A 59,352-nucleotide genomic window follows, 5' to 3' on the forward strand; every position below is an offset into this window, starting at 1 on the left:
GCAGTTGGTTAATAAATATATAATAAAAATATGTTACGCCGTTGATGATCATCACTTTCGCTTATTTAGTTTGTACATACAAACAAGTTGTTAACATCAGTGGACAGAATTGAGTGAGCGAGCTCATGGCACAGACACCTTCCCTACCTTATGGTTGTAACAGTAAAGGACAATATATACGTCGTTTCTTAACAAGTACAATATTGTATTATGAAGATTTTGAACTTTCTATTTTCTATTTAGAAATTATTTTAATCGTACGCGGATGAAACCATGCGGAGTTACTAATGCCAGTTATGATGTACAAATATATGGAAATACAAAATGAGATCTGAATAAATGGATTAATCTTAATACAAGTAAAGTACGAAGCAACATAATAAGTTTGTTTTTACTAGTATATATTTTTTTTTACATTTTGCAAGGTCTTTAGACTCTTAAGCATTTCAATTCTAAGGACCGTTAGCTTATTATTAGCGTTAGGTTAAGTAAATCTATACAAATGGTAAAGTTATGTAAAAGCCTTTGAATGTCCCAAAACTGAGCCAAAAGCTTCTCTTTCTTTAAAGAGAAGGTGATGCTGCTCTAATGCGGATTGGTGGAATTACATTTGCCCGAATTTTAGTTTCAGCTTAGTCAAATCTGGATTTCTTCACGATGTTTTCCTTCACCGAGCTCGAGGTGAATTATAATAACAAATAAAGCACATGAAAATTCAGTGATGCTTGCCTGAGTTTGAATCCGCGATCATCGGTTAAGATTCACGCGTTCTAACGACTGGACCATCTTGGATACTCAAGACAGATCGTAAATTGTCGGAAAATTGTGAATAAAGCATTTAATTTACGAAAAATATTATTTTTCTTCTCGTCTCTTTTTATATTTTTGTTATATATTCATACATAAAAATAATATACAGTTAATAAATTTATTTTACACATAAATACTATTATTACTATTTAAAACAACTTTTTAATTTTTCTATATCATAACAAATTCAACATAATATCAGCATGTCAGCCCTACTTATATTATCATATTACTAAGATTGTTTATCCTTATTTGTAAAAAAATACTCAACCAATGCAATATAAATAATCGGACCTATCTTCGTAATCAGGCTTTGTAAATAAATAAACATCCTAAGGCTGCGGTTAACAATAGCTTGTAAGCGTGTCTCCAATATCTCTTACATTGGAGACACGCTTACGAGCTATTGTTTAATCGGTTAATCGAAAGTCGTTACTCTTATCTTTACGATTTTCATGCAATTTATAGTTAACTATCTACCAGTCCTGACTTCGCACAGAGAAATTATGATATTATATATGTCGTGTTTTCTTAAATAGTTAAATAATATTAAGAAAAGTGAAATGTAATTTAACTATTTCTATTCGCTTGTTGCTTATTAACTAATATTAAAATGTTCCATATAAAAGCATATATATTTAGAGATCTACAAATATTACATACAATATTTTCTCATGTCTACTTATCTGCCATAAACGAGTTCGCTTATTAAGCGCCCGGGCAGTCAATTTTCTCTCTGAATACGTTGACCTAATGAGCTTTATATCCAAAAATATACAATGTATAAACACTACGACATAAAATTTCCTAGCTTCACGTATCGATTTTGTAAAAGCAACATTCACATTTATATTCCTCCTTAGCGGATATTTACATTAAAAAATAAATTACGTTCCAAATTTAAATTTTATAAACTCAATAGTTTTGGTTTTGCGTGGATAGTCAGCGAGGGCAAACGGCTTTATGAGTATAAATGATCATAGAACTATAATATATCATAATATGACCGGTTCATATCAGGCTGATTAGTAAGTTTTGGGCGTAATTGTCAAAAGGAACGAACAAATAAACCTCTTTATAATATTAGTATCTGTATACCTGCTTTGTTAAACGATTCTCTTTTTTATTGTTTCGTACTTATTGACGATTTAGTATTGTCAATAAAAACCATTTGAAAACAGAACGTTATTCGTTATCGTTCATGTTAGCGTTTAGAGTTTGGAGTAGTTGATAGAAATTTATAGTTCAACATGCAAATTCACTAATGTTTGCCTCACATTTTCAATAATATTTTAGTCGAATTGTATCGAAATTTGACCACTGGCTGAACACCTGTAACAAAACTGTAACGAGTCAACAAATAAACTTAATACAATGTATTTTTTATAGTATAGGTAGGTGGACAAGCATATGGGCCACCTGATAGTAAGTGGTCACCAACGCCCATTAACATTGGCATTATAAGAAATATTAACCATCGCTTATATCACCAATGCGCCTTCAATCAAGCTTGGGAACTAACATGTTATGTTCCCTTTTGCCTGTTATTAAATGATAGTTTTTTTTCAATAGATTTTAAGTTTTTTTTTAATAATAAAAAGTATGCAGATCGCTTTATTAACACATGTTTATTAATGTGGTATCAATTTATAATACTATAAAGATAAGAAAAAAAACCGACAAAAAGAAAAGATACCGACAACTGAACAGAGACGACTTGAACGTGATATGGTGTTTTTATATAAATTGATCCACAACATATTTGATTCCCCTTATCTCCTTTCTAAAATAAATATCAAATGTCCTCGCCCTGGTAGTCGCAATAAATCTATTTTTGATTTTCCATTGACAAAGACTAAATATGCAGCAAATGCATTTATTAATAGATCATCTAAACAGTACAATAAAACATTTATTGAATGTGATATATTTCATCTCTCCCTTAAAAAATTCAAATTGCAAGTAAAAGAATTATTATACTCTCAAGAGCCTTAATTTACTCATGCATTTTTAATTAATTAATTATAAATTGATTATTTATTATTAAATTATGTTTTCTTGATTTAAAAATTAAATTTATATTAAATTAAATTATATAAATGAATTATATAATTTCATGCACCTATTAAATATAAAAAATGTCTTGTTTTGTAATTACTTATGATTAATTTATAAATGGAAACTGTTTTGGTTTATGAATTGTTTTATATTTTTTATTTTATTGTAATTATTTCACTGTTTGTTTCCTGTACACTAAATAAATAAATAAATAAATAAATAAATACAGTTATATCTAGAATCTACATTTCAAACCATATATTATAATATATTATATTATAAAACAAACTCCCTGCCGCGTCTAACGCTAAACGCTAACTCAAAAAAACCGAACTGACTTTCATAGGGTTTTCACCAATGAACGGTTACTTCAAATTCATTAAAGTTTCGTTTTGATTGGCTGAAATACAAGGATGATTGTTGTACGCCGCCTAATATATTCTTGTAAAAAGACGATTTAAAAAAATGCCTTTTAAGTGCCTACTTGTATAAAATATATTTTGATTTCGTTTTTTAATTATTTATGTATTATTTTAATATATTTGCGTATTTGTGTGATACTTAATTCATTCAAAAATATAAATAACAACCAACCAACCACTCTACAAATATAAAATTTGCTTTTGCTAAAGCTGTAAGACAAAATTGTCTAAAGACCGTCAACTGGAAAATTGATACCATTGAAAGACCAAATCGCTATTTGACGCATAAAATGTTACTATTACTCTTATTTTGTAAAATTGAACCTTAGACTTTCACACTGCTAGGATTTCCATATTCCATTGAGCTATTACTTCAAAGAATGAAGTTGTTGAATTTTATTCTGTTCCAATACAAAAGCAAAGCGGTTCACAATGCGGAAGCCATTGTACTAATAAGACATGAGAAAGCACGCGGAACGCATTAAAGCCTCGATTTAAATATACCAATTATTTTGATACAATTATAATCTGTAAAATAAAGAATATTTTTAATAATTATAATATGTGAACTATTAATATGGATTAATTACTCAATTTTATTATATTTATACATTATACATATTATAAGAAAATATTTTATTACAATCTATATTTAACTATATATATACTGGCTGTCAGTTTATTTAAAATCTTACATTTTTTTAGTTTTTTATTAAACTTTAATATCTTAATATATAATTAACCGTTTTGTCTTAATATATGTTAAACTGAATATTGTCTATAAATTATTATGAATGAATTATTTTTGACAATCAATTTAAGTAAATGATTACATCCATATAATAAGAATTTTAATTAAATGTTTTATTACAGAAATTATATGTAGGAATAAATTATTCAAAACAAATCGCCATCATTTCGATACATACAACAATATTTATTTGTAATTTATATGTGTACTCATTTTATTTTATTTTGAATCTTACACAACGATTCGTCGTTTTGAGCATACCAAGAGAAGACGGACTGACTAGTGCAGCTTCAGCGACGTTCGTTAACTTTTTTTTAAATATTATAATCATTATTAGTTTCTGACATTCACGATGTTCTGCGGTGAGTTACGCGTCTGTTTTTTTAGAGAATGTTAAAAGTATCGAATCATCGTGAAAAGCAATAAGCCCTTTTTATTAAATCTAGTTTTTATTTAACCGCGCCTGTTATTCAATTCTATCTAGCCAGTTAGGCTGAAATTACACACATTTTTACAATTATATTCGTGTTAGTAAATGGATTATATAAAGTTTATTTTTTAAAAAGTTTCATTTAAAAATTTATTTAATTCTAAAGCACAAGGGCTTCAAACTTGCTCGTTAATTTTTCTCTACCGCTAAGATATATTTTATACATGATCGATAACTTATCTAGAAATGTTTAAAAATATATATAAAATTGTATTTGGATTTTTTACTAAGACGATTGTGACACATACGTACATAACGGAACCATTTTTGTTTTAATTTTAAAATCAATTTTCAAAAACAGAAATCAGTTATTTATGAAATACATCTATTACCCCGTAAATCTGTATGAGTACCGAATTTCGAATTTCAACAATTTTTGTTAAAAAAAATTAAATATGCTTTGACAGACTCACAGATAAAAACGGGAGTGATCCTATAAGGGTTTTATTATTTATAGCATGTATAAAGTACAAAAATAATATCCAAAAGTTTATAGGTATGAAGATGTCAAAATAAAGACTTTGAAACTCCAAAGATTCGAACACATTGCTTAATCGAATTTCGAGTCAAAATCCAGGCACGCCCACTGAGCTTTCATATTCATGTGTTTATAATTTATCTTGTGTTCAGTGGTAAAGGAAATCTTTATTAGAAAATCTGCAAGATGACGCCCTGTCACAGGTGTATCAACGATTATGCATTGTATGAGAATAAGCTACCAATTAGATACTGTTAGAAATCTGTCAAATCAGTAGTTCAAACTAGTAAACTGTTTACGGAAAAGCCTCAATAACTTTGGTTAGTTAGTATGTATAATAATTGACAAAAGGCCACACGGCTATGTATAATATGTCTTTGACTTTACCGGATATCCTCTAAGTAATTAATACTGAATTTGTAGATAAACGAGACTAATTTAGTGATAGTAATACAAATAGTAACCAAGTATTCCTTATGCTTGATAGATTCTGACAATCAACTAAAAAGTGCGAAGCTGAAAATATATATACTGCAAAATAAAATGAATGACACACAGTCCTTACATGAAATCAAATGATTCTGTTCCTTAAACGAAAGTCAAATTACAATCATAGAATGAACTCCATTTAAAACATGACATTTTTAATTTAATTAATGTAGATAAAAAGTAAAACGGTATTTCATTAACGAGAATGTATGTAAATGTTACATTCGTATTATGCAGTCACAGTCTAAAAGCGATGACGGAAATGAAACGTCGAGTCGTGTCGTTCGTCGATATACGAAATACAACTGGGGTGAGGGTGTGTGGAAGTTATAATAAGTTCTGCACGACGGTTACCGTCATTCATATTTGTTCGTTAAATAATATTTGTGACATGAAATTGCATCAAAAGTACTGATTAATTATTATTGTGTATTTATAAACTAACAGTTCCCGTTAACATGTAGGATGTTAGCTGGACAAAGGCTTCTTGTTAATGAGAAGTTTTAAAGCTTATTCCACCATGCTGAGCAACTTTCCTTCCCCTGATTCACTATGGTTTCGTTCATAGCCAAGGACGAAATTAATTACAAAAAATAAATTGAGCACGAGAAAGCTCTGTATTACTTGACCGTTTTTACACACGCGATCTTTGTTCAAGTTATGCTCCAGCCAAATTATATCATACATATATATAACTATATTATTTACATGTATAAAACTCAACTTTTTTGATGAGTGTAGTTTGTGAAAGCCCGTCTGGGTAGGAACCACCTACTCATCAGATATTTTATTGCCAAACAGCAATATTCAGTATAGTTTACTTCCAAGGTTGGTGGCGTATTGACGATGTAAAAAATGGTTAATATTTCTTACAGCGCCATTGTCTTAGACCGTGGTGATCACTTACCTTCTGGTGGCTTATTTGCTCGTCCACCGGCCTAAAAAATAGTAAGTATATTGTTTGTTTGCACGCCCTTATTTTAAAATCTACCAGTCTACATCGTTAATGGCGGGTGAAACCAAACAGTTTTATAAGATATATAGGCCATTTTAACATCATAATCATTTTGATCTTAATTTATTGAATCATCATTATCATATTCAGCCGACATTAATCCACTGCTGGTCATAGGCCTCCTCACAAGCGCGCCAATTCTCCCGGTCCTGTGCTAGTCGCATCCATTGAGCACCCGCCATTTTCTTAAAATCATCTGACCATCGGGCGGGTGGTCTGCCCACTAGCCTTTTTGCTTCTCTAGGCCACCACTCTGTGAGAACTTTAGTCCACCTTCCGTCTTCCCGTCTGACCAAGTGTCCAGCCCATCTCCACTTTAACCTCGAAGCGAACGTGGAAAGCGTATCACGAGGTTAAAGAGGAGAAAGAATTTATTAAATAATTGTAATTAATAGTAGAGTTAAGTATATTGTAACATTTGATTGATTATTCCAAATAAATTAATTAAAATTAAATTAAATTCTTAAAATCGTGACATGTTCATTATATTGTCTTAAACCACAGTTATGATATCGGAATTATGCAACACATGTTTAATTAATGGAAATCCCATACAAGTTTCATTTATACCCGTAACAGAAACCTATTAAAAATTCTAAATCCCATTCCGCATCGAAATCCTTCATCTCACATCCCTAACAACCCTTTATTGACTCAATACGATCGTTCACTACGGAATTTAATGATTTTATAAATCAAATTGAATTTAACAAGTAAGCTATCTATAAAAAAACATAAGGCTATTATGGGACGCCCGGCAGATGTGAAACATAAAATTTATGATTATTGAAACAATTATTAATATAAGAATTTGAATAAAATAAATACATTTATTATTATCATATAACAGCAAGGATTAAATCACACATACGGTAGAAAGCGGCAGCGACGTAGGGGCAAAACGCTACCTATTATAGCACGTAATTAATGCCTTTTACCGTCGCGGCAGACGGTCTTAGCCCTGAGGTTCGCCAATAAATGTTTCACATTAAAAATGACAAATGTAAATGCATAAATGGAAAACCACTTCTTACATCACCGCCCTTTAGTTAAAATCTCAACCATATTTTGGTACCAACCCAGAGCACAAACCTCTAAAAACAATAGTGATTGATAAAATTATTGAAATACAAAAAAAGATTTACGCGGCACGAGTAATTACTTTTGCGATTTTTTAGTTACATATTAGTATTTTAAATACATACTAAAATGCTTTAGAAAATAAACACTTAAAATTTCCTTTTAATGTCATATTTCTTCACAGCTGTATCTTTTTATGATCCAATGAAGTCAGTGTCCTTATACTATAACTTAATATTTGACTCCTAATACTCAAACCAGTAATAATCACAAGCAGTATTATATTCTACATATTATTAATAAACATGAAGCAAATATTATTATATCAGTACGTTGTATAAATAGTGTAGCGTGATCGTTTGTGGATTAAACATTGATCCTCGGCGCGCCTCAGTGAGCACGTTAATCCATCAGTTGCGATTGTCATCGTTACAGGATAATTGCAAAACTACTAGTACCTATTAATACAATCCATTATGTAGGCAACAGTAAATAAAATAAAACCCACTTTTTAGATACATATTTGTTTTATGTAACAAACGGGCAGGACGCTCACCTGACTCACTGTGACTACCACCGCCCATGGACATCTGCAACACTGGAGGGAGGGATAATGCCACATTCAATTTTTTTATCGTAAGTAGGTAAATGAACAAATGCAGATGGCCCAATTGAAGCTGGTCACCTACATTAAACTAAGAATAAAGCATTCCACACAGCATCAATGTACTGCCAACCAGGGAATGAAAATCTTATGTCCGATAAGCCTGAAATTACACTGGCTAACTCACCCTATAAAAAGAGTTATAACTTTTGTTATACAAAGTTAGAATAAATTAAATTATAATTACACTTTAATTTTATAACAATTAATTAAGTTAAATATAATTTTCCTAAAGTCTAAATTAATTTTTTTATTTACAAACGTCAAAATTATATTATTGAGCGGTCGTTGATCTTTTTTTCCATAATGTATGCTGAAAACTAATTGCAGATTACATTAAAAATGCAAAATTCTCGACGAGGATGGAACGTTTCACAGAAAATAAAAGGTATGTTGATGTAGGATATTAAAATAATTTTACAATATTCGCAAAGTCAGGACAACAGCAAAAATGCTGTAATTTAAATTGAAATATAAAACAATGATTCATTAAAGAAGACAAATTTGACTACGTGGTACATTTCGGTTCTACTGCTTCATATTATTTATTATGATATAGAACATCTCTACAAGCTATTTGGCGAAGTGCCATTAGCACTGGCATGCGTAGTCCTTAAACTAATGGTAATAACTTGAGAAGTTAATTGTGATTAGGGAATAAAACGTATCAATACTACAACGTTATGTGCCTTTTAGAATATCAAGCATCAAAGGATCGTATTCAAATATCGACTGGCAGTCCTGAACGCATTGTTTTATCTCGGAACTTATGCTGTGGGCGAAAAGTTGAAAAAACAGTTACGAAAAGTTTGTTAGTCAGACGAACCGACGAAAAAAACCATAAATGTTTGTTCGTCAGAACAGAAAGTTTTAATTGATTTAACTTGTCTTTTTTTTAATATCAATGCTAACAATTAACTTATTGGTAAATGCGTAAACTGAACAGACAATAAATTAATAAGTTCATTTATATTTTCTTTTTAAATACTAAAATATTAATTCTTAAAAGTGTATAATATAAACGTCTAATATAAACTCATAATAATATATAAGTAAATGTCCCACTGCGAATGTTTAGAGCTTATTCCACAACGCTGCTTCAATGTGAGTTGGTGAATACTGGATTTGACACATGCATGTTTATTCACATAAAAATGCTCGACCGGACTAAGCCCGCAATCTTCTATTAAAACTATCGTGTTCTAATATTCATAAAGGTATTAATTGGAAATGACCAAATCTTTTTTGAACAACATGGTATAATTTTATTAGTTTTCCAAAATGACAATGTTTATAATGAGTTTGGCTATTAGGTAAATGATAACACAAAGCGTTCGAAACTTGCGATGGATTAGATGAACCGCCATTTTGTGATCCAGGACTGTAACTTTGGAAATCTCCCTAAGGATATTGAATTGGTTGTCCTTGAATTAAGCCGGGGTTTTGTTGGTCCAACCCTTACCATTGATGAGCGTTTCCTTGCGTTTGTTTCGGGTTTTCGATGAGAGCAATTTGAATCCTGATTGTATGGTAATCCATTAGCATTAGGTTTCAGTTATTTTCAACGCTTAACTTGATTATTAAATATATTTTTAATTAATCAATTCTATGGTTTCGAAAGATTAAATAAAATTTATCACAGTTAACAAAAAACGCTTTATAATTGTAAAATATCTATAAGACCTTTTATCCCTCGTCCTTATTCCGTCGTAGTTTTTGTTTGTTTTAAAACTTTTATTTAAATATTGTTATTCAATATGTTTTTTAAATAAACTAAAACAAAAAATATAAAAATGGCCATCAATTCGAGGTAAATATCCCTAAAATCATAATAAACAAAAAATAAAGATATTAAGACTTTATATTATATAATAGCATGTCCAGCATGGATAGCAATGTCTTTTCCAATTTTTATCCTTTAAAAAAATTATGGAGATCTACGTTCGAAACTATGATTGTTTTTTTATTTCTGATTACATTTTAGTGGCCTGGCTTGTTTCTTGTTTCATTGAGGTAAGTTCCAAGGTAATCCAATATTTTTTTCTTAGAGGTACAAGTTTTTATTAAAAAGGCAAAATAAACTATCTTCAGCTAAAGTTTAAAAATTGGTGATCTTTTGTTGAACAATTTTTTTAAGTTACAACTTTAATAATCAATAAATGTTGTAGTATACATATTAAATAGGGGTAAACTTGTAAACATACTGCTCAAATGGGAAAGCACCGATTAAAGAAAAAACCGACGAAATTTCCTAAATTACTGTTAAATTTCCACCCAGATTCCACTAAACCATTAAATGGGCCACATTTACATGGGTAATAAAAAAAACATAAAATTGATTTTAAATCGGCGAAGATAACGATTGGCATACGCCAATAATTATATATTATTACAATAAGCCTGTTACGACGTTCTGTTTATGAACATCATTTACGAATGTTGCCAGGTGCCAAAAATATATTTTATTACTTGTTGGATACTTTTAGACATACTGCAATATTATCTTAGAAAGAAAGTAATAGAAAATTTAAGAACGTATTTAATCGTGTATACCTAATTGTGACTCTTGGAGTATTATTTTCTCATAAATTGGTAACAAAATAGCATTCTCGTAGTAATGAGTAATTTTTGTATGTTTGTTGTTACCCATGCTGCCTTTCCATTTATTTAAACGGTGAAATAATTGTAAATTATCGAGATAATTTGTTTCTGAATACTCATTTTCATTATTCAATGCTTCCGTATTGAAACGTTTTAATGAATAGGTAAAATGAAGTTTTAAAATAAATATAACACCAATTAATACAGGCAAAAAATTTAATAGCTGATACTCATACGTAAAAGTGTTAAATATAATTTCATAGTATATTATGAATGTTAATTTTAGAACATAAATAATTCATTGATTATAATATATATTACAGGCTACAATTCCCGGCTTTGTATGGATAGAATAAAGGTCTCAATAAAACATTTATATAGAATGATAAGTATACAAAGAAAAATTCTTGTCTTTTTTGAGACAAGTTCTTTGCAGAACATATCACCAAAGTTTCATCACAATCAGATGAATAGTTTAGGGAATCATAGAGGATAAAGATACAAACATTCATTTTTATTAATTAAGAAGGAAAATTAAGTTTTGATAAATAAAATTGTCACTTAATTCAATTGCAATAATTTAGCTAATAGCAATTCGAATAGGTTAAACCATGAAAATAAAATAAAATTATTTGGTCAATGGTACTTATTAGTATGTTTTATTTTGATTTATTTTTTAGTTTCCACCTGCGATTTCACCCGCATTTGATGTAGGTGTAAAGTGTTAGGCACCTTTTCTATACTCCTAACAATGTGTATGCAAAATTTATAAATTTTTTGATTGAGTTAAGTCGTGAAAGCGTAACATACAAACAAAAATGCACAATTATATTTGTAATAGCCTTATTAAATAAGGCTTATCAATAATGCTATAGTTAAGTAAATAGCATGAATATGTACGATATATGTTAATTCAAAGTCACTCAGGAGTTAGGAATTATCGTACCTATAACTATTTTATGATACCATAACACTCCTTGATTTCATGAAACGATTCAGTTTAAATATGTAATATACATATATATAGATATTGTGTTTTTTTTCAGCCTTTTGCCGTCCACTGCTGGACGAAAGCCTCCATAGAACGCTAACCATCCCGATCTTGGGCAGTCCGCATCCATCCCGAACCTGCCACCTTTTTTAAATCATCGGCCCATCTTGTCACAGGGCGTCCTACACTACGTTTAGGCAGATGTTGTGTATTTAGGTATAAATATGACTAAGTAGCAAAATTATGGCAGTACTGAAAACCAGCGTTGACATCGACATCGACACGTTGTATCGTTCTTAACATCAAGCTGAGTGGCAGCCAATTTGTTGCGTCACATTATACCTTATAACATTTGATCATTACCACTATATTTTGTTTAATATAAGATTATTTTTATATTACTATTAATATTCATTAATTGGTTTTATTATACATTATATCTTTTCGAGCTATACTTTTAACATTATAGTGTGATGTTCATAAAATAAATATGATTTCAATTAATTCATACATTTCATAAAACTACTACTACTGTCTATTCAACAATGAGTCTAATTATGTAGGAAAATATCTATCTACCAAAACCTGTAACTACCGATACGTCTAAATAGCCGAAAGCCTAATTAGCAATCAGCCTAAACTTCATTCATAAGCGTTATATTTGTTATTGAATAGGTTAATACAAAACATAATTAAATTTATTAACATGTTAAATACAAAAATAATTGGAATCACAACGTTGTTAAAATACTGGAATTCAGTTTTAGAATCGTTAGTAACCTATATAAATTGTGAAGCAACTAAAATGCTACTCATAATGTGTATATCCAATTTATAAGTAATATAATAAATATGTTGATAAATATTGCTATATTATATAATACATACATGTGGATGGGCCACACACCATACACGCACGCACACACCAACTCAAAGTTGATGCAACGCTGTCAATTTCATGTAAATTCTGTCAATGTTTTCATTTTTATTCAAAATCAATTTACTTTATTCCACATCGAAGCATTACAATAACTTATTGATAGTCAAACTAGAAACTACAATCTATTCGAAAAGAAACACCCAGCCCTGAGAAGAACCGGCGAAAGAAACTCAGCTGGGTTTTATTTATCATGTTTCGTTTACAAAGTGTAAAAAATAATAATAGTATAATAATCTATAGCACGAAAGCGTTTCTTTTTTTATTTGAGATTCTTTAGGTATTATGTTTATATAGATTGCTCGTATTTACCGGACAAATATCGTATAATAGCGGATATTATTGGGTTTATTAATTCGAACCTCATTTATTTTCTAGTTATTCAATTAACATGCTACAACTAAGAAGAGACTATCCCCTAATCACGAGTTCTTCTAGTTTTTGGTTCATGGCTATATACTAATATATTTGTAACATACTTATGGCTCAAAGTAAGTTTGTTTGTTTTGTTAGTTACTTTGTTTTTTCCCCTGATAATAAGCCACTGATCTGATTGATATGGAACTTTCATAATATTATTTTAGTTTTATAGTTTTAAGACTGACATGGGTAATATATATTATGTAATATATGTATGATATATTATTTATGTAATAATCTGTCAATTTTTAATATTTATGGTATAAAATTGTACATATTATGTATGTTATAATATTCTCTAAAATGTCGAGATAAATCAACATATACTTAATCATAGCTCATAGTTAACCGTTTATATATCCATTTAATAAAATACGAAAAAACAAACGACAACTTTAGTTATAGTGAAGTTAAAGTGTTACAAAGTCTCAATCACAAAACACTCACTCAGAGAGATTAATCCTTACCAAAACAAATAATATTATTCAACATAAGGAATATTAAGCATTCCTTCCACCTTCTGTTAACCGCCAACCATGGGAATCAAGATAATATAATTCTTGTGTCTTATTACACTGGTTCAATCCCTGGAATACTGTAGCGTGGTCGAAATTTATTCACAACTAATATCTAAAGCGGTAGTGGCGTGGCCACCAAAAAACTGGAAACTCAACAAAGAGTTTTTTACGTAAGTATTTAAATTAATTTTTGTCATATCGATTCGCACTGATTAATTTTCTATGAATTTTCGTCATATAAAAAATTTAATTCAGTCCACGTGTAGTTTAATAATTTTTTGTGCTAACGAATTTGTGGGGTTCGTCTGAAAATTGGAGTGTCTAATAAGGAGATAGTTCGTCATTAGTAGAATTTCATCATAATCACTTCGTTAGCTTCGGCACTTTTTTGGATGGAATCCATTATTGCCAATATTTTATTAATTGGCTAAATGATTATGAAGAAAAGAATGAATATACTTATATCACTTCTCCTTTTTTAGTTCGTATTTTTATATACTTTACAATATTAGTGCATTAATATAAATTGCATTTAAATAGTAATCTTTGTTTAAATTTTATAATGAATGTTGTTTAAACATTTATAATAATAACTGAGAACAAATAAATTGGGCACTGTTTTAAACCTTTTAATTTTACTTACAAATTTTATACTTCGGTGTTTTCTTTTAAAAAGTGTTATGTAATGAAATTGTATAATTAAACGTTATATGAAGAAACAATTAATAACTTGTCCTTTGTACGAGTAGGAATGCAATATACCGATTATAAGTGAGTCCATAGTCCGACTCGCACTTGGCTGATTTTCGAGTAGCCATGAACACAACCTTTTTTGAGGGCTGGATCCGCGCCTGTATTGTATTAACACAGCAATAAAATTGTAATAATGTATTCATTTAATTTTTAATATAAAGTTTCTCTCAGTGTACATAATAATTATGTTTTAATTATTTAAGTTATATTTTTAATACTAATTTCAATATATTTTTAAATTTTAATCTAATTTCAAGAGTATTCAATTATATTGCTGAGACTAACGCCATCTGTGTCCGCTTAGTTATAATAATTATAAGCAGCTACAATTTTATGAATATTTGCAGTCAGTGTCAGTGTTTTACTTAACCTTATAATTTTAAAGTATAATTTATGTATATAGTATGCATAAGCATAAACAATATTAAATGTTTATTAATGATTATTATATAAATTTCGTCACATACCCAGTCTATGGAAAGTATTCTATTCAATTAAATAAAGAAACAATATTAAGAACTTTTTACAACAATTACATCATAATATACATAAAATAAAATTAGATATTTAGCTAAATAATTCACTTAGATAATTTATTTTCATTGCTTCCTTCCTACAGCACCGAAGAACTATACACCACCTTGTGCAGTACCTACACCTCCTTATTTTTCTGTGACCTCGTGAGAGGCCAGCTAACTAATTGAAAACTTCTAATAAGCGCGATCTATCCTATCTTTGGACATAAAATATATTATAATAATATTTTTTTACAAATTAGTATATTTTATTGTTTTTATTAGAAATTGAGACTAGAAAAATATCATCATCAATTAATAATTAGTTTTGTTAAAAATTAAAATCTTTTGATAGAATATTTAAAAAAAAAAAAACAAATTATATACCTATCTAATTCTTCTATTGAAGTTAAAATTAAAGCTAGCAACACAATTTAATGTCAAGCCGATGACAACTACAAAAATATTGTTTGATATTTCATGAGAAGTGAAAATACTAATCAAGTATTTCACTTTTTCGCTATTTCTTTTTTCAAGTATAATTCAGAAAGTAAGTATGTATTTCGTAATCAATTAGTTTTATGTATTTTTATGAAATCTCTTATAAGTATTAAAAAATATTTTAATCGATTTTATCTTTATTCTTGTAATCAACGTGTCCATTTTGCCGGCAGAATAACCGATCGTAATAATGAGCTGTCCGTTTAGTGAGGAACAATTATCGCAATTAAAAGCTTTCGTAGAATTATGCAGGATACAGCCTCAGATTTTACAACACCCTAAATTATCTTTTTTCAAAGAGTATTTATTATCATTTGGCGTAACTTTACCAACTGTTTCTCATGAAAGTAAGGATGTTCCGGCTTCAGGTGACCGGTATGTATTAATATTTTTAAATCGTTGCTTTAAATCGTTTAAAACGAGTTAATGTTTTAAATTTTATATTTTCAACAAATTTAGTGCCAATGCTGAACCTACTCCTGAACCATGTAAGGCAGGAGTGTCATCCGAAGAAGACTCTGATCCTGAGTCGGATGTTGAACTAGACATGGAAGGTGTGTAATAATTTTTATATAACTTACATTTTGATATAATTAACATAATTTAAAATTGATAATTAAATTGACTTTTATTAATTAGGTGTCATAACAAATTGTGTTATTATAATAATTGTTTACATAAAATATCAGCTATTTCAAAACAACAATTAAAATTTAACATTGTTTGTATTCTATGTGTTCACATCACACTGTTTGAGTTAAATTGTTACACAGTTATTACTGAATTTATGAGGTGGTGGGCACAATTCCATCAATATACAATTACAATTAGAAGCTAGCGGAGCATTAGCTAGTTGTTTGTAAAATGTAAATATTTTTCGACAATTCTACCTCCAGATTCAAATTCACAGGTGTTATATCCGATACATCAGAAGCCAACCAGGAGATGGGTGATCAATTTAAGGAAGTGACAGATGAGGAACGTGATAAGTCTGATGAGAAAAGATCTGAAGCTATGCAAGCATTCTCGGAACAGCGGCTGGATGAAGCTATTGCTTTTTACACAGAAGCTATAAAACTTAACCCACAAAGTGCTTTACTGTTTGCTAAAAGGGGTCAGGTAATATATTACACATTACAAACATTAGCTAAAGTAATTTTTTAGTTTACATATGTTTACTTCATATATTTTATTATATCATATATTTTATATTACATAAATATATATTTTTATTCTTTTTATAGAATAGGAAGGCGGACGAGCATATAGGCCGCCTGATGGTAAGTGGTCACCAACGCCCATAGACATTGGCATTGTAAGAAATGTTAACCATTGCTTACGTCACCAATGCGCCACCAACCTTGGGAACTAAGATGTTATGTCTACATAGACATCTTAGTTCCCAAGGTTGATGCCTGTAATTACACTGGCTTACTCACTCTTCAAACTGGAACACAACAATACCAAGTACTGCTGTTTTGCGGTAGAATATCTGATGAATGGGTGGTACCTACCCAGATGAGCTTGCACAAAGCTCTACCACCAGTATATTTATATGAGCACATTTATTTGCCACAGAAGCAAAGACAATACGGTCGATTGGATGATGTTAAAAATAGAAAGGAGGATCTCTTATTAAAAAAATTTGTAAATTTTTCCACAGTGCGAAATGAAATTTTTCAATATTCAGGGTTATGTATTCTATTTTAAGCTGTATGTGTGTAAATTACTCAGACCATTGCCTTTTATATGTGTATGTTATATACTAGATGCTCCACGTGTTTTCTATGCTCCGTTACTCTGTGGCCTCATAGGTCGTAATATGTTTGACTATATTGATAACCTTTCTCAATAAATTTACACAAACATATAAAACAAAAATATTTTTTCAAATAAACTATGTCTTCAACATTCTGATATTATTAAGATTATAAGAAACTTTTACTTGAAAGTAATCTAAATAAGATACACTGTATTGAGTATCTTTTGCTAAATTTGTCTTTGCACTTAACATGTTTCCATTATCAAAGTTGACTTAATATGCTCTTATCTTTCACATATATTAATGTACAAAAATATTATAATCATATTCACTGAGGGCTCTGTTCACTAAGGGCTCTATCCACTACGGGCTTAATAGGCAAGCGTGCTACATCTTAGACCATGTCGATGCTTAACATCAGGCAAGTCAACGGTCAAACGCTGGCCTATTATTAGTAAAAAAAAAAAAAAAATTAAATTGTATGAATTGTTGTAAGTATATGATAATAAACAAGTAAGCATATGCACTAAACATAGACGCGACCCAGATACAATAGCATCGTAACAATTTCCGTTACCTTTTGCTAATTCGCATGTATAATCTTATTACTGCAGAGTGTGCAAGTTAACTCACTCAGTTTATAGGACAATTTTAATTAGTCAAAGTATACAAATATTACTCAACTAAGTTCAAATTTAAGCACAGTAAACTATCTGCCATCATTCTTATTCACATTAGGTAAAGTGTTTTAAAGTGTGATTTTGTCGCAACGCTTAGCTGCATGTGAACATGACGACACTATATTCTCATGACGCAAGACGCTTTTACTTTATATTTCATTTAGTAAAAAAAGAAAAAATATTTAGAATTTTGGATTTTTTATTTATAAAATGAATATATTTATTTTATTTAATTATATTAATATAATAACATTCATGATAAATGTGTACAAACATTTCACCTATATCACTAAATATTTTGAAAAGAATGAAAATAGTGATGATTGAATATTGCAATAGTAACAAGTCTATAGCACATTTGAGCAATCAGCACAGCTAATATTAAAATTTAATTCATTTCCAGGTATTTCTTAAACAAAACAAGTTACATGCTTGCATCAAGGACTGTACTCAGGCTTTAGAGCTTAACTGTGATAGCGCAGCAGCATACAAATTTAGAGGAAGAGCCTACAGGTATGACTTTATTCTCATATATAATTTTGATTTATATTATTTCCTATCTATTTAGGCAAAGTATTTTATCTAAACATTTTTGAATGGCAAAAACCAATGCTTTGTTACTTTTGGTAATGAATTACAAGAGAATAGGAGTTTAAACTTCAATTTTTTTTAATATATTTTGTTTAAAAAAAATATCTTAATAAAATTGCTTAATGAAATTGATGGAACAACTTTGGAGCCTTTTTGTACCCAATCATCAAAATCTTATCTTAAATAAACTTTATATCAACTAAAATATACTAACTTTTCTAAGTGGCATTAGTTAAACACTGATTTCTCCCTTTCTTACATTATTGATTTGATATTAGAAAGAAGAAGACACAGCATTGTTTAAATAATCACCCGCTAAACAACGTTTATAACAAAGGCTAAAAAATTAATCTATGTACTGTCATTTTTCAATTAAAAAAAAAAACAGAAATCCCACTGACTTTCTTTCGCCGGTTCATCTCAGGTCCAAGAAGTTTATTTCCGAACCGGTTACAAATATGCAATCAATAAGCAAGTGTACCGCTTCTATGTTAAAAGTTTTACTGAGTTTTGGACTTTTGGTTAATCAATCAAATCAATCAATCAATCAACAGCCAATCGTTGTCCACTGCTGAACATAGGCCTCTCCCAAGGTGCGCTAAAGCTCCCTGTCCTCCGCCTTCCGCTACCAGTTGGTGCCCGCCACCTTCTTAAGGTCGTCGGTCCACCTGGCTGGGTTTTGTTTAAGAATAGTTAAAATTTACTTTACGGTCTATAATTGCCTTTATGTCAGTTGATAAATAAAATCAAATAATCATGTTGATAAAACACCTTGCTTAAAAGTATATTACATAAATTTGCTTGCAGAGATGTCCTCGTATGCAATAAACAACGCTTATACTAGGTTACTAATTAAATTAGCAGAGAAAATGTTGTTTGTTGACTTGCTATACCTGAAGGCTGATTCTGCAACAGTAATCACTTTCACTTTCGTACAAGATCTTATATAGAATTGAAAACAATGTTTATATTTTTAAGTAGTCTTCTCAAATTTAAGATGAAAATTCGAAATGTCAAATGTTTAAGTTTATGATTTGGATATTGGGGTTTTTTCCAAAAATATTCTCTTCTTTTCTAATCTTGACTTCTTATAAACTTTTGCCTGCGTCGTTTTTAAAAAATTATAACGAAAAATTCTGTTGTTTTTTTTTAGTTTTGACTCTATATTTGTCTCTGAATATGGTAGGCCTGTTCCGCTAAAGACTTATTTTGGAGTTCTTCAGTGGTCGTATATGAGAAGCTTTTTTTATTGTTTATTTATTAAATAGTAAGTTGGCAGATGTAAGGAATAATACAATGTAATTTCAACGATATTTTAGTCTCTTGGGTAAGTTCGAAGAGGCTTCGCATGACCTCTGCGAGTCGCTGAAGATTGATTATGACGATCAAGCCAATGAGTGGCTGAATCTTGTGAAACCAAATGCTGAGAAGCTACGTCAACACAAACTCAGCGTCCAACGCAAGAAAGAAGAAAAAGAGGTTTATTTTTATTTATTTAAATAGGTAGGCTGACTACCAAGGGGTCATTTGATGGTAAGTGGTCGCCACTGCCCATAGTAATACTGTAAAAACGATTCACCGTTTCTTAAATTATTAATGCAAACACGAACCTTGGGAATTAAGATATTATGCATGTAGTTACACTGACTAACTCACCCTTCAAATCAGATGACAGTAATATTGAGTATTGTTATATGGCGGTTGAATATGCGATATGTAAAGTGGGCGGTACCTACGCAGACTATTGTGGAGAAGTGAATATAAAGCCAAACTGATTGTTTATTATTTAATATTATCTTGTTAATTTATAAACTTAATTCCTACTTCACAATTGAATATAATACTATATTATTTACGAATACATTTTACAATTTGTATCGACATAATGATCAAGTGATCATAATATACAGGTGACTTAAATTACTGGCATTCTTTAAAATAATGATCTCGTTATTTCTAAGCCTTTTATGAAAACTTAATAGAATGCAAATAAAAAAAAATGTATATTGTGTTAGACTTTTGACGGACGTTGGCGTGGTTGGTAGATACTTTCCTTTCACACCGAAGGTTTTGGGTTCGATTCCCACCAAGGAAATACATTTGTGTACATGAACATGTTTGTTTGTCCTAAGTTTGGGTGTAATTATCAATATAAGTATGTATTCACAAAAGAAAAGTAGTATATCAGTTATCTGGTTTCCATAGTACAAGCTCTGCTTAGTTTGGGATCAGATGGTCGTGTGTGAATAATGTCGCAGGATATTATATCATATACTGATCGTCAATTTCATAGGAATACTAGGTACATGCTCACTTTTTATCTATACACGCTGCAGCCTGTCAAGCTAAGTTCAAGCTAACAGAACTGACGAGCAGTACCGTGTGTAATATTACACGAACCATTTGGGTGGCCCAACTTACCACTTACTTGACCCCCACATAACTCAAAAACTATTTTACATAAACATGTCAAATTTGATCTCATAAACAAACCTTAGACGGTTATTTAGATATTAACGTCCAAAATTCGTCGTCATTTTTATCACTGACTGACCTATAGATCAAAACTCTAACCTAGTTCCAGATGACCTGGAAAGTTCAAATTTGGCATCCAGATAGGTAGTTACGTGAATTCAAAGGAAAGAATCACAAACTAGTAAATTTTAATCATTTTAATATAATTTTTCATCGCGCGGTTGTCTCTCGATACCTGACCTATAAGGTTGCGATTTATGTTTTGAAATTCATAGATTTTTTTTCGTAAAAAATACTTGGAATATTTGTGGTTTTATTATTATTACAATTTTTTTTGTAAGTAGATGTATGGCTTTTTTTTATTCTTTATTTAATTTAGGGAGTTTTGTCCCTACACAGGTCCTATAGACGTCAGTCCCATTGTTATGTATGGTTTAAGCAATAGTTTAAATTAAAAGTTAATAATATTTTTAGTATAGTAATAATCGTTAAAAGTAGGTAAGTACATAACTCCGGATACTGAATGGCCAATTCACTCGAAAATTTCAGAGGTACAAGAAAATATTGAAAATAACACAAAAAACACAAATATACCCTGTAAACGTAGGAAAATACAGTATATTAACAAAAACCATTTGATATTAATTTTATTATGAATAAGTACCTACTAATAATTTCTATACAATAAGTAATGATATCCCATCAAAGACATAAATGTGAAATGAGAGCCAAGTTCAATATTATGATATATGCCTTGGTTGTTGACTTCAAAGACAAAAAAAGTGAGATCTAAATGGATGTCAAGTTCGATGGTCAGTCCTGATATTTATTTATAGCAACATAAAATATTTCATAACAACATAATACATATATCATTTCATAACTTAGGATAATATTTTGAAACCTGAGGTCTGACTTGGCTAGGTTTCATATACGAATTATATTATAACCTTCGCAAATTTTAAAGCTGTAAACTGTTATGTTATTCTTCCGAAAATTTGGCTTGCTGGTAGAAACCAGCTATGGAATATAGGGCTCTTCCATGACTGTTTTATTAATAATAAGGTACTCAATAATAATTATAAGCTAATTTAGTAACATATAATATATCGGTGTTGCTTTGTAACAATTCCAAGTACTTATGTCATAATGTAAAATTAATAAGCGATTGTGAAAATTTCAGCACCGTGAGAAAATACGAAGGGCTCGCAAGGCGCAAGAGGCTCGTGCGAAGGCCGCTCAAGAGCAGACTCAGTCGCAGCCGCAGGCCGGCTTCCGTGCGCCCCCTGGGATGGGAGCTTTCGAAAACGTAGACTTCTCTAAACTAGTCTCCGATCGTGAACTCTTTGAAACATTGACGGTATGAAATAAAGTTACTCTATAGATTTTAAACAAAGGAAATATAAACATATTTTCACTATAGACTATGTCTAGGAAGCCTGTGATGTTTTTTATATCAATTGTATTTTTAACCATAGACAATGGTCAGTTATGTCTAGCCACCCTATGTGTTTACATAATGTGATCGGATATAAGTCTGCCTGTAAAACGAATAAAGTGAAAGTGAAAAAAAATGTTAATATATTTTAGCACTAACTTTATTCTGATTCCTATTTTTCCTTATAAGTTCATATATATAAAGGTTAGGGGAAGAGAGATCATCATCTAAAACGCTGTTTATATTTAAGAATAAATCTTTAAATAGAAAATGATTTAAAATATTTGTATGTATTTTGTATGCTCAAAGAAAAAAAAGGTAATAAAAAAGTTAATTCGTTTTAGGACCCAGAAATATCAGCCGCCGTCTATGACGTTTCATCAAACCCAGCTAATTTCATTAAATATCAAAACAACCCCAAGGTAGTTGCTGCCTTAGAATTGTTAAGGAGTAAATTTGGAGCTGGCGGTGGACCTGCAGCGGGTGGTTTCGGAGGTAGATATATTTTTTTTAACTAGATTATCCTTTTTTTATTGCAAAATCATAATTAAACAAAAACTCACTAACAATATAAAAATTTATTATTTGTATTGTACAAAATGAATTCCAGGAAACTTAATTTGTAACCATTCAATTTTAAAAGAAGCCTTACAAACTATTTGAGTTTTTATTTAGAAAATAATAACTATTTTGGACCTATTAAATCTGATACTCAACCTGTAATGGTTGCACCATTCCAGTTCCATTAACCATATCATAAGTCGAGATGGCCCAGTGGTACGAACGCGTGAATCTTAACCGATGAACGTGGGTTCGAACCCGGGCAAGCACCTCTGAATTTTCATGTGCTTAATTTCTGTTTATAATTCATCTCGTGCTTTTCGGTGAAGGAAAACATCGTGAGGAAACCTGCATGTGTCTAATTTCATCGAAATTCTGCCACATGTGTATTCTACCAACCCGCATTGGAGCAGCGTGGTGGAATAAGCTCCAAACCTTCTCCTCAAATAGGGAGAGGAGGCCTTAGCCCAGGAGTGGGACATTTACAGGCTGTTACTTTAACCATATCCAGTTATATCCATGCATGCAACACCACTTGCATATTCATTTAGCTTCAATCATTAGTAACTTCTTAATTAATTCCAGGTTTCGGAGGTGCACCAACTGCTGGAACTAAAACTTCTGATGATGATGTTGGCTTGGATTAAAGACATCCACATTTCGAATATCAAACAATTATTTGAACATTCATAATCAAAGTATGTTATAATTATAATGTATAACACAATTAATAACATTTCTTCTATTGTACTAAGGAAGTACGTTTTTATTATATTTTTTGCAAGATTTTTTTTCGTCTTTAAATTGCATGCAAAATTCCCATCGACAAGCTATTTTAGCAAAAATAGCATATAAATAATGATTTGAAATATAAACGGATTTATTGAAATATCCAAAATATGACTATTTAACAGAATTATATTTTTTTTAACAAAAAAAAAATATTTTCATTTAATATTGTTTAGACATCATAAGTTTTATTGTGTAGGAGTGGCTTATTTTATTTTAGCATTTTTAAAGGTACTCAAGATGTTTAATAAATTGTACTTTTATTTTGCTGGCATTAAATACTTCAACATGAAAACTGCTGTTTTATTACCTGTCATGCCATGCCCACATGCAGTGGAGATAAATTATAAAAACAAATTAAGCATATGAAAATTCATTCTAGTAGCTAGACCACAGATCCCGAGGGTTCAAACCTTGGGTTGGGCCATTAACAAGTTTCTAAACTCAGTAGCAACACAGAGTCTGGAAATATTCCCGTGCCTCGAAAAGCATATAAAGGTCATGCAGCTGACCACTTTCGGTCGATTCGGATTTGACGTCCCATCAAGGTATGAGGGAATAGAGAGAGTATCTGTAATTGACCAATATAACATGCCACACACAGTAAGCTAGTCACTGTTGAGAATGGCCTCTAGGGCTGAAATTGGTTGGGAGGACAACATTGTTTTAAAATAAAAGAATTAGTAACAGATATCTAATTTACTTTCCTTTTAAATAAGAATTTACACATCATTGACTCTACCCCAACCTAATCTTATCTTTTTCTCATGCAGTTTCAACCACGATGGCATTTCTTTCGGTAGGGGATGGGCATTTGGGAATTTTAAGGGAGGTGCAGGAGCCTTAAATGGATCTTCATTTCTCAATTTCCGCAATAAATATTCTTTGTTGATTTGCTTTGGATCTCTGTACTTATCCATGTATAAGTTAAATGGCTTTCTCCTGGGGAACCACTCTTGTGGTCGAATGTATGGTGCTGGGAAGTCATATTCATAAACTAGAACAAAAAAAATATTTAAACACAACATCATAAAACCATTTACACACATATTAAAAAATTTGAAGAGATAAATTACTTGGTTCCTTTTGATTTAATGTTTTATTAAAGAAATCTTTCACAGTTGTATCCCAATCACTTTGGTAGAAAGCAAGTCCTATTGGTGTAATGTTATCTTGGTATTTTTTGTACCAATCTCTAGTACAAAATGTTCTTTCCTCCAAAGGTGATGATGATGTTACTGAAAAAAGAATATATTAACAATTACATAATGAATAGATATATAAACATTTTCTAGTGTTTCATTTTACAACCGTCTTTCGACTAATCTCGCAGTGGCAACAAAGGTTCATTTTACAATTAAGAGGGAGAAAATAAACAAATCATTGGAGTAACCCAACTTCCTTACTAGATTCTCTATGAATTCCTTTACAGAACAGCTATTCAAGTAATTAATTTGAAATCAATGTTAAGAAAACTTATTAATAATGCATATTACTCAATAAAGGTTTATATGGATGATACCAAAGTTTGGACAGTATTCCTTGATTTCCATACAGGATAAATTTTCAATTGAATTTAATTCTCTGTGTAACATGATTTTGGTAAAGAGTTGGATCAATTTAATTTTATTATAATATTGAATTGAATAATAACAAAACTTACTTTTAGGTAAATCATACTTTATCATTCCATCCTGTTTATATAAAACAAAAACATATCGATGGTAACCTGTTCCTTTTAGTGGAAATGGTTGTAAGTAATTAGCTATAACATCCCCCTTTTCGATAGAATTGCCAGGTATATTGGCTATAAGCCAGTGCACATATTCCTTGTCATTTTCAACCAAGTGTCCATCAAGATTGGTTAAAGCAAGTGTCCACAATGTATTACCATCCGACTCATATGAAACATGAGGACTTTGAAGAGCTTCTGCAGGTTTAATTACATTTCCATAATAGACTGGTAAGCAATTACCATCATTTATGTCATAGAATACCTCTAAATGCAATTGAGGTATAAAAAATCCTTCTCCATATAAATGTTCAAATATACCATAATGATCAGCTATTTGTTTTTTATGCATGGGTCCTAGTGATTTAAGCCAGTCCTTCTTAGCTTGATCCATATCAATTTCCAACATGCCTTTCCGAGCCAATTCTTCCATTTTTTTATCATTTTTAACTGTTTTCGATAGCTCCATTCGTTCCTCGCGAGCTTTGGAAGATGTTTTTCTATGAAATATTAATTATGTTTATTGTTATGGATAAAAGAGAGTAATGTTTATTTTATTTATACGATATATTAAGTATTAAACAAGAATAACTAAATAACCTTGTATCAAATACTCACTTCTCTGATGGGAATCCTATATCAATTCTTGCTGTGTACAATTCATCTTTATAATTCAGCTCATCTAATCTTTCTTTTATTGTTCTACATTGTATTGGAGGTTTTCCTCTTATTCTATGGCCCAACCGTATTTGTTGATATTGATTAAAACTATTTATCCGCCAAAAGGAGCGGAAAGTATTCATATTAAATATTGTTGTCAAAAACAAATAAAAAGTGAAATTATAAAAAAACTTTCGATTAAATTTACAAGTAAATAAAATAACTTAATTACATTCAGCAATTAGTGTTATAGTATAACTAATATTTTAATTTGTTAAAAATGTTAAATAAGTAAGGTAACCTCTATCATCTGACTAAATTGACAGTGACAGCGGCAACAGGAACTACTACTACCATATCAATAGAATTTGAATCTGGCACAATAAAAGTATTTCCAAAAATATTTATAAAAATATTTGAAGACGAATTACCTTAATTATAGTAAAATATACTGCAGGTTGTAGCAGCTTTACTAAAAGACATCAATGTGAAAAAATACAGCGTCAAAAACAAGATATTTCATTTTATTATATAAAATATTTCCATAAAGATATAAAAATAATGGTAGACAAAAATTAATTGTTTTTAATGTCTTTATCATATTTTATTTCACCACAGAACGGCGAATATTGTATTAATGACAAACACTACTTTGGAGTTTAGAAAAATAACTTAAATTATTAATGTTTAAAACATAATAATAATTTTTACTGCATAATGACAAAACCAAAAACACGTTCATGGGATATTATATATATAGTTAGCAAATTGTTAGATAATTTATATTTACATAAATTGTCTATCTTGTGTAGGATTTCATAATTATATTTAAAAAACAACTAAGAGTCACACTTTTTGCATTTGATGATAATGTTTTTTTATAATATTTTTGATCTAAAAGATATTTAATAAGAGAAAATTTCTAACTAAACTATAACCCGACAAATTAAACTGTGTGAATTAAATTATATGAATACTTTTGTTTTTAATTTTATTCTTTATTCAACAAGTAACAACTGTGCTATTCCATACTATACTACAAATGGATTAAAAAGACAGCTACGTATCTACAGTCACTATAATTCCTTTGTTATTTGTGAGAAAATAATATGATTAAAATTTATCATTTTGCCCTGAAATTTCTAAAGGTTTTAGTATTTAATTGATTTCTATTACCAACATAATAATTGCATATTAATAATGTCGAAATTAAAACAACCAATCAAAACGACGGACGACTGCGTATCTGAATAGCAAGCAAGGCACGACGTCTGTACCGACTTTACTGTTGTGTGAGCAGGAGGTCTAAGCTTCTGAGGACTGTGCAAACTGATGTAAAATTTGTTTCTGTTGTGAGTTGTGACTATGTTGCGTGCGACAGTCGCAACTCGCAAGTATCTCTATTAGTGTGATCACGATCAGTTGCATTAGCTGTGTATTTTGTGATGATTAGATTGTATAAATTGTGTTTTTATGACATTTGCATTTCACTGATAATAATTTAGTAAAAAATTAAATATTTAATTTTACTGTTGTGTCGAGTGAATAAGTGACAAAATGGTATATTTTTGTCAATCAACGAAGTCGACGATCCTATGTATAGTTCCCCGATCTTTGCAATATTAGGAGCCATTTACACATGGCGAGAAGTCACGTAGGCATTAGTGAATTTTAAACGTGGGATTTTAAATTGTAATCTATTTCTGACGGTTACTATTATTAATGTACTTCTTAGAAACATGGATAGCAAAAATATTCAAAAAAATGCTATGCAGAAAAGTGCTGAATTTACTTTCACACCTCCACCGGAGGCGCCCATATTTGAGCCTACGGCCGAAGAATTTATGGACCCTTTGGGATATATCGCTAAAATTCGTCCTGTCGCAGAAAAAACAGGCATTTGTAAAATAAAGCCACCTGCTCGTTGGCAGCCACCTTTTTCTCTAGACGTAGATAAATTAAAATTTGTTCCACGGATTCAAAAAGTAAATGAGTTGGAAGCCATAACTCGATTGAAACTTTTGTTTCTTGAAAAAATCTTAAAATTTTGGGAATTACAAGGATCTCCGCTAAAAATTCCTATGATTGAAAACAAAACGTTAGACTTGTATTGCTTAAAATTTTGGGTTGATGAAGAAGGAGGATTTGAAAATTGCAATTGTCCTAAAAAATGGCGAAAGATAGCCAATACTATGGGTTACAGTCAGAGTACAATAACAATGAATTTTCTCAGAAGTAATTATGAAAAGATTCTTCTTCCTTACGAAATATTTGAAAAAAGCAAAGCAGATATCTTAAAGACTGTCAAAAAAGTTGAAACTAAAACTGAAATTAAAGATGATAATGATACTGGAAAGCAATTATTTAAAGAAATTTTAATAGAATCTATAACCAAACTAAGAAATGAAAATGTTGCTGATGAGAAACCACATACAAGTATCAAAAAAGCAAAGACAGGTTCAGATATTAAACCTGATCATGACAGTGGAAAGTTCAAAATGGATTTTGAGGATATCAAGCGTAACAGAGAATTAAGAAAACTAACTTGTTATGGACCTGGGCCAAAAATGCCTGGTCTGAACGATGAGGAGTTTGATATTACTAAATCCAGGAAGAGACCTAGATATGATTTAGATCCATTGGCTATATATATTTGTGCTATTTGTCACAAAGATCACAGAGATGATTTATTATTGATTTGTAATGGATGTTCAGACACATATCACACATTTTGCCTCAAGCCCCCCCTTAGTGTGGTGCCCGATGGTGATTGGCGTTGTCCTTGTTGTATTGCTCAAGAAGTCCATAAGCCAGCTGAAGCTTTTGGATTTGCTCAAGCAGAGAGAGAGTATACCTTGCAACAATTTGGTGAAATGGCAGATAAATTCAAATCTGATTATTTTGGAATGTCTGGTCATTTAGTGCCAACAAATGTAGCAGAAAAAGAATTCTGGAGGATTATATCATCAGTAGAAGAGGATGTCACGGTAGAATATGGTGCAGACTTGCATTCTATGGATCATGGGTCTGGTTTCCCAACAAAATCATCACTCAATTTATATCCTGGTGATCAAGAATATGTTGACTCAGGATGGAATTTAAATAACTTGCCTGTATTAGAGGGTTCTGTTTTAAGATTTATTAATGCTGATATATCTGGTATGACAGTACCATGGATGTATGTTGGCATGTGTTTCTCAGCATTTTGTTGGCACAATGAAGATCATTGGAGTTATTCAATTAATTATTTACATTGGGGTGAAGCGAAAACTTGGTATGGAGTTCCAGGTAATGGAGCAGAGCTTTTAGAAAATGCTATGAAAGCAGCAGCACCTGATCTTTTTAAATCACAACCGGATTTGTTACATCAACTTGTTACAATAATGAATCCCAATATATTGATGGCAGCTGGAGTACCAATATATAGAACTGATCAGCATGCTGGTGAATTTGTTGTGACATTTCCCAGAGCATATCATGCTGGATTTAACCAGGGATACAATTTTGCTGAAGCTGTTAATTTTGCTCCTCCTGATTGGCTTAAAATTGGTCGTGATTGTATAATGCATTATAAAAATTTAAAAAGGTTTTGTGTATTTTCACATGATGAATTAATATGCAAAATGGCACTGGAAGGAGATCGTCTAGATTTAGACACAGCTTTGCAAACTCAGAAAGAACTAGTTCATGCTACTGAAGAGGAGGGCAGATTAAGAGCATTGATTGCTAAAAATGGGTTGAAAAATGTCCGCAGGACTGCTTTTGAACTACTTGGGGACGATGAAAGGCTATGTGAAATTTGCAAAACAACTTGCTTTTTGTCTTCTGTGTCATGTGAGGATTGCAAACATATGGCTTGTTTACAACATGCCATTTCTGAAGAATTTTGTCAATGTTCTTTGAATAAAAAAACATTGTTTTACCGTTATGATATGGATGAACTTCATATTATGTTACAGACAATTGATTTTAGAGTAAATAGTTTTGATAAATGGATGACTGAAACAAAAAACATTCTATTGCCAACCGCTCCAGATATTGGCAGACTTCAGAAACTAAAAGTTTTAGTAGATGAAGCAGAAGAACTCAAAATACCAAAGTGTACATTACTAACTCAACTAAAGGAAGAATACACTAAAGCTACCGATAATGTAGAACCAATTGTTATTGAGTTAGATGATGATTAAAAATTATGCTTCATGGAAAGAACCGAGCATTAGTACAAAGTAAAAAAAAAAATTATTTTATATTTATATAATTTCATGAGTGGAAAAGCAAAATAATATGCATTTTAGTTGCTGCACAAGTTGTAATAGTTTTAAAGGTTAAATATTTATGAGTAAATAAAAGTTTTCTTATTCATGTTCAACTAATATTGTTGCTAATTAAATCTAGCGTAATTTGTTCGTTACAAACACCTACTTACAAGTATCTACTTGTACAGACACTAAAATTGCATCAAAACTTTTTTGCCATTTAACAAATGTGATGGTCTAGTTTGTAAGCTACTGATATAAATGGAAGTTTATTTGATATCATCACAATTAATAGCAGCTGAAATAAGATATATATTCATTTTGTATAATGTGAATAGTATACATTATGTACTGTAAGTATAATGTATAACATAATTAAAAATTAATTATAATAAATTAGTTTTAAAAACTTAACGTCTGTGTATTAACATTTTGTATCTAAAAAAATATTAGAATTTTGGAAGTGATGTTAAGAATCCCACCGTTTTGAATAAGATGTTCTTGTAATAAGGAAAAAAGTATTTAATTTTAGAACGTAGTAATAGAAAATATTACTATTGTTCCCTATGATAAATTTGATCTCATTAAGTACTCTGGTACTGGAAATTAAAGTTGATATATTGTGGGATTTACTTTCATTAACTATACTCTTGTCATATTTTGACTTTAATTTTTCTTTCCACAAACAGAAAAGGCCTAGTACTTGATAAATAATTGCCTCGTCTTGTCTTGCCTTTTTATTTTATGTTGTTACTTATTAATGTTGTTGAACAAGTGATTCATTATAACAGTTCCGGAATGCAGTGAGTTGTATGCAGTGAGTTGAAGAAGAATAATCCCATAATGTCATTAATTGTCTTCTAGTGCTATCAATTTAACAAATCGGGATAAATATATTAAATCTGATCCTGAAAGTTTATAAAAATGGGTAAGCACAGGTAGCACCATAAGACACTAGGATAAGCTCGTATTTCTGAGGTTAGAATTAATTTACTAAGTACCTTAAATTTAGTGTAAAAGGAGGCTATGATTAATGAGATGTATATATATATAATGGGAATATATTTAATAGCAACTTAGGCAGTATTCCTATTTATTGTAAATTAAAATAGTTTACACAGTACTATAGTCTTGGAATAATTATTATGTTGATCACAAATGAAGATTTATGCCATTATTGAAGGATAAGCAAATTTTAATTATTGACAGGATTCTATGACTCAATTGAACTTTTATGTGATTTAAGGTTTTTCATTGATTAATACATGTTTCTTTTGTGAAATGTTGCATGACAAAACTATGATTATCATTGCTGCAAATGCACACACTTGTACCGTTTTATGAAAATTACAAAAAAATATTTAACTAATGTTAAAAGCCTTTGGTTTAAAATATATTTAAAATGAAATATCGTGTCTATTTCCTAATGATATTTGTGTTCATGTTCTGTATTTGAGATTTAACAATTGTGAGAAGAAACTTTCCATAAATCTGTGTTAAATTTAAATAAATAATTTTAGATTGTGAACTTTGTTTGATTTTTTATAAATTAATTATTAAATAGTATTTATAATATAAAATAGTAATCATATTCAATTCAGTAGTCAACTAGGAACATTTCTTTATCTGTTTATCTCTTATCTTTTGCACTTTTTACTATGAAGTACATATTTGAACGAAATGTTACTAGTAGTTCTTCAGATATGGCATCAAAGATTGCCAATTTTCTTTTTTATTGACAACCTTTATTTACTGGATAATTGATATTTCATAAACTGTACTCATAAATGATTTTATTTAATGTAATTCCCAAGATTATAGGATTGGAACCATTCAAGTGAAGAAACTGGTCGAATTTATTAAGGAAATAAAAACTAAATTTATTCATGAAGCTGTGCCTTTATTTTATAAAATGGTGTTAACTTAAGTGATTATATAATAATTATAAAAATATCTTACGAAAATACTATATATATATATATATATATATATATATATATATATAATTATTTGGTTTTACTCATGATTTAATCACGATTAACGCTACACTGAATAGTAAATATAAGTACGTGTCATCATAAGTTAAAAAATTACATTTGTTTATTATAAAATAAAGATTAAAAAAATTATTACACAAATACACAACAAAATTACAATTGATTATATAAAAGCTGATCTTTTAATGTTACATTACACATTTATATAAAATATAATATAACAGCTATATCAGGGGATAGCAGCCGTAACATTGGTCAATTCTTTATATTCAGTTTACATATTGCGCTTGTTCAAAATAAATGTGACGATAAGGGCAAGGGAGTGATGATCATGTCCTATTAATTATTTGTGCATATACTTCAAATTTAGTGGAGACTTTCCGCTTTAGATATAGAGAAACTAACACAATATTAAAGAACTGTAAAAATGATACATTTTATTGAAGATTTATATATATATACATCCAAAATCAATCCGTTGCGTTATTATTTTTAGCAGATTATTATTTTAACAGATTCATACATTATTTAATATGTTTTTATGATAATAAACGTTGATGTGAGTGTGATAGAAATAAAATAAACAACAGTATAAATAACAACTCTTGCCAATATGTAATTTAAAATTTGGCTTACACATCTTATACATTTGCTGATAAAATAATTTCAAAATATTATTAACTTTCATTATAAATGTTCGTTTATGTTTTGGACGAGATATGCTTTGCGATGCTTAGCGGACGGAAATATTTGCTATTAGTCCAGGCTTATTAGTACCAAAAATGCGTTCGCTCTCCATAAAATCCCGCTACACGATTTTTCGATTGGATTATGTTAGAGGTAAATAAAAAAACGGTTTTAATCATCCCAGACCCCGAGCGTTAGCCGGCATCTTGTAAATTTCGCTGCAAATATCTCGGAAACGGTGAGTTTTACGTTAAAACCATTAGAAACCTTTTTTGTAGAGTATAAAATTTGTCATCTTTTTTATTTTAAACTTTTTTCTCTATTGTTAATATTTTCCGAGATTTTATGCAGAGCGAATATCTAAAAACTTTAGACTATATGCTTTTAATGGCTTATAATCAGGGACGGGTATAAAGGCCTAGGTCGAACACAAGGATTAGTTTTCTCAAGAGAAACATTGATTTAAAATGTTTCAGCTAAACCTGTCTTAGTTATTCACTCAAAATTAGCCAAATTATTAATTATATTACTTAATATTAAGAAAAATAATATTAAAAACCTCTTATTTTCGTTACAAGGCAAATGATAACATAATATTAAAAGTATTTGTCAGGTTATGACTTATGTGTAGAATATAATTTGAATTCGTATGTCGACAGTGATAATTAAAAACTATATTAAATGCGAATTCAAATTAATTATTAACAATTAAAATGAATATGTAATATTAATCCGTTTTTGTAAAAGCATATGTAATAGATATGCTTTAAAGCGACATTCTTATAGGAATCTTCTACATTCACTAAAGGGCCAGCCCTAGGGATATCGCGAACGGGCGAGTCTTTCCGTGCGGGCTGCAATTTAATTTAATAAATGGCACGCCGCTGGCGACGCGGTAATATGATTCGTCACTTATGTTATAAAGGACTTTACAAAAGCCGCAACTTCGTTTTCTTTTCTGAATTGTAAATTGCTTTTCGCCCTATTGGCCTTAGTAGCATCATCGGTTATTATATTGGAAAGTCACAACGTTTATTTTATTTCTGAACGTTTATCAGTAGAAATATTTTAAAATGTTTGATCTTTGTGTTTTTGTTTGATTTTATATCATCGTCAGCCATTTATTGAAATAAAAATATATTATTAATATTAAAAAAAGTCTGTCAACATAGTTATGATAGCTATGCGGAGCTTTAAATGAAGCAGAGCTGGTATAGCGCTCTAAAATATATTCATAAAAAATTCTTCCAATAAGTTGTATTAATAAAAAAAATCTAATTACTAGATATTATATAAGTTCGAGATTTAAAAATAAATTAGTTAAGAATATAAAAAACAATATATTAATAAGCTAAGAAATAATTATATAAAAATATATTAAAAAAATAAAATCAGTCATTGTGCAGAAAATATCACAAATCATATAAACTAAGCTATTTAATAAAATACTGATAAATTAAATATCTGAACGGAGATACAATGAGTTCTTAAACAGTGTATAGCTCTTGTTGCTAAGCAAAAGCCAATTCTAATAATAAATCGTCATTTTATCGCAATCGAATCGAAGCGTGATCGTTGCCGTTTATCCGTTTTCCTATTCTACAATTTAATCATCGACTATTGTTATAAAAGTCGAGATGGCCCAGTGGTAAGAACGCGTGAATCTTAACCGATGAACGTGGGTTCAAACCCAGGCAAGCACCTCTGAATTTTCATGCGCTTAATTTCTGTTTATAAGTCATCTCGTGCTTTTCGGTGAAGGAAAACATCGTGAGGAAACCTGCATGTGTCTAATTTCAACGAAATTCTGCTACATGTGTATTCCACCAACCCGCATTGGAGCAGCGTGGTGGAATAAGCTCCAAACCTTCTCCTCAAAAAAGGTAGAGGAGGCCTTAGCCCAGCAGTGGGACATTTACAGGCTGTTACTTACTTACTTGGTATAAATGTTAACAATTAAGTTTGCTTTTGTCACAACAGTATATGTTAACAACATATCGGTTTGATTCCGATTCGATTGAATCGGGAAAATATCGTAACCGTTAGAGATTAATAGAATTGGCCGCAGTCTACACAAAACAGTTTTATTGAAAAAATGTGAGATATTCAAATGATTTTTTTTTTTGAACAAGATTTAACTTAAGAGTATTTATATAAAAAAACTGCACCTCTACAAAAGAGAAATTGACAACTGTTGTGTTCTCTACTCGATTTAATTTTTAATTATAGAATCGATGCAGATTTTTATAATTGTCGGTAACTTTTTAAAGAATAACAAATAGTTGCAAACACAGAAAACAACTTTTCTATACACATAGACACATAGCATACCAAACACTTAAAAAATCATTATGTATTATAAAGTCAAGTCAAGTAAATGTTGTAAAAACTTATCAGTAATGAGTATTGATTACCAAGAAAAAAAATCTTATAATTAATCGATAATTTAAGTACAATTAAAAAAAGGTGCAACGTGCATTCGTTACATAAAACTACGCTTAAGCATAACGCTATATATTATTGACAAAATACGCCAGCGAAAAAAAAAAAAACAAATGGCCTAACCCATTTAAAAAAAGAACATAAGAAAACAATTAAATTGTTGCCATAGCAGCACTACATCTTAACAACTGACTCGAAATACGCTTTCAAAGGAACAATATCGTCATAAAACGTATTACAGATTAAAAATAGAATCTTTAACTAAGTTACATTATAGATCTGTATATTAATTCTGGTTGAATAAATTCGTATATGCCATAACTATTTTCAAGAAATACTTATTAATAAAAAATATACTTCATTATAATAAAAAAAAAATCTTAAACATAAATAACTCCCTCAACCACTAACACTATAAATATATCTTTTAAAATGCACGATTTCATCAACATACATTAATAAATTAATCATATATATCTATATTTGGTGTAAAGTTTTAAAAAAAAATTGTGACTGCTGAAGTTTATTATTTAAAATTAACCTAACCACCATTTTGGAAAATCGAAGACGATTTAACCGATTTGAATTCTGACGTGTGATTGGTCGGGGATAGCCGATGACGCAATCAGCGACCAATGAGCGTTCACTTTCACCGAATTAGTCAATCTGACCCTGATGAGCATTTTCCAAATGATGTAAGACGAATTTATTCGGAATGAATTAAATGCTTTTTTTTAATATTTAACGTTTTAGAAGTAAAATATTTCAAGGTATGTTCGGGTAACTTCGGATTTTATATTTAACTTGAAATTTTAATTAAAAGCTATGGTCGCGTTTTATGTCGACTTTTATTCAAAGACCTCATTATCAGCGAATTTTGAATAAAGTGAATTTGTTAATCAAAGCTATTTTGTTTTTCATTTTTCTAATTGTACGAGGTTAGTCAATTAGTAAACTTATAATGAAAATTGTTTCAATTTTTCGTAACTAAGCCAGCAAGATGCCAGCTTATTGTGCCTCGTTACTAAATTGTAGTATATTTTAAAACGGCATAGCAGATAGCTGCCAGTACTCAAAATTTTATGTATAGAGTCATTTTGATAAAACATTCTTCCCCTAATCCGGTTTTACCCTAACACATATTCATATTTATAAATATCCTTTAATGTAATGTAATGTAATGAACTTGGTGGTTGCAAATTCGACTATCATTTTAAAACGGAGATTGGAACGAAACTTCAAATCTTCAACATATAAGAGCAATAATCACAAACAATATTACGAAGACTCGAGAGATTCCGTGCAGAGATTTTTTAGGATTCCGTTACACAGGACAAAACCCTTATGATGAGACAGGTGCCGGTACGACGATAATTTTTATATTTATTCAAGTCAATTAATTCAGAAATTCTAAGGAATTCTCGAGGAGTTCGACTCGCACGGTGCTGTTTCTTAGCTAATAGATTCATAAATGAAAAGTTGAAGTTCGATGTGTGTTGTTATCCCGTGGCCGAGACGGAGTCCCTCATCTCGCGGCCCTTGGTCTCGATGGGCAGCGCGAGGCAGGCGGCGGCCGCCACCAGCGCCGCCACGGAGTACACCGCGGTCGCGATCATTATTGAATTCTTCAGCAACACCTGCGAATAAATAATTAAATTCAATGACAACGAAACAAACAAATTAGACAAACTATGTGTTAGAAGTCGCTTTGCGTTTTCACATGACATTTTATATATAAAAACGATGTATTCGCATTCCGCATATAGCAATAGTCTTAATTTTATTTCCATTTTTACTTCACGCCCATTTTTAATAAAGCCCCTCGTTATATATTGTCCTTTAATTACTTGTTACGTGGTGGTATGACTTTGTGCCCGTCTGGGTTGGTAACACCCACTCATTTGATATTCTATCGCTAAGCAGCAATGCTTAGTATTGTTGTGTTCCGGTTTGAAGGATGAGTGACATAAAATCTTAGTACCCAAGGTTGGTGGCGCATCGGCGATGTACCCGATACCAATGTCTATTAGCGGCGGTGATCACTTAATACCATGTGGCCCACGTGCCACAAAAACAAGTCGAGATGGTCTAGCGGTTAGAACGCGTCAACCTTAACCGATGATCGTGGGTTCAAACCCGGCAAGCACCATTGAATTTTTATGTGCTTAATTTTAGCAGTTACACAATAAAAAAAATTAAAAAGACACATTAAAATGGTTTGACAATCCGTGTTGTAAAATTTATACGAAATTTCAGCTGAATTGAGTTGATATTTTAAGAATATATTTGTATTTATACCTGGGCCACGTAAGGTGTGATCATAGCGCCGAGTCTCGCGACACCGCTGCAAGCGCCGACGGCGGTTGATCGTAACGCCGTTGGATATACCTTTAATAATTGAAATTATTTTAAATTTACATGTTATGTACTGATATACAGTAACAGCCTGTTAATGTCCCACTGCTGGGCTAAGGCCTCCTCTCCCTTTTGAGGAGAAGGTTTGGAGCTTATTCCACCACGCTGCTCCAATGCGGGTTGGTAGAATACACATGTGGCAGAATTTCAATGAAATTAGACACATGCAGGTTTCCTCACGATGTTTTCCTTCACCGTTAAGCACGAGATGAATTATAAACACAAATTAAGCACATGAAAATTCAGTGGTGCTTGCCCGGGTTTGAACCCAAGATCATCGGTTAAGATTCACTAGGCCATCTCGGCTTAAATTAAATTTACATATATACAAATATATAAAACGTTTTTTTTTTAAATGCCTATTTGAAAGGCGACTCAACTAATATTAACTATATAAAACTTATACTAGAAGATCCGGCGCGTTCCGGGATGGTTTAATTATATAATACTATTATATATATAAGAAGTTGTGCTTCGCAAAATCACTCGCATTAAATTTAAACAAGTGTCAAGCGGTAATTTCATATTCTCGTAATAAATATATTTGGCATTTTAGCCGCAATCTTGACTTAATTCAATTAAAATGAAAAAAAAAAGTGAAATTATGTCAGTGCCAAGGTACCGACGAGAATTGATGTGTAAACATATGAGTTCATGTACCAATCTCACGCACACATCAACACAATTAAAATAACAAATCATACGCTGACGTCATCTGACGCTCGAATTCTCACTACGATATTTACACATAAAAAAATAATAGGAAACTTACCTCAGGCGTGTAGACATACGCCGCTTGAAACAGTCCTGCGATAATACCACGAGCCAGGAACAAAACGCAGGTCAAAAACGTTCGGCTGCAATAAGCAAATTTATTATTATCTTTTTCTTTTTTTACTTTAGTAATAAGTAACAACTGTACAACCATTTCTGTAACACTGTTGCACAGTACCGGCCTGTTAATGTCCCACTGCTGGGCTAAGGCCTCCTCTCCATTTTGAGAAGGTTTGGAGCTTATTCCACCACGCTGCCTTAATGCGGGTTAGTAGAATACACATGTGGCAAAATTTCAATGAAATTAGACACATGCAGGTTTCCTCACGATGTTTTCCTTCACCGTCAAGCACGAGATGAATTGTAAACATAAATTAAGCACATGAATATTCAGCGGTGCTTGCCGGGTTTGAACCCACGATCATCGGTTAAGATTCACGCGTTCTAACCACTAAGCCATCTCGGCTATATAACGCTGTTGATTACAAGTAAATATAAATAAATAATTCGATTGATACGAGACTTCAACATTGTCCAAAATTGATGACACACGTGGAGGACGGTGTTCGCATTTTTAAACTTTGCAAATTCCTAAATCAATATTCAGCACTCACGTTTCAAAACAACGTAACGTATGAATGATATGTACATGATAATCAACTGAAAAATTTAAAACCAATTAGGAATATGTAAATTAAAAAAAAATATTGTACCAAAATAAATCTTTAAATGATTAAAATAACTTATCCTTCTTTGTGATTGGACGCCCCGCATACCTTCTTTCACTTATTATAATATTATAACGATTATTAATATATTATTTTATGCTAAAATAAGAGCAGTATTATCACGTAGACTAACAAATAATCTACCGAAAATCGATCTTGTGATTGCGGATTCTTTCACAAATCACGCGAAATATATTAGTGAGCTTATTATTATTGTTTATTTTAATCTTTTGTAATGCAGATTGATCATAACTTTGATCGGCAATAAGTCCGTATTCTTCATTTAGGTACTATTGCTTTCCGCTTTCGATAGAAGATAATATCGACGTAGAATTCAGATATATACATTTCTTACATATTAATTTTATTAATTGACGAATTTAACCTTCTCCTCAAAAAGGGAGAAGAGGCCTTTAGCCCAGCAGTGGGACATTCACAGGCTGTTACGGATACGGACATTTTAATTTTATATACACACTTCGAAGCTCGATAGTTACGATATAGAGTCACGGCATTTTATTGTAAATTTGCTTTAGATGAAAGAAATGCAAATAAAATTAACAATCTCGAATGTGAAGGATGCAAACATACTACGGCATTGGTCACATAGCGATGTGAGAAGCCTACTTGTAATGAAATAAACTGATACTGGAAGAAACCTTTTTTACGTAAAACGGATATGCCCCTTGGATAGGGGCAACTGGATTTGGTAGGGAGGCGGTATTCTCAAATATCACATATGACAAAAGGTGTCATTTTAGAACTCATCGCGAAATCGTATGTCGTATTAGGGTTGAGATGTACCAAGTTTGGTTGGCCCCAATCCCAGGATTTGGTTAATAAGCACTTGTGATTTCAGACACAAGTTTATACTAATCGACGTGTTCCCGAGGTGGCCTTTTGGACTCAACTACTTCAGCCCATCGGCCAGATAAACTAGAAGATCACCGGTGGTAGCTTTACGTTTAATTCAATACTGTAACATGGCGATTCAAATGTGCCCTTATTAGACTACGTATTTGACAAAGAAACATAATATGGTAAAAATCAAATTTAATAGATCACAGTCATTAAGGATTTTTTCAATTTATACCATTGGCGATACGGCATTGTTCACAAATCATCTTCAACATTGACAATAAACCTAAGACTAACGTTGAAATGCATTTTTCATCGAAACAAACTCTTATGACAACACTATCGGTGTATCAATGTTTGATCTTCAAACTAAAAACTTATAAATACGACAAATTTTACTACTATCCGTAATCCGTAACAGCCTGTGAATGTCCCATTGCTGGGCTAAAGGCCTCCTCTCCTCTTTTTGAGGAGAAGGTTTGGAGCTTATTCCACCACGCTGCTCCAACGCGGGTTGGTAGAATTCACATGTGGCAGAATTTCAGTGAAATTAGACACATGCAGGTTTCCTCACGATGTTTTCCTTCACCGTAAAGCATGAGATGAATTATAATCACAAATTAAGCACATGAAAATTCAGTGGTGCTTGAGCGGGTTTGAACCCACGATCATCGGTTAAGATTCACGCGTTCTTACCACAGGGCCATCTCGGCATTTTACTACTAAGGTACTTAAAATGCTCATCACGAAAATATCTACTTGTTTTTGTTGATAATATATATTGAAAAAGTATTTTTCCTGAGTTCTATTTGTTGAATTAATATGCTATGGATACTGTATAATAAATACATGAAAGTTTTTTTTTTAAACTACCCGAAATATAAATAAAATCAAGAATAACGCGAAAATAGAGGCGAAATTGTATGGGCGAGCGAGAGACGTTGGGCGATGTGACGTCACGCGTCGCTCGGTCGCTCCAGAAAAGAATTTAAGAAGAATGTTAAAAAAAACATTTTTTGGAGATATCGTAAAAATATTTTCGCCAGTATTATAAAATAAGCTCATCTTCCTACTTACTTAAAATCATCTTTTTATTTCATGACAACTTCCACGTCTTCAATTATAAACTAATGAGTTGGACTCACGGTTCTGTAGGAAAGGGGGGGGGGGGGTGTTTGGATTTTTGCGTATAAATAATAATATCACGAATTGTTGCAATAGCAATAGATATCGAAAGGCTGTGTAAACTTCAATTATTAATTCAATTGTCTGTCACAGGGACTGTATCTTGCACTATTTCTGAGAGATATATAGACGGCGAAAGCTTAGTAATAGGGTTTTACCATTTTGAATACGGACCCCAATAATGTTTTTAATATTAATAAACATTAAAAAAAAGTACTTACTTTTCATTGTAAACCAATACACAGACACAAATAGCGAAGATGACGAACTGGGAAGCCATCGTTTTCTTACGGCCATACTTTTCGATGATAAATATCGTGGCGAATATACCTAAAAAAAAATTTACATTAGGTCCTTGCATATGAAATTAGCGTTTTGTCGTACTGACCACTTTGATCTGAAATATCTCCTCTTTGGTTAAGAATTCCAAATTCAAATTTATAAATTCATTTAGCTGGTACATTTGAGTTTTGGAAACAGTCTTTCATTTGTTTTTTCCTCATTATTTTTTTCTTTGGCGTCGCTTATTACCGCACAATGGAAAATATGAAATATTTACAGAACCAAACTCGTGGACGGCCGGAGACCAAGGTGGAAAATGAAGAATTAAAGGCTATTATAGAAGCGGATCCATCACAAAGCACTTCAGAGATAGCTGCAGGCTTCGGGGTAAGTGATAAAACTGTATTAATCGACTTGAAGCAAATCGGGAAAGTAAAAAAACTGTAAAAAAGCCGAGATGGCCCTGTGGTAAGAACGCGTGAATCTTAACCGATGATCGTGGGTTCAAACCCGGGCAAGCACCACTGAATTTTCATGTGCTTAATTTGTGATTATAATTCATCTCGTGCTTTACGGTGAAGGAAAACATCGTGAGGAAACCTGCATGTGTCTAATTTCACTGAAATTCTGCCACATGTGAATTCTACCAACCCGCATTGGAGCAGCGTGGTGGAATAAGCTCCAAACCTTCTCCTCAAAAAGAGGAGAGGAGGCCTTTAGCCCAGCAGTGGGACATTCACAGGCTGTTACGGAAGTTACGGAAAAAAACTGTACGATAATCGAAAGCGCTCGTCGCAATGGCTGAACCCTGGAGACCCAGCCAAATCCTGCCCTAAACGAAAATTGACTCAGAAAAAGTTACAAGGAGTGTTTGGTGGACTAGCGCCTGTGTCGTTTACTACAGCTTTCTACAATCTGGCCAAACGATTACGGCAGATTATATAGCTGCTAAACAATCAAGATTGGTCAATCGCTCTAGGCCACTGCTGCTTCACGACAACGCAAGACCACACACTGCACAACAAACAACCAATAAGTTAGATGAGCCACAATTGGAATGCCTCCGACATCCACCTTATTCCCCGGACCTTGCTCCAAGAGATTACCATTTTTTCCGGAATTTAGACAAATTCTTACAAGGAAAAAAATTCAACTCATATGCGGTAGTCCAAACCGCCTTCAAAGTTTATTGATTCTCGCCCCCATGGTTTTTTTAGTAAAGGGATCAATGAACTACCTATGAGATGCCAAAAGTGCATAGAAAAGAACGGTGCATATTTTAATAAATTAAAATTATTTTACAAAAAAAAAAAATTGACTTTATACTCCTCCCGTACAAGACGCCAATTTCATATGTAAGGACCAAACATATACTAGTTGATGGTGTAATAAATTTGAAGGTAATCTTCGAGTCAACCCTAAGTTGAACAGATTAAAAAATATAGTTAAAAAATTAGCTGGAAGAATAAAAAAAAACTTATAGGTACCCGGAAATTCGGCAAGAGTGGTCCATAAGAGGTCCATGTAGTCGGTGGTCTGCAGCGGGCGGCAGTCCGCCGCGCACGACTCCTCCCCGCCGTCGGCGTCGGTTTCGAACAGCTCCGTCGTCATCAACACCAGCCCGTAGTAGCAGAATGCACACGACATCCTAGTATAGTAACAAATATCACATTCAATATTGTTTTAGATTATTTCAATCCATGATCCATCCATCCAATCATTTCAAGTAACATGAAAAAAAGTTTTTAACGTGTCAAAATATACTTTATTAAAGTGAGTTTTTAATAACAACTTTTTTATATTTATTTTACGGAATATATTAAACGTATATCCACCACCGGTTCTACCAAGAAACGGCAAGAAACAAGTTACTCTTTCACGTATTAAGTTACAAAAAATAACTATGTTAATTATACACAATTAAAATATATAGGAAATATAAATTCTATAATTCCTGAGACAAGGACAAATCAGGTTGCCGTTTGCATCAGTGTAATACACACACTGACTAAATTCGGTATAAACCGGTTTGCGCTACATACCACGTGCCTCGAACTCTCGCATAGCGTTAGAAGTTGTGAAGTTTTCTCACCAATTAGTTCATACTAAACTATATGATGGTTAATGAACAGGGTAACTTACGTCACAAAAAATGATTCAATGACTATGAATGCTGCTTTTTTAAATGATTACACACCCTGGGAATGGAAAAAAAGGTATATATAATTTGTATATTGTTGTATATTACTTCTTGTGAAGGCTGAGATATAAAAAAAACCCGCTGAGTTTCTTTCGCCGTTTCTCCTCAGGTCTGAGGTGTCTATTTCCGAACCGGTGGTAGATTTATGACAATCAATAAGCAAGTGTTTTGCGGGCCGGCAAGGCGGGGACGGCTAGTACAGAACATTCTTCCCGACTGTACTGGCCGTCGTCGCGTTTGGACTCTACTACCACCTACCATCAGGTGGAGTAGAGTCATTTGCAATCCCGGGGCATATAAAAAAAAAAGTGTAACGCTTCTACATTGAATAAAGATTTTTGACTTTGATTTTGGCTATAATGAGCTTCGAAAAAAATTAGTGATGTATGCAGACTGTAGCGGAATGTGGATGACTTCGAAATGTCTGGTCTTAAATAAAAAAAAAAAAAAATTACGTTTGATATGTGCTACTTATAAAAAAAATATATATTTGTTCATATATTTATCTGCTGACCGTTCACCACTACAAACGCACAAACGTCTTCAAATTGATTTGACTGAATTTTAATAACAACTCAATATAATGTTAGCGTGACGCAGATTGTCACTTGTATTGAAATATTTACCAGACAACGTGTCAAAAATTGCATACGTACCATATAATCCAAAGTAAAAGGCTGGTATTCCTCAACTGGGGTATAAGGAGATGTTTCAATCGCCCACGTTGACCGATGCCGACCGAATCGTCACACACCAGCCGACCGAGGAGCATTGGACGACCGTTGTCGTGTGCTATCTATTCGAGAGCATAAAATAATCTTTACTTCGCTTAATTTTTTTCGAATCACTGTGTTCGATATGAATTCGAATGATATTTCGATCCCCAATGAATAATTTTACTAGTGGTAGAGCTTTGTGCAAGCTCGTCTGGGTAGGTACCACCCACTCATCAGATATTCTACCGCAAAACAGCAGTACTTGGTATTGTTGTGTTCCGTGTAGGGTGAGTGAGCCAGTGTAATTACAGGCACAAGGGACATAACATCTTAGTTCCCAAGGTTGGTAGCACATTGGTGATGTAAGCGATGGTTAACATTTCTTACAATGCCAATGTTTATGGGCGTTGGTGACCACTTATCATCAGGTGGCCCATATGCTCATCAGCCTTCCTATTCTATAAAAAAAATGAATATCATAGGGCATAGATTATTCAAGATCTCCACCGATGATGTCGGTAGGTCATAGGTCGGATAGGTTATACATACTCCCACAGGAGAACATTTTGAAATTGGAGAATGGTATTGCTCATTTCCACTCCCAAGTTATGATAATATACATAGGACCATTTCTTCACCTACTTTATTTATATAAATTATATTATTTACCTGTTCTAGAGTAGCTAAGGCTTTATCAGGCTGACCACTCGCGACATGAAACCTGGCCGATTCTGGAAGCCACTGGAATCAAATAAATGTAATATTTGAAACAATCCTTTTTTTATCTTAAGCCTTTATCAATAAATTCCCATAATGCCTAAAAAATAAACATTCAACGCAACAAACAGCACAACGTATTATTATTACTTTAGAATACCAAAATAATATTAAGTAATTTAAAAAAAAAAACGACAATATTTGTGATTCAAGTTCAAATTATTTAAATTGAAATTGATATCAATATGAATATTTTACACAATTTTATTTTTCTAGCAATAACCGCGGCTGTGCCAGCGTGGAATTCAGTTTGTGATAAAAACCCTTCAAAATCTTTCATCTTAATATATACAATGCCTATTAGAATACACATAAAATATTTGAATTATTAAAATGGCTGGTAACTGGTTTACTGGCGGGAGAGCTTTGTGCAAGCTCGTCTGGGTAGGTACCACCAACTCATCAGATATTCTACCGCAAAACAGCAGTACTTGGTATTGTTGTGTTTCGGTTTGAAGGGTGAGTGAGCCAGTGTAATTACAGGCACAAGGGACATAACATCTTAGTTCCTAAGGTTGGTGGGGCATTAGTGATGTAAGCGATGGTTAACATTTCTTACAATGCCAATGTCTATGAGCGTTGGTGACCACTTACCATCAGGTGGCCCATATGCTCGTCGGCCTTCCTATTCTATAAAAAAAACTCTATATTAATTTAAAAAGAAGCAGTTATTTTGAAATCACAGACAGACACTTCAATTTTATTTATTTGTATATATGCCAAAGATTAAATCTGTAATTTTGTAGCATAAACTATGAAAAAAAAAATTAAAAAAAAAAACTTGGACATTCTTCTAATCTCAGAGCCTTTATAACTGTATACATATATATATATTTTACCTTCCAGTTTCAATCCAAGGGCAGACTGTAGAAAATTAAAGTGTATTAAAATAAATGCATGATTTCACATTAGTTTTTAGAATTGTTGTTTATTAACTGCATATTTTACCATTACTAGTTAATACTATATATAATAAAATATTGAAATACTAAGACTGGTTTTTATAACATTTATAGTTATATAAATGATTCTTCTCAAAGCAAATTAGAAATTTATAGCGAGCATGCTACTTTAAGATATACAATATAATGATAAATTAATCTTACAACTTTATATATATACAGAAACTAAAATTATATGTGTTTAAATGAATATATATTTACAAAAAAAAAAAATGTTTCGTAATTTCTCAATGAAACATTCATTTTAATGATACATGTGATATAAAAAAAATAACATAATAAACATATAAAATGTATATTACTTACAGGGCATATAATAGCAAATATGAGCAGTGGTATTGTTGATAGGGCTAATAACCAATGCACACCAAGAGTCGGCATCACAACGAGCGCTAACGCTACTTCTAAACATGCACCGAGCGCCCAGAAGCACTGAAAAAAAATACTTTCATAAGAACATATTACATCTTTATAGGGACAGGAATTATTGATTTTCAGTAGTTTTTAATCAATGCGATAAACAATCAGCACCTTCTGTTATCGTTAGCATTAATGTGACAAATAAATTGATATGCATTAATATGATGCTTTATTGTAACATTTGCTTTTATAGAATAATTATATCAATTTATACTTACATCTAGAAGAACTACGCACTTTGCTCTCTGTTTTGTTGGTAAGAATTCTGCATATAGGGTCACTCTAAAACAAGAAAAAAGATTTATTTAAAAAAATTGATACTAGATGTGTTTGTGATTTTTGAATAATTCCTTTAAATATATAATTTAGTCATTTCAATGGATTTTTTTTTTTATATTTCTGACTCTCGAAGATGTTCTGCACTAGCCGCCCCCGCCTTGATGGCCCGCAAGATGCCTCTTCACGCCTCGTTTGAAGGAACCCGGGTTGTAAGAGGAATTTTAGTGTCTCTAGGAGGAGGAAATTTAGTGTCTCTACTAATGAAATACAGAAAACGAAAAACGGATGGTCAAGACATTTACATTCTTGATTTATCAATTAATCAAATTAATTTTTATACAAATTCAATGTCAGGGATGGGAAGCGTTAAATTCTATAAAGGAAAAACACACTGTGCGCTCATTTGGGGAAACCTAGGCTATCCATGCAAGTCATACTCAAACTATGCAAATTTTTAGATTACAGATTGCAAACTAATAAAATCAGTTTTATAATGCAAATTTTAAATTTGGAATTTAAGTAAAATTAATTGTTATTAATAATTTTGAATTATAAAATCAATCATCAATTAATTTTTTTGGTAAAAACAATATAATATTATTAATTTAATGTAATATGGGTGGTATATATACTTACGACTGTGGCACACAGCCTATTGCAAAACCTACAAGGCCCCTTAGGAATAGTAACCAAAGGAAGTTCGGAGCTACTGCACTTAGCAATCCATAGTAAAATAATAAAACTCCACACATGCTGAGTGCCTGAAACACAATGAAATAATCTGTTATATTTAAATCTAACAAAACCCATTTTTAATTTTAATATTATTATTAGTTAAATTTTATACATTATGTTTAGGAAAATATACATTCTCATTATTAAAACTTACAGTTTTTCTACCATATCGATCACTAATATTGCCCCAAAATGTTGAACTAAGCATCATACCCATGAATACTATAGTTGTAGTTAAAGCTTGTTGATACCTGTAATTAAAAAATTATTCATTACTAGCCATGCCTTACAATTTCTCTATCCTTGAATTTTTTTTTATATGTTTCTCCATTTAATTTACTTTATTTTAAAAATTGTGATTATAAATTGAACAAAACACTTATCTTAGCGAAAATGATTTACAGCCAATTTTACACTCATTGTAGTTTACTTTTAGGAAAAAATGCTTAGGTTTTTAGGTCAGTAGTTTCAGAGATTAAACTTAATTCGCAAGCAAATTATACAATTATTAATAATTTTAATTAATTAATTATTATATTAAGTAATTGCGACAATTTATTACCAAGCAGTTTCTCAATAAAATTAATATTGAATCTATACTTATAAAACCATTTACCCTAACTGAATATCAAGGCACAGCTAAAAACTACCAATTCTAGAAAGCTGAAATTTAATAAGGAATTTATTTGCAAATTTTAACTATAAGGGGGAAATTGGTTCTTAATGTGGTATGTATTTTGCTTATATGAAATCAGTACAGGCAACTATTCATTAACATAATATTGAGAAAAAATAATTTTTGATAGTTTTTTTTATAAATTTGTCCATAAAACTTACTTGCTTATATTCCATTCGCAGTGAAGTGCCGGTGAGAGTATGCTTAAAATTGTCATTTCCATTGAATCAGCCATCCAGCAAAGTCCAGTATACAAAGATAGTTTTACTTGAAACCAACCAAACCCTAATGCATTTACAGCTTGTGTAACGGTGAAAGTGTCTGTTGAGAAAATGATAAATAATTACTCATATAAATATCACCACAAACAATTTATTTACTGTAATGCGTTTTGATATGCATCACATTTTCTTGAAAAGCTATATTTTTTTATTTTATTTTAAAAATAATACAAATTTTTACCATCCGGAACCACCGACACAGATGCCATTTCTATTTCCTGTGGAGGTGGCATTGGGGGAGACGATAGGCGACCGTCTCCCACATTTTCATCCAAATCCTGATAGCCCTTAGCTCTGCGCATTTTTATGTTGTTAAAAGATTATTCTGACGTGGAATGTTCTTCGGAGTAACGGGAAACTTGTCTGTAAATACCAATTTGATCTACTAATAAGCAGAGTTAACAATGTACTGTTATACTTTTTATTGAATTTTTTGACGTTTGGCATGTAAAGTTTTGTATAAGGGCATTTTTATTGATATATTGTATACTTTCGTATTTATTCAAGTATTTTTTATTTTGAAATTTAGAACTGTTATGACTTTTATATTCAATGTCTTGTCACTTGTGTCAGTTCTGAATTATGACTTATGTCAGATAAAATGTGACTCAATTACTAGATCTTGTACAATTAATTAACAATTTTTGTTTTTTTATAACTAGTATACTAATTTAAAATAACGCGAAATATAGAGAACATTTTTTTTAGTAAATAAGCATGTATGTATTTACCATTAAAAAAAAACTCATTATAATTTCGCATATATCATAGCGCGCTGTACACGCAGCTGCCGCGCTACCGTCGACGTCGATCACAGATTAGTTTTTAAGCCTATTATTATTATATAGGTACTGGATTTTTAAAACAAGTAATAGTAGCAATGTATGTAATTGATGAGTAGGTAGATAAATAAATATATGCCTGATTTTCATTAAGCAAAGCTCATGGCAAGTTATTTTATTTTTAATTATTGTGAGTTCATTTAATTTTAGGCCTTAGATCCAGGTTACAAAATATATTAGGGATCTCAATACTATATAAAAAGTCGTTGTTCGTAAAATCCTTTTTACGATACGATAGGTGTTCCTCCACTAGCGAAATGATAATATAGCAATAGACGCTATCCGAAAATGGTTAAGGTTAACGGTAAAATTGGCACAGGTAAGGTAAAAAGAAGGGGTTCCGATCTATCTAAGGCGACTGTTGGAGGCGTACCTCCAGGATCGGGAGGTCGTATGGGCAGGAGGCGATGGGAAGTTGGTCCAGCGTCGGGTAGGCTGCGGCGTTCCACAGGGGTCGGTTCTCGGCCCAATTCTTTGGAACGTCGGCTTTGATTGGCTTCTGAAGGCACCCGTCCTTCCCGGTATGGGGGTGTTGTGTTACGCAGACGATACCCTCATTACCCCGACGGGGCGGGACTTTAGGGAAGTGGCCCGCCTGGCCGAAGTTGGAACAACTTTGACTGTGGACCGAATGGAAATGCTGGGCCTGAGAGTCTTCATATCCAAAACGGAGGCCCTCCTCTTCCACGGTCCATGGAGAGGCCCCCATCGGGGGGCGAGTATCACCGTCCAGGGGACGGTGTTCAAGGTGCAGGTCCAGATGAAGTATCTGGGCCTGATTCTGGAAGGGCGATGGAGCTTTAGGCAGCACTTCGTGCAACTCGGCCCGAAGCTCGTCAACACAGCTGCCACCTTGGGTCGCCTCCTACCCAACGATGGAGGACCGGGATCGCTATGTCGGCGCCTCTATGCCGGCATAGTGAGGTCAATGGCACTGTACGGTGCCCCGATATGGGTCGATGCGCTCACTGCTCACAACCGGGCCCTCCTACGGAGGCCGCAGAGGATCATAGCGGTAAGAGCGATAAGCGGGTATCGTACGGTGTCTTGGACAGCGGCGACGCTCCTCGCGGGCGATCCGCTCTGAGAACTCCAGGCGGAGGTGCTTGCAGAGGTGTACCACTTCCGGGCCGAGGCGCGAGAGCGCCCACCGTCCAGGGTCAGCGGATGTTGAGCGGATCAGGGCTCTATCCCAGCAAGCCCTGATCTGTGTGGTGCGCCAATCGACACGGTGCAACACACTCTGACGGAGTGTGCCGCGTGGTGGCCCCAGAGGCATTCTCTAGCTAATACCTACCCAGACTGTAGGAAGGCATACACGAGAGCAGATGCACAGCGCATTGTACAGATTGGTCATGACCTTATTTCGCATCCTAGGGGCTCCCGTAGCTTCTGGCGTCTGACCAAGTCTGTGCAAAACAATTTCTGCCAACCATCGCTGCCACCGCTCAGAAATCCGGACGGATCGCTAGCTCACAGTCCGCAGGAGAAAGCCGACCTCCTGGCTAAACTCTTTGCCGACAACTCTGTGATCGATGATTGTAGTGCGCAGCCACCAACAATACCTTCATGTGGCCACACGATGCCTGACATCAAAATCAGGCAACGTGATGTGCGTAACAGTAACAGTAACAGTAACAGCCTGTTAATGTCCCACTGCTGGGCTAAGGCCTCCTCTCCCTTTTGAGGAGAAGGTTTTTTGGAGCTTATTCTACCACGCTGCTCCAATGCGGGTTGGTAGAATACACATGTGGCCGGATTTCAATGAAATTAGACACATGCAGGTTTCCTCACGATGTTTTCCTTCACCGTCAAGCACGAGATGAATTATAAACACAAATTAAGCACATGAAAATTCAGTGGTGCTTGCCCGGGTTTGAACCCACGATCATCGGTTAAGATTCACGCGTTCGAACCACTGGGCCATCTCGGCTTTTAAGCTAGCGGTCCCGATGGAATACCAGCCATTGTGCTGAAGAAGTGCGCAGCGGAGCTGTCTCCTGTGTTAACGCGCCTGTTCCAACTTTCTCTCTCTTCGGGATGTGTGCCGGAGGCTTGGAGAAGAGCTAATGTGCAAGCGGTTCCCAAAAAAGGGGATCGGTCTGACCCGGCAAATTATCGGCCAATAGCTATCACCTCAGTACTTTGTAAGGTGATGGAACGGATTTTAAACAACCAACTGATCCATTACCTAGAAGATCACTGTCTAATTAATGATCGTCAGTACGGGTTTCGACCAAAACGGTCCACAGGTGATCTTCTAGCGTACGTAACGCACCTCTGGGGTGAAGCTATCGACAAGCATGGAGAATCGTTGGCTGTCAGCCTCGATATCTCCAAGGCTTTCGACAGGGTCTGGCACAGAAGTCTTCTCTCCAAGCTACCGGCATATGGTCTGCCTGCTCAGCTATGCACCTGGATTGCCAGCTTCCTACACAAGCGTAGCCTTCGTGTTTTAGTAGATGGTTGCGCTTCACAATTCTATGTAGTGAATGCTGGGGTCCCCCAGGGATCTGTGCTGTCTCCCACACTCTTTCTTTTGCATATCAATGATATGCTCTCTCTTGGGAACATACATTGCTATGCAGATGATAGTACAGTGCATGGTGGATACCACGGACGCGCAGTGGCTGGGCGGGCGGAAACTGAGGAGAGGCGGGAGAATCTTGTCATTGAACTCGATAGGACATTAGAGCTCATCGCTAAATGGGGTTCTGATAATCTTGTTGAGTTTAATGCCAAGAAAACACAGGTGTGCGCTCTCACAGCGAAAAAGTCACCATTTTACCCTCATCCCTCCCTCTGTGGCACACCGCTGATGATACAAAGCAAAATCGCCATGCTGGGGATGGACGTTCGCTGCGACCTTAGTCCAAGGGATTACATCGAGGCTATTATAAAAACAGCTTCACGAAAACTCGGAGTTCTGAACAAGGTGCGGCGTTTTTTCACGCCACAACAACTGTGCCTGTTATACAAAACACAGGTACGGTCTTGCGTTGAATATTGCTCGCACCTTTGGGATGGCTCCGCTAAGTACCTAATGGAGGCCTTGGACCGTTTGCAGCGACGTGCAGTACGCATTATTGGCGACGTAAAGGTCACAAACACCCTTGAACCTTTACAATTGCGTCGCGAGATAGCAGCACTGAGCGCTTTCTATCGTCTGTATCACGGCGAGTGCTCTGAGGAATTATTCTCTCTAATTCCTGCTTTCCTTCTTAAGTCCACGCGGGCTGGTTCTCGATGTCACCGCCTAACTGTGACATCAATTCCATCGCGCACAAAGAAATTTGGCAACTCCTTTCTTTGCCGCACTACCAAAGAATGGAATTCCTTACCAGCTCACGTGTTCCCCTCCTCTTACAACCCGGGTTCCTTCAAACGAGGCGTGAAGAGGCATCTTGCGGGCCGGCATGGCGGGGACGGCTAGTACAGAACATTCTTCCCGACTGTACTGGCCGTCGTCGCGTTTGGACTCTACTACCACTTACCATCAGGTGGAGTGGAGTCATTTGCCATCCCGGGGCATATAAAAAAAAAAAAAAAAGACGAGCATCAGATTTTCATGGGTAATCATCAGATATTCTACCGCAAAAGAGCAGTACTTGGTATTGTTGTGTTCCGGTTTGAAGGATGATTGAGCCAGTGTAATTACAGGTAAAAGGGACATAACATTTTGGTTCCCAATGTCAAATGTCAATGTCATATCAAAACTTAACATCAGGCGGCCCATTTGCTCGTCCGCCTACCTATACTATATGTATAAAAAAAAAACTTTTTGATGAAATAAAGACTAACATTTCAAGTACCGTTTCAAGTACCTTGAAATACTTCTTATAATTAATCAATTATCTTAATTTGTAATTTTTAAAAGTAAATAATTAAAAAAAAGACAGCCAAAAATAAAAAAATAATTGTTTTGTTTTTCGATTACTCGCAAATATGCACATTAACTTTAAAAGAGGCACTTATTTTGAAATCACTGACAGAAGATTAAATTTTATTTATTTGCATACATAAATTTATATTATTTTATTTTGTAACGTAACTCGATTAGATACAGTGACTTGCTTATTTTTGAAAAAATTTAAATAATGAAAACAACTGAAAGCACTCCTGGATAGATAAAAAAATCAAAGCGCGTGCAAATCAGTACAGTATCAGAAATAGTTGAGCGTACAGTATGTGTAAGGATTAAAGATGACTATAGCCAACATACATTTAGCCGCTGGGCAGCCCATATAAACAAAGAATATAATATTTTTAATCTGCTAGGTACTTGTATTGCCTGTAGAAAGTAAATATTTATATAAGGATTTTTCCGGTGGTAGTGGTCTTTACGCAGCCTCGCGTAGGCGAGTACAACCCACTCATAAATGTATTTATACCAAACATCAATATCGGTATCGCTGCGTTCCGGAATAAAAGGTAAATGAACGAGGGATATAACTTCTCCCATCCATCTCAAGATCCCACGGAAGACGTCGCGTTAACATTATAAAGAGTAAATAATATTAGTGCTAATGGGTGAGGTTGGCCGTTTATTTTCAGTTGGTCCAATTTCTTGCCTGCCTTCCTAAAATACTTGGAACCGAATTAACAACTTATGAAACCCTACGATTTTACACAAATATCAAATTAATAATAATTTTATCAAAAAAAGAAAAGAAAACACATTTAAGCTATATATGTGTAAGAGCGACTTAAGTCCTAATCTACAGAAAAAAAAAACAAATAAAATAACTGTGCAGCAACTTTTTAACCTTTAAAAATTCGAATATAGAAATACCTTATAAATAAATTTAAAAGGTTTCGCTTGTTATTGATTAAAGTTAAAATGAAGACTGTCGACGTTACGTGGGCGTCAATTCCTTCGAAATTGCCTTTCTGTTAAAAGGTTATAGGTTAAACGTGTTCGTTTTATTTACAATAAAATATATACTAAGGATATATTTAAATTTTAATATTTCTGAGGTTGGCTTTTGCGTTCTTATTAACAGTTTCTTTCATACTTTTTGATTTTTTAAATAATTATTTAACAAAATTATCTTTTAATTGGAAATCAATAAAAAACTATAAAAAATATATAAAAAAACAGTGGTTACCTACTTGTAAAATGCTACTGCACTATTATTGTTTTTTTAAATATATATAAAATGACATCTTAAAAATTTATTTAAAAATTTAATTTTGCTGTAAAATATCAGAATTATTAAAAATTGACCTGATAGGGATCAAAATAATTTTATTGTTATAATCTTTACCACCTACCTATATATCATACAATGCATATATTTTTGAGCATAGAGTACTTTTTATTATTTGATAATCAACGAAATCAAGTAAAATTTAACATACGAGGTCAGTGGTCGTCAACCTTGTCATCCTAAACAGGCAAATATATACTCTGCAACAATAATACTCAATTGAAATTTATTTAAGGAGCCATTTTTTTAACTTAAGCTTTGCTTTAGTGCCCGCCGAAAAAGTATTTTTTTAATTACAAATAGTAAAACTTTTTTATACCCTTGTATTTAAAAAAAATTACTCGTCTTTTACAAGGCAAGATAATAAGTAATATTCCGTGTCTGCACTAAACATTTTGTGGAAGAGCCGCAGTCGAGGAGTCAAAGAGCCACATGCGGCTTTCGAGTCGCGGTTTGCCGACCACTGTACTTAGCCATGTAGTGACGCCATGCTTTAAAATTCCAGTTCAATCGGTTGTGCGGAATTTTTTTAATGTTCAATAGCTTACACGATGTTATATAAAATTTGAAAAAAAAAACATAGGGCGTACTTCACGGTGTATTAGGGATGAATACTGGCGCAGCGACCCTTGGCATGACACTGATTGTGTTTATACTTTATAGTATTAGTTTATACTTCTTTATTTTAAAATATATCCATAGCTTGCGCAAATAAGACTGTATGGCCTAATGGTTTGAACACGTGAATCTTAGCCGAAGAGAAGCGAAAGTGTGTGTAGGTAGTGGGCTGCCATTCATTAACTATTCTAGCTATAAACATATTATAGCAGTGTTATAGCTTAAACTTTAAAGGGTGAGTGAGATTACACAGACATATATACTAACTTAGAACTCATGTTTCTGTTCTGAATTATTTAAAATAAGATCATACACCACAAAATTGATCATCTAGGAGTTAGTTAATACAATTTCATAAATATATTTATTTTCGAAAATATATGTGCAAGGTGTAATAAAACATCAAATCTATAATTTATATATTTTATTTTTTTTTTAATTTTTATTTGGATACAAATTCCACTGTTATATATGGTATCTAGTTTACATGTATCCGTTGTTATGACCGTAATTATTTTAAGATGAACGAAAAATATGCTAATATACTCTCTATAAAATATATATCGATAATGTTTGTATAGTGATATTTTGAGCCACATTTTCACACAAAAGTCATCTAAACATTAGGCTTGTATAGATTACATAATTTGCGAAGTTTTGATATTTATTATCTATCTATCTTAAGGCATTAATTCTATAATTGAAAATAATTTGTACAATAACTTTACAAAAAAAAAAACTGATGCTAAAAAAGGGATACTACATAAATCACACTATCAATATACTACTTAAATATACTGTAGGTAATTTATAAACTAACCGATAGGAATGTGGGTCGAATTCTTTATACAAATATGGAAAAGTAATTTGACATTATTATAAACGGATATGTACCTTACAAAGATAAATTTTATTAATTTTACAATTAATTCAATATGAAAAAAGATAGATTTTGGAATTATTCGGAAAATTGGAATTCAAAACTTAAGTGGGAAATATGCAAAAAGCACTTCTAAGATAAATAATTAAATGGCAGAATTAATAAATATTAACCATTAACAACGGTCTTATAGACCGTTTGTCATACAAACAGTTAAGAAGCTGTAAAGCTGAAATATCACCAAATCCTCTGCTTTTCAAGAGAATCATTTCATTCTTACCATTATAAAAGTATACATTATTATTTAAATTTTTGCTTTGCAAAAAGATTAACTGTATTGTCTATTTAGACCGTGAACCTAAAGAAAATAAATAGCACCACATAAATATATATATACAATATAAAGTATGAAAAACTGAAAACAAAAATTAAGCAAAACTTTCTTAGTAGTAATATAAATTAAATCATCCACCATACGGACTAGCCGTATAAACAAAGTACATAAATTTATATTATAATACATATACACATAGATACGTCGGTATCGTATCAGAAGGGACGCGAACTTTTCCTTTATTTCATAAATATTATAGCCAAGGAAAATTTCAGTATTTTGCACAGTTAAAAAAATACCTTACTTAAAAATACACATTCATTTTTAAAAATTATCGTGACGTATATTTTCTATCTAAATCTTAGAAGAATGATATCTAATATTTACAACAATTGCACAATAGTTTGTGCGACGCGTCAGCTGCCAAATGAAGGGAACCTCCTATTAGGATTTATTTAAAAGTTACCGTTATCGCTACAATCAGCACTGTGATTATAGTCTTATTTTGTACATTAATTAACTTTTATATCAACTACGAAATTTTATCAAAACTAGTAAAGAATCGAAAAGGATCTGAGATCAACTATTTTATCGATTAGCATTAATCGATTAGCTATTTTATAGAAATCCAGTCATCAACTATTTAAATATTTTAAAGGAGACAGTTATTGCAAATTTAGTGCAATACATTTGAAAATGGCGGCAAATAACGTTTTCATATAGTCGTTAGAAATGTCAGAAATATATGATTGTATGATCAATATAATTAAAAAATTATATATTACGCAATTAATTTTTTTTTTGTTATTTTGATTGCCTGTTTCTCATCGTGATTTATCAGGTCACTGTTGCCGTAAATTTACTATTCTAAAATAATACTCAGTCTCATGTTAGTTGGCGGTAATCAATTGTGTCAATTTAAGTCGCAATACGATGTTTCAGTCCTCGAAGTTCGACTACTAGATCGGAATCACCGGCAACAAATCGTTTATCGATTCTTCGTCCTTTCAAATTTTCCTGTCAACAAAAAAAAAAATTATAACAAATTATAAATTTAATTTCATTCATGCAACATTTTAAATAGGTTATTCAGGAAAGCATTTATAGCTGATACAAGTTCCCCGCATCCCGCTCTACCGCGATTGACCCGACCTCAGAGTGCGTGTCACCCACCACCCCTCAACCCGGCCAAGTTATTTTTAGACTTCGGGGTTCCGCAATCGTATATAACTAGATGATTTAAGCTATAAAGATAAATATTCAGAATAAATGTAGGTGGTAATAGTATACTAGTCATTAGTAAAAAATACTTACATGGCCTTGTTTTTCAAGAAATTGTGTAATGGCGTTGTAGAATGGTGCTTTAATTTTATTTTGATTAGTTTTGTGGTTGTGGGAGATCGGAGCTGGTCGAGGCATCACTACTTCTTTGTTGATATCTTTTGCTTCCTCTGTAGTGATTTCCGGAGCCACTGTGGTCACACTTCGCTTATTTCCGTTCCAGTTTATAAAGGAATCTGCGTAATCTTCAGGATAATCATCATCTTCAATTTTAGAAATAGTTTTAGGTACATGGTAAAGTGGTTTATCTGCCAGAGCTTTTAGTTCTCTTACGTCTTCATCCTCATTTTCTTTTTCTTCATAATCCATATTTGAGAATGCAGCTCGTGCATTTTCACGTCGCCGCTGTGCGTCTTGAGCCATTTGTGTAAGAATTAAATTGTCTAGGAAGGCGGCGTTGACGTCATCGATATTATTAGACTTCCATCGTGGAGAGGATTCGTTTTCGAACCACGTCTCTTGACCGATAGGCAATGCAGCTAATCTTTCTTCTTGTTTCTTTGGCGCTTCATTTGCAAAATGACCATAAGGATCATAAAAATATGTATAAGGAACTTGACCGTAAACTTCAGGTGCGTTTATGGCTGGAGCATCGTAATAGTATTGTATTTTTGGAGCATAATAATAATCGTCTTCAGGATATTCTCTTGGTGCTTGGGCGTACATTGGCCATTCTTGTAGAGGATAGGTCTTTGCTTGTGCTAGCAGAGAGCAAAACAAAACCATCCACATCCTACAATAAAAATGAATTTAATTTTTTTATTGAATTAATTTAATTTCATTTAAAATTAATCAGAATAATTAGAAGTATTTTTGAGTAATAATAAAAATAATTTAAAATATTAATTTTATTTTAATGTCTAATAAAGGTATACCCTGGCGAATAGTAAGCTCAAACTCTAATATTGCTATATCTTACCTTAGTCCTGAGTTTACAAAGCACATTTTGCACAATGTTCCTTCACGTAGGAGATTTAGGGCACGACTATGACGACAGGGTGGGTCGCAGTCCTTTATAAGCTAGTCGCCCACGCGCCGCCCACACGTTCTCAATGAACCACCCTGCGTACACCCTGCGAAGGTGGTTGGGTGGTTGTTCCCCATTCTCAACTCCCGCCACACAGCTATCGATCGCGCCCACAGATTATTCATCTTACTAAACAGTACAATTTTGTCAACGGATTGTAAGATAGTCTCGTATCTATGAAGTATTTAGTTAACGTGGACATAGTAAGATAACAGTAATAACTGATTACGTATTAAATGCATTTATTAT

At 32.5% G+C, this 59,352-nt stretch overlaps 5 protein-coding genes across 6 annotated transcripts; 2 read left to right on the forward strand and 3 right to left on the reverse strand.

Annotated features, from left to right (window-relative positions):
- The first annotated feature begins 15,426 nt into the window (after positions 1–15,426).
- LOC126771319 (putative protein FAM10A4) lies at positions 15,427–24,067 on the forward strand. The gene is made up of 9 exons (XM_050491160.1): positions 15,427–15,542; positions 15,667–15,868; positions 15,953–16,047; positions 16,404–16,612; positions 18,339–18,448; positions 19,846–20,005; positions 22,185–22,361; positions 22,784–22,934; positions 23,586–24,067. The coding sequence occupies exons 2-9, from the start codon at positions 15,684–15,686 to the stop codon at positions 23,645–23,647; spliced, it is 1,149 nt and encodes a 382-aa protein (XP_050347117.1). The 5' UTR covers positions 15,427–15,542; positions 15,667–15,683; the 3' UTR covers positions 23,648–24,067.
- A 406-nt stretch (positions 24,068–24,473) lies between these two features.
- Positions 24,474–26,500, reverse strand: LOC126771316 (39S ribosomal protein L38, mitochondrial). Its single transcript, XM_050491153.1, has 4 exons — positions 26,140–26,500; positions 25,453–26,021; positions 24,866–25,027; positions 24,474–24,786 (listed from the first exon to the last, which is right to left on the reverse strand). Exons 1-4 carry the CDS (start codon positions 26,322–26,324, stop codon positions 24,512–24,514), a joined length of 1,191 nt encoding a protein of 396 aa, XP_050347110.1. The 5' UTR covers positions 26,325–26,500; the 3' UTR covers positions 24,474–24,511.
- A 974-nt stretch (positions 26,501–27,474) lies between these two features.
- On the forward strand, positions 27,475–40,103 carry LOC126771241 (lysine-specific demethylase lid-like). 2 transcript variants are annotated; one of them, XM_050491019.1, is made up of 3 exons: positions 27,475–30,496; positions 30,532–31,905; positions 40,091–40,103. In XM_050491019.1, exon 1 carries the CDS (start codon positions 27,921–27,923, stop codon positions 30,366–30,368), a length of 2,448 nt encoding a protein of 815 aa, XP_050346976.1. In that variant the 5' UTR covers positions 27,475–27,920; the 3' UTR covers positions 30,369–30,496; positions 30,532–31,905; positions 40,091–40,103. The 2 variants fall into 2 exon arrangements, with proteins under 2 accessions (XP_050346976.1, XP_050346975.1); XM_050491018.1 differs by having other exon boundaries at positions 27,475–31,905.
- LOC126771297 (synaptic vesicle 2-related protein) lies at positions 36,010–49,340 on the reverse strand. The gene is made up of 13 exons (XM_050491109.1): positions 49,033–49,340; positions 48,732–48,891; positions 48,049–48,145; positions 47,796–47,920; positions 47,099–47,162; positions 46,767–46,892; positions 45,391–45,462; positions 44,662–44,801; positions 43,293–43,453; positions 41,745–41,853; positions 38,751–38,835; positions 37,862–37,951; positions 36,010–37,200 (listed from the first exon to the last, which is right to left on the reverse strand). Exons 1-13 carry the CDS (start codon positions 49,151–49,153, stop codon positions 37,063–37,065), a joined length of 1,488 nt encoding a protein of 495 aa, XP_050347066.1. The 5' UTR covers positions 49,154–49,340; the 3' UTR covers positions 36,010–37,062.
- Positions 49,341–56,856: 7,516 nt separating this feature from the next.
- On the reverse strand, positions 56,857–59,049 carry LOC126771340 (uncharacterized). The gene is made up of 3 exons (XM_050491190.1): positions 58,996–59,049; positions 58,050–58,809; positions 56,857–57,752 (listed from the first exon to the last, which is right to left on the reverse strand). The coding sequence occupies exons 1-3, from the start codon at positions 59,019–59,021 to the stop codon at positions 57,654–57,656; spliced, it is 885 nt and encodes a 294-aa protein (XP_050347147.1). The 5' UTR covers positions 59,022–59,049; the 3' UTR covers positions 56,857–57,653.
- Positions 59,050–59,352: the final 303 nt, after the last annotated feature.

This window comes from Nymphalis io, chromosome 10 (genome assembly GCF_905147045.1).
Source record: "Nymphalis io chromosome 10, ilAglIoxx1.1, whole genome shotgun sequence".
NCBI classification, from domain to species: Eukaryota; Metazoa; Arthropoda; class Insecta; order Lepidoptera; family Nymphalidae; genus Nymphalis; species Nymphalis io.

Coding starts and splice junctions, on each gene's coding strand:
- LOC126771319 (XM_050491160.1), top strand. CDS start 15,684: ATGAGCTGTCCGTTTAGTGAGGAACAATTATCGCAATTAAAAGCTTTC. Junction 15,869..15,952: donor GTTCCGGCTTCAGGTGACCG/GTATGTATTAAT, acceptor CAACAAATTTAG/TGCCAATGCTGAACCTACTC. Junction 22,362..22,783: donor AACTCTTTGAAACATTGACG/GTATGAAATAAA, acceptor AATTCGTTTTAG/GACCCAGAAATATCAGCCGC.
- LOC126771316 (XM_050491153.1), bottom strand. CDS start 26,324: ATGAATACTTTCCGCTCCTTTTGGCGGATAAATAGTTTTAATCAATAT. Junction 26,022..26,139: donor ATAGGATTCCCATCAGAGAA/GTGAGTATTTGA, acceptor AATATTTCATAG/AAAAACATCTTCCAAAGCTC. Junction 25,028..25,452: donor AAAGTATGATTTACCTAAAA/GTAAGTTTTGTT, acceptor TTCTTTTTTCAG/TAACATCATCATCACCTTTG.
- LOC126771241 (XM_050491018.1), top strand. CDS start 27,921: ATGGATAGCAAAAATATTCAAAAAAATGCTATGCAGAAAAGTGCTGAA.
- LOC126771297 (XM_050491109.1), bottom strand. CDS start 49,153: ATGCGCAGAGCTAAGGGCTATCAGGATTTGGATGAAAATGTGGGAGAC. Junction 48,892..49,032: donor TGTGTCGGTGGTTCCGGATG/GTAAAAATTTGT, acceptor TTTTCTCAACAG/ACACTTTCACCGTTACACAA. Junction 45,463..46,766: donor TATTTGCTATTATATGCCCT/GTAAGTAATATA, acceptor ATTTGATTCCAG/TGGCTTCCAGAATCGGCCAG.
- LOC126771340 (XM_050491190.1), bottom strand. CDS start 59,021: ATGTGCTTTGTAAACTCAGGACTAAG. Junction 58,810..58,995: donor TTTGTAAACTCAGGACTAAG/GTAAGATATAGC, acceptor TTTTTATTGTAG/GATGTGGATGGTTTTGTTTT. Junction 57,753..58,049: donor TTCTTGAAAAACAAGGCCAT/GTAAGTATTTTT, acceptor TTTTGTTGACAG/GAAAATTTGAAAGGACGAAG.